The 72,089-nt window shown below is 36.2% G+C and overlaps 3 protein-coding genes and 1 long non-coding RNA gene across 4 annotated transcripts in view; 2 read left to right on the plus strand and 2 right to left on the minus strand.

Moving 5' to 3' along the window:
* Positions 1–21,051: 21,051 nt before the first annotated feature.
* On the minus strand, positions 21,052–26,522 carry LOC116771483 (uncharacterized protein K02A2.6-like). Its single transcript, XM_061523633.1, has 3 exons — positions 25,736–26,522; positions 22,594–23,973; positions 21,052–22,307 (listed from the first exon to the last, which is right to left on the minus strand). Exons 1-3 carry the CDS (start codon positions 26,520–26,522, stop codon positions 21,052–21,054), a joined length of 3,423 nt encoding a protein of 1,140 aa, XP_061379617.1.
* Positions 26,523–42,920: 16,398 nt separating this feature from the next.
* LOC116767957 (cytochrome P450 6k1-like) lies at positions 42,921–51,986 on the minus strand. The gene is made up of 9 exons (XM_061523451.1): positions 48,893–51,986; positions 48,206–48,406; positions 47,125–47,271; positions 44,503–44,687; positions 44,271–44,419; positions 44,052–44,170; positions 43,871–43,976; positions 43,546–43,794; positions 42,921–43,468 (listed from the first exon to the last, which is right to left on the minus strand). Exons 1-9 carry the CDS (start codon positions 49,052–49,054, stop codon positions 43,293–43,295), a joined length of 1,494 nt encoding a protein of 497 aa, XP_061379435.1. The 5' UTR covers positions 49,055–51,986; the 3' UTR covers positions 42,921–43,292.
* Positions 45,209–55,190, plus strand: LOC116767958 (uncharacterized). The gene is made up of 3 exons (XR_004353349.2): positions 45,209–46,539; positions 53,148–53,317; positions 53,802–55,190. It is a non-coding gene; the product is annotated as an uncharacterized LOC116767958 (long non-coding RNA).
* A 7,285-nt stretch (positions 55,191–62,475) lies between these two features.
* Positions 62,476–72,089, plus strand: part of LOC133319384 (cytochrome P450 6k1-like) — a 16,278-nt gene continuing 6,664 nt past the window's right edge. The window contains exons 1-3 of the mRNA XM_061523545.1: positions 62,476–62,894; positions 63,118–63,318; positions 63,966–64,112. Coding sequence (XP_061379529.1) covers positions 62,733–62,894; positions 63,118–63,318; positions 63,966–64,112 — 510 coding nt within the window. The 5' untranslated portion in view covers positions 62,476–62,732. The remainder of the gene's footprint in view (positions 62,895–63,117; positions 63,319–63,965; positions 64,113–72,089) is intronic.

A 72,089-nucleotide genomic window follows, 5' to 3' on the forward strand; every position in this document is an offset into this window, starting at 1 on the left:
TTACTAGATTTCATATCTTTCTAAGCTTTACTGCCGGCTCGTGACGATGATAGATATAATAGTTGCCGATGAAAATACTAAACATTAAGGATGAAGCTTTGGCCATCTTTTATAATTCTATTACTTCCTTTGTTTTTTATCTAAATAAAACATGCTTTTACAACTTTTAACACACTGTGTGCTAAACTACATAACTTTTATACGGAAAAAATCAAAAATGTTTAAAATTGTTTTATTTTGTTTATAAGAGTAGCTCATGAATATAATATTAAATCGTATTTAAATTGTTCCCCCTTTTACTAAACTCATGGCCACAGGTATTCGCGTGCTATATAACCGCATTCCTTCCTGAGTTCCTTCCACCGCGAGGGCGTCTGTGGCACTGACGCTTTACACTACTGGCAGCCAATTTCAGCATTTTGAATTTCAAACCTGCTCCGAATTTCAATTTATTCTGTCTTAACACACAAACCTTCCTCGAGGCAACTTAAACTCATTGCTAAAGCGAATAGAGTTTAATTTTCTATTTTCGTTTCATTACTGTAAATTAAAAGGAAAACTTAAAGTTGTTGCAGTTAAATTACTCATTTCAGTCTAAATGGGGTAAGCTTCAAGTGCCGCTAACAACCTCCTCGTTCCAGTTACCTAAGAAATCATTAGAAAATCACGTTTTCCCTTCGATTACGAATGTCCGTTATCGTTATTCTCACCATCTTTGAATAAATTCTTTCGGTAGTCATTGAAATTATTTGAACATCAACTATGAACAGTATACTCATTTAGTAAAGCGAAGTAATCAGCTAAAAGTTCAAGATGCAGTGCTTATTACACATTCAGCCGCAGTTCATGTAACACTATTTCCTTACAAATCTCTTGTTTAATTTTCTTTGCAGTTCATAAAGTGAATATACTTTTCATAACTTTCTTTTGTATTTAAAAGGATCTTGAGTATCAGATAAATTGAATGTTATCCTTATCCGGTTTTCCACACATTCTATAAAATCTAGAAAGCACATTTCAAGGAAAGTCATTTATTTCTGAAAGCAAGTTTAAATAAAATTTTCGGTTGAAGAAGTCTTCGTCGTCCGCCTCCACATGGAACACTCTTTTTAAATAATACGTAGAGATTCCTTTTCATGCGTAGAGGAACATTTTATCTTTTTCAATGCTTTCCATTTATGAGATATAATATGAAACATTTACTGGTACTTCGCTTTGGAGACACGTTAACAATATATTTGTAATATATCGTAACAGTATAGCGCTTTTACTTATTTAATTCCTTTTAAACTCACCATTTTTGTAATCTTCTATAATAAAAACAGAGTATCGATTAATCGAACTAAGTGAGATAACAATGCATAGTTCTGTTTTGTAATTTTTTCTCACAAAAAACATGCATTAAGTTGTATGAATACAAACCGTTCTTTGTATTTACTTGAATGTTATATAAACAGTAAAACGTATCAAAGCCAAATTGAAAGCAAAATATCAATTCCTTGTCATAAAGTCCTAGAAAAACGAAACAATGCAACCCAATACAGATGTACGTGATTTTCTAAAGTTCCAGCGGAATCGATTCTTTAGTTTCATATTACCCGAGACAATGAAATTACTGAGAAAATCGGCGAGCGCTGCATTGCTATAAGATTGAAACACACTGGGTATAGAAAAATATCCATAAGTATTTATATTTATATTCTTACTGTGTGTTATAGAAAGTTCATTAAAAGAAAAAGATCACTTTTAAAATACAATATGTCAATTTGTATAAAATGTTCTTGTTTTGGGGTGAGGTGAGGTGAGTGTTATGAATATAGAAGTATATTTAAGAACACATGTAAATTATTATTACTATTATCAGTTTACCAAACAAACAGTCTGAGATACTAAACTCAGTGACTTAAACTTAAAATAACTTTAATGTAAAAATACATTGAAAAATAATATTATACCATAGACCTGAGACGAAACCGCTCAGCATTCCATGGACTCACCGTGCGGGTGCCGAGTCTATCCCATTGCAGGGAGAGGAGCTTCAACAGTGCCTGGACCTTGCGACCCAGGTGTAGGTTTAAGGGGCCCCTATCTAACGCGCGTTAAACGTTCACCTCCAGTGTCCAAGCTCCTCTCTCTACCTAACCTAATTTTATTTATAGAAGAAATTTGAAAATGTTACATTACCCTACAAAAATACATTGCGTTATGAATGATATTTTTAAATTAAGAAAATTAATAACACTAACAACATGACAAAAAATTCAAAGAATAATCCTTTAATTTTATTTTAAAACAAAGTTAAAATCCCGTGCTTTTATAATAAGCTTTGAATTTCCTCGACGGATCTGTGAGATACTTTTAAAGCCTCTTTTATTATTCACCGTGCCAGTATTTATCAGTGAAGACCCCACTAAATCCATTTAAAGGGCTGACCTTCTTCCATGGCTCTCTGTCGGTTCTCAGACAAAACGCAACATTTATTTAAATTCTTTTAACAATAACAAAACTGTTTTATGAATGGTTGAAGGAGCCGTCAATGTACTAGTGTGTAAATGAATATTTATATAATCGAAACAAAATTATAAATAAACACTGTCAAAACTCACCCGTTCTGTGATAATTAAGATAGTTTTTACTCTGGCAGGTTTACACGCTTTAAAAGTAAATTCCAATTCATTCCATATTTTAAACTGCTAAAAACGTCTGAGAAAATAGAAGGTTCCTTCATTCAACCTACACTCAAATTTATTTTAATTCAGCGTATATTTTATGTCCCAAAAGTTCAGCGATGCTATTTCCTTTGGGTTTAATGCCTCGCTAAAATTCTACATTTCATGTAAAATTTGGACAATAGGGATATTAGGCAACATCCGTTTAAAATCTTCACATTTATGATAATATCTTGAGTGGCCAAAAAAGTTAACGCTGGCGTCAGATACATCAAGACTAGTTGTGTTATTATTAATTTAATATCAGAGATGAATGTAAAGGACTTTTCTATTTTATATTAACAAGAGTCTCAACAGGCGATACAGCCGTCGGCGATGTCAAAACCAAATAATAAACAAATTTAAAAAGAAAACAAACAAATATGTGCTCTAAAATACAATAATAAAGAGAGATATCGTATACAAGGAACAACCGTCAATATAAAATTATTCTATTGATATTCAATGTAATTCATTGACATTACAATGATCAAAACATAAATTACTTATACGTGTAATAATAAATTTACCGGCGACAATGGAGGTATTGTAATCTTGTATTAATTTCCGCTACAATGTTCTTGAGACAATATCTGATAATTTCCTTGTTATAAAGCGACTTACCAAATAACTTCGTAATTAGCTCTCCCCCCTACCCCCTTCCATTCCCCCTTCCATGCCCCTTAATTCTGTTTATAGCATTACCTTTGATGGCTTGTTGAAACTAATAATTACTTTTATGAAGTTTCTTTCTTATATTTCATTTAACAATCCCACTTCATTGTAAGGCAATTGTTTTAGGTAATAAATTCTTTGATCTCAACCGCGTCCACGGCCAGGAACGCATTTTATTCCAATATTCATTACAGTCACAGATATTACATCGCTGGGCTTATTACATTGTGTATATTCTAATGCATAAAATAAAATTAATAAAGGTGCGGTGAGATGAAGATAAGATGAAGTCGCGGGAATATGTTAGCGTGAATTATAATAAGAGATATATGTAGTTGTTATTCATAAAACATGAATCCTTTTCTATTTCAAGTCAAGGCTCATCGATAATACACAATTCTACGATTCGATGCACGGAATATTGCATTTCCATGTATTGAATTTTAAAAAATAAATTTAGCGCAAGGCGTTTGAATACTATTTCACTAAAAGCACAGACACAAGAGTTGAACTTATGGACGCCTCTCGCCTGTAAAACCGAGTAAGAAACTGGTAATGTTTTAGCTTCCTTATATTCATTCCTTAAATACAAAATACTCGCCTAAAAACTTGAAATAAAAGAATATTGCTTAAAGAAATACAGTTCCGTATAGGTTGGCCATTTTATAAGCATTAAATAAAATCGCGTCCTCATAATACAATCTCCGATATCATAATTAGTACTACGTTTCATGAATCGAGCTCCGAAACCATTTTAACCTTAAACAGAATAAATATTCAATAATGAACGCCCGTGTTACGACCCATATTTACGTTATTATATAAAATCGAGGGCTTGCGAACAATTTGAAAGGACCGTAATGGAAAATTCCATCGGTATTGTTGTAAAGACCTATCTACAATTGTTCAGGCTCAATCACAATCCAATCAGCGCTGTTTTCATATCAGTCTGGTAATATCATTGAATGTCGCCAACAGATGTGGAAATGAGGGTCAGGCTCTCATTATGACACGTTATATTTTTGTTTTGATCCTCGGAGCGTTCGTAACGTTTGTATTATTTTTTAATTAATTACTGTTGCAATATAAAAATAAAAATTATCAATTTAATAGCTCAAGCTCAATAATCAGGCTACTTATTATAATATACTATAAATAATTTATAGATGAAATAATTATCATAAGTAAAAGAAAAAATTTGAAAACGATAATTGATAGAATGTTTTCACTCACTAAGCTGAGTCCTGCAAAAGACGGTAAAGACAAATTCGAAATGTCTTTTGTGTAACTTTTGACTTAAGAGAAGACAATCAAAGCCCCAATTTGAAGGCAAGGCGTTTGATGCGGAACCCTCGGGGCGAAAATTTAATGTGAAACTTGCCCAATAAATTCTGGAACAGCCTGCAAAATGACACTGTAGTGACCTGAGTTCCGCTAAGGTTCAAGAATGTCGATTTCACTGTTTGTTAACAAACGCAAAGTTACTTTCTTTGATTCCACAAACGCATCATCACTGATCTCTCCCCTTCAATTTATTATTTAGATGCTTTAAACAATCCATACAAACCAAATAGAACAAACGTCTACACGGAGACAGCAAAGTCACTTAACGAGTCGGTACTATCACTTGCTAAGGTAAATAAGAGCTGATTGCATTTCTAGAACATCTAAGAGTATTCATCTAACATGAACGTGTTTCTGAATTATTGCATAATGAACAAATAACTAAAAGTTTCTGGAAGTCTGTGTGTCTTGATACGTAACGATTTATTTAAACACAATTTCCTTTGTGATGTTTCACTAAACAGTCCCTTGCTGTAGTAACACGACCGACCCGAGGCATTATGGTTAAGATTACCAAAACGAATTTCAGATCGAAGCGACTACATGTTCAATAGTATAGAGCTCATTTTTCAGCAAATCGCCTTCTGGAACAGTTAGCAGCCGGCTCGGTCACAGCTGCGAAAGGCTAGGTCTACTCGTTTGTGGTCACTCTGCCTAAATACGTACAAACCTACTGGTACAGCCTACATCACTCCTTATAGACTAGTTTATTTAAGACGTGTGACATTTACCGATTAAACTTCATGTAATTGTACCATATTTTAACATTAAACATAATTCACGTGAATAATGTTGAATCCGTATCATGAGACTGCTTCATGTAAGTTATATGATACTTTAATAAATGTATAGCTTTTCCCACAAAATATAATCCTACATTTATTATGTGATCTGAAACATTTTCATTTGATTCATAGTCGTCCCAGCTGGTTTTCCAGGTCACCGACTGTTACAATGTTATCTGATCCCTGCTGCTCCTGTCCATAATTCTCACACAGACACACATTTATATTTGTCTCATACATGGAAGGGATAGGGCTAGCACTCGCATACATCATACAATGAAAATAAATATTAAGAAACTTATAAAAGTATAGACATATTAATGTTATAAAGATAATGTTTATAAATCTGTTGCTTACTCATTCGTCAAACACTAAAACTACAGAATATTGTGTTTTTATGTTTTTTTTAATGTATGAAGGCTCGACGCTTATAGTCTATATAAAACGTGTACAAGCCATAATTCACACAAACCATTTTCAAAGAAATATAACATTATTGACATCGAATTATAGAGAATTTTTATACGGAAAATTGGAAGCACTCACTGGTTGGATATTGGAAGTTTCTAATGCCATCCGTAATTTATTTTCCTTCTGAGATTGGTTGCGGATTTGTTCGAGGAATAGTCCGAGATCGCTTTAAAATTAAGCTCTGAACGTTAATTTCTTCGTGGATTTTATTTTCATTTCGATTTTTACTCAAAATCAATGGTTTTATTGATGCCGTTCGCGCCACGAGTGTCGATTATATGCGTTAAGTTACGACGTTAAGTTCAGCGAACTAGAACGGTATACATATATAATAATGCTCGGAAAACGACACAATAATAATTTTCAGCAAAAATATTGAACTCAATTATATGTAATATTGTTGTAGCGATGAGACTTTTTTAATAGAGCGTGCTGCCTAGCGGACTTCCTCCGTATATCCCGCAATGGTAATAAAAAACGTTGTAATCTCATCCCGGACACTCCGAGATGTTCCAGAGGCTGCCTCAGGCTTCTCACAGATCACTACACATGTAATACAACTATTATAATAACAGATAATATTCATGTACATTTTTATTTTCAATAATCTTTTAAAATAGAATGAAGGCCGCGTAATTTATTACAAAAATGATGATAAAAAAATTAAAAACGAATATATTATTTTATTCCGTCTGATATTATTATTGTCGCTACAGATATAATTAAGTTCAGTGTTCTAGAAGTAAAGTGCAGTCTGTTTACAATACTTTCCTACTCTGTACGAAGCCAGGAAATTGAAGTCTACATTTATCGGACGCGTCGTCGATCCGAGCGTGATCGAGTGGTCGAGATTGTGTGAAGAAAAACATAAAAGCGATAGTGAAAATATTACCTTCCATATTGAAAATGGGTCTCGGCTATTTGGGGAAATAGTTGGCTTACGGTTACTAACACGCGCGGCTTGTATATACAAACATATTATATGTACGTAGACATATGAAGGAAGACTGTTCTGGTGACAATGATGAACTGTTTTTATGAGTGATGTTGTAATTTTAACATATATTGAGTATATGAGTTTATGACGAAGACTATTTTTTTTATATAATCTTTGATTTCCAATAATTTAATTGTCAAACTTCAACCGCTAATTGCCAATAGCTCTCCCTAAGCCGGTCGTGGGTCAAAGCATTTCCTGAGGATGTTAAACACTCTTTAATGACCTCCGCTCGTTAAGAGGAAAGGTTTCGGCTATTCTTGAAAATTAACAGTCGCACCGATTCTTTTAGCCAACATATTCTGACCTACCGCTCCGCTCTATTTTATTCCCGAGCGCTAATATCTTACGAAGGAATAACTTCTAACCGAAGTTCAAGCGGTTCTGGTTAGAGGTTTTGCGGTGCCGCATAAAGTTTTATGCATTCGAAATAGCCCGAAAATTGCTCATTTGACGTTTTGAAAGCGGCAAACAGCAGTTCGTTTTATCCCAAACTAGAGATCTTGATAAGAGTTGATTAAGTGTTATGAGAATCATTCTATTAATAATAATGTTTATGGGCTTGGAATGTTCACTTTTGAATTACTTGAGTAATTCCAATTATAATAACTTTTGACGGACACTTAAATATATAAAATATAAACCCATAAAGTTATTACTATAACTAAAAGCCAGTAGTTTTGGTCAATTCTCCTTTATGTTAGGTCTCTCTCAGTTTAGTTAACTCTTTCTTATGTCTTAACTATTTGAGCGAAGTGGTTTTTTTCTAGCCTTGAGCTTATTTTCTTTATTTCTGGCATGATAAGCGCATCGCATAAAATCTGGATAACTTCATTTTAGGAACCGAGATCTTATTAGTTCATCTTGAACAGCTACGCCTTATTTTTGCTTTGTATTTTTTACACACACGAACACTTCTAAATAAATAGATGATCAAGTCTCATAAATATGTACATACCTTGTTCTAAAAACTTTATTGGACAAGTAATATTATTATAACTAACTGTACCGTGATTTTTTTTGGTTACAATATTGACGTTGAATAGTTTAGTTAAGGTGAGTTGTAGAGCTTGTTAAGTATGCAGATCTCAATATTTCATTTAATGATGTCATCAGAACGTTTTCATTTCTTTCCATTGACATCAGTCTCTGGGAACTTTTGATGTAATTTATTTCGTTTTTCCTTATGAAGATCATTTCTTCTCTTCATAGGTGGAAGTCAACGCTGCAACAATGTCATAGAGCTTTGGTTTAAGACGGATTTATTTAATTGTTAGTAAAGTAATGATTTAATAATGATTGCGTTCTGTGTCACTTTTTTGCTCGTACGATCGTTGTAGTGGTCTAGATTTATATACTAAGAACTTCAATAGAATAAGTCAGTGACAGGTTTTTTTGTTTTTTTTTTTTGCTTTTTTTGTTTCATTTCACACACGTGTCTCTATCACTAAATCCCTTATATAAACAAGAATTAACTCTATTTTATTTTCAGATAGTTCCATGACTATGTTGATCTTATCCGTTGTAACGTAACATGTAGATTACATTTCAAATGTATACGTTGTATCTCATACGCCTCGTTACCCGGTCAATTATATCGTTGCTACCGTCTAAGAATTTAAAATAATTCAATAATCAAATGTTGACTTTTGTACTTTATAAGTTAAAATTCAAAACTTTAACAATAACCGTAGAACATAGTTCTGTTGTTAAATATATTTTTGTTAAAATTATAATAATCTCATCAGAGTAGCTATTTATTATACTTCTACATACAAAATCAATGAATTTCGGACCATGTATAGAACAATGAACACAGTTTAATAATAGATATTATATGTGCTAAGCCGCTATAGCCGCTAAGATATTATATGTGCCTTACATATTTTATTACTATGTTTTTTTATATAAAAATTCACGTTATTTCCAAAAGGTTTTGTTGTTTTCAAGAATATACAGGACTCTTTGAACTATTTTCGATATAAATAATAATCAAAAATGAAAAAATATGCATTCTTATAATAATATTTAAATTGTATCAGACACAAAAAATGTCGTGAAATATTTTAGTGTTGATTCAAAAAGATAGACAAACCATGATGAGAGTCGATACTAAGAAGTGACTTGAGATGATTTATACATTATGATAAAACAATGTGACAAAAATATTCAAGAGACGGTAGGGAAAAAATTCTGTTCTGATCTTTTATTAACTTAATACTTAATGAAGCACTAAAATGATGATCAAGACAAATTCCTTTTTATAGAAAATGTATACTTTACTCATAAAGAATAAAGTATAAGAAAATGTAATATTCTTAAAGAATAAAGCAAAATAAATTACAACAATTTTCACACAAAACAAAAAACTGTTCAAGATCCCTAATTTATAAAATGACTTTCGAGAGTTCATAATATTTAAATAAAAACCTGTTTTTAGGATTTGCTTCGCCTTTTTACTATTTTAAATTTTACACGACGTTTCCACTTCATAGCGGTACCCGGGTCCACGAGTTCACGAAATGAACAATTAAGACACGTTAAATTAATGAAACCGCCAAGTAAACTTGAAAAAAATAGTTGTATCCTCATTACAACAAAAGGTAGGAAGATGTCGGAGTCATATCATTCACGAAGACCTTTACATATGATGAGAATAGAGCAGGTGTCATTTTTATATTCTATATACTCTTACTAGTAGAGAGGAAAAGTCACATAATACATGCCCATGTAGTGATTACATTACAATAGACTTGGTGCTTACCGCATGTCGTCCACAGCGTCGTACGAGATGCTCTAACTTTATATATAGACTAGTACTTTGGTACTGGTACTTTGTTTCTTTTTTTCTTAAAGATAAGTCTTTTTACAGTTTGTAAGCTTCAAAAATAAATCCTTTATTAGTGATTGCTACAAGGAGTGACAGGCTTTCGTCCATCGTCCATCTTATTTCGTATAGTTTTTGGAATATTTTATAACGACGATTTAAAAATACCTTATACAACTAACATTAAATTGAACAACTCATGTTGTTTTTTTATTATTTAAGCAAACAAAACCAAGCGTCCCTTTAAAAACATCTATGTAATTTCAATATCATGTACACCATTTGTTTTGTACAAAAAAGATAAGGCAATTTAGAAACAAAAAGTAAATAAATAAAAACAGAACAGTCGGACAACATTTTCAGCGGCCATGTTTTTTTTAATTCCATTCCCGCCAAAGCCTGTGTCCGGGCCGTGGGGACCAAAACTCACTCCGCTGTCGGATTACCCGACAACTTTGCGAATTTCTCTGCTAATATTCAAATTTTCTCGAAAATCCGAATGTACCTGAAGCATTTATTGCTTTAAGCATTAGAGACATTTTCCGACCGCAAACTGAGACAAAAAATACTTAAAAACTCACACAACACCTACTGCTATTATTTTAGAGATCAATTTACATCTCTAAGTTTTCAGAAGTTTGAATTTCCTCATTGCAATTTTTCCCTTTATTTTATTCGTTCCGGGATTCGACATGTCAGAGAGACAAAGACGATCACTTTTTACTACAGCAAAACCTTGTTCTTCTGGCTTTCTTTTATTGAAACAATGTAGAATTTATCTTTGCTTGCAAAATTTTTACATGCGTGTGTGTGTGTATTATTGATAATAACATCTTATTTATAAAGTATTTCTTAACTTTTAATTAAAGTTATGAAAGAATAAAAATATATTATATTGATAAATGTGTTAAAATTCAAAATGAAATAAACTTTATATCAATATTTGTTAAAGAACAGTGATCTGATCGCAACATTACTTTCCTTAAAACCGAATACTGCTTGGATCCACGTCTCTCGCTTGTTATGATAAGTTGAGAGTCAAAGTTGCAACCTGCACGTGTAAGGCTCTATTATTTTCACCAGCTTTGTTTCAATTATTTTCTTCCATATCTTCCTCAGTTATATCACTCCTGGTCATTACCTCCTAATCACGCTGATAACTTCTACTTTATGAGGTTCCGTGTTTTTATATCATCGATAATGATCTCTTTATTGATCCGATGCCAAGGGTTCCAACGTCTTATTCAGCACAGATTAAATATAGGTTATATATTCTCACTTATATATGTAAGAGTAAATTAGTTTTTGATACTAGTAGCGACCTCCAGTTACCTGAGAAGTATTTCAAAATAGAGGAAGGAATTCTATGTCTTTATTATAGTTTTGTTTTTCATGGTTTAATTAAGTAATTGTTCTTAATATAAAACTATAAAATTAGATTATTGCATGTTTTGTATTATATTTTGATTGTTAACACTTTACAAGTACATATAAAGCTATAGATAGTAAGTAAACAACAATCGTAATAGAAAAATGCTTTTCATTTATTATAATAACAAAACAAATACTGAAAATTAGAAAAATTAAAAAAAATAATACCTAAAAGGTACGCATTACCAGAGAAGGATATATTTAATATTAATAAAATACTTTTTAAGACTCGTATTTTCTCCTGACTATGACTTCTAAAATTCGAATTATAGCCTTTTAATGGAATCACATTAGAAGCAATTCGCATACGAGAAGTTTACATTTAATTATGATTACACTGAAGGAGAACTAGTTACAGCTTAGCGGGGAGTTGTGATAGAAAACAAAACTATCTGAAATAAAACGAGATAGGACACTTTTATATGATGATCAAGTAGTATGTATAAAACATAAAGTGAAGTGTATTTCAAACAGAACGTGTCCTGTTGTTGATTAAATTAAACAAATACAACAAAAACGATCTATATTGAATTGAGCAAAACCGCAGCTTTTATAAGTAAGTATTGATCTTCAACAATTAATTGGTCGGAAATAAAGGCGAGGCTTTCAGACTTATTGAATCACAATACATTTATTAACGATGCTTTGATCAATCACTTGAAACAAAGAAGTTGCGAATTTTAGACCAACGTAAATTTAGTTTCCTGTAGCTTTTCTTTGACTTGAACCATTGTTATTTATAAAGGTTATAAATATATGACATGGTACACTTTAATTACGTACACGAGCCATAAGTTCTGTTGCAAATGAAAATTTCTCTTCTTTAATGAAGTTATTATTAAAATATGTACCTACATATCCATTCAAGCGTCAGTAAAAAAATAAAATATTCTATTCGAAATATCCACCTTTGGCTTTAAGAAAGGCCTTTAATCTGTTTGATCATGAATCTTTTCAAAACTACCCAGTAGTTGGAGATTTGTAATTTCACTTAAAAAATAATATATTCAAAATCATACGCAATCAGTCCGACGGAACCTGAGCTAAAAAAATGTTAAAAACTGGTGGGACTAATCTTCAACAGCTAGTATGTATTGTTAGAATATTTGTAAATATTTAGCCTTCAATAATATCAGTATCAAAGATGTTTCACTGGAAATAATAATAAAAATTTAATTTAAAACCTTTTGAAGGTCGGTCAGTCTGTTTTGTAGTGTATATTTTTTCCAATCCATATTTCGTGCAAGTAACAATACAGCAACAGCGTTTAACTTCCTGATAACTTTAAAAGAATGGCATATAAAAAAAACTTACTCCTAAGTCATAAATACATTCCATAAAATGCTTTATTTCATTTTATTACATAATTTGTTCCCACAACAACGTATTGTAAATTGTAAATGTTTTTATCTTGGCGTAAACATAAGTGCAAGTAAACGTAATGTACAAGAACGTCTTGACATGTCTTCCTAATAAATAAGTCTTCTCGATTTTATTAATATTATAACTTCCAATTCTTCTTCTTTCTAATCTAAAATATCCTCATAAACAATTCAGGCACAATTCGAATTCATTTTTATTTGAACTGGCAAAGATCTAATTGAAATTATAACTTGAAGTATTTGATATAAAAAATAAGTCAACACTTTGAAATATCAGGCAACTAGTACTGACTTTTTATGCTTATGAATTACCAAGAATGGATTTATTTGATAAAATACAATAGCACTTACAAGTTGTAAAGTTGTAAAACAAGTACAACCTTGTAAACAAAGTACAAACAAACAACAGAATATATTATATGAACAAGGGCCTCAGATATATCATTTGCATAAATCTTTATATGGACTAAAACGGGCAAGCAGGTTGTGGAATTCAAAACTGAACACTGTGCTGCAACAGATTGGGTTGAAAAGATCCAAGTCAGACCCATGTGACTATTTCAATGTAGATAAGAATACCTACATTTCTGTATGGGTAGATGACCTTATTTCATTTACTGCTAACAAAGAAGAAGAAAAATGATCAAAAACAAGCTTATGCAATACGTGGAAATGAATGACCTAGGCAAGGTCAGTGTGTGGGTCTAAACATAACAAGGGATGGAGACACCATTATGATTGACCAAGAAAAATACATTCAAGATGTACTTAACAAGTTCGGAATGTCAGGTTGCAATCCTTGTAAAACACCAATAGAAGTTGGCCTGAAGTTTACTCAGAGTGTTGATGAGAAAGAAACAGATTACCCCTATCAACAAGCCACAGGTTACCTTCTCTACATTGTCCAAGGTACAAGGACTGATATTTCCTTCGCTGTTAACATTCTTAGCAGGTTCAATAAGGACCCAAAAGCTGAACACTGGACAGCATTCAAAAGAGTTCCACGATACTTGCAAGGAACAAACGACGTAAAGCTCACTTATAGCAAAGATTTACCAAATCAAGTATGAGCGGTTTCTGCGACGCAGACTGGGCCGGCGAAAATATTGACCTGCGCGGGCTAAGTTTTTGTTTCTTAAGGAGGCGCTGTGTCCTGGTACTCGAGGAGACAACAGACAGTGGCTCTGTCATCCGCCGAGGCGGAGTACATGGCGATGTCGTCGGCGGAGCAGGAGGGTCTGTATCTGCGACAGCTACACGTCGGCCAATCCCTAGCTGGACCGCTTCTCAATCAAAGCGCTATTAAATTGTCTACCAATAATTGTTATTTGCCTTGTTTTAAACATATTGATATCAAATATCATATTTGAGAGAGCATGTAAATAATAAAGAGATAAAATTTAATTATTGCAGAGGGGACAAAACGATTGCGAATATACTTACTAAGGGGATAATTGATCATAAGAATTTGTATTGTATTACAAAAATGGGTTTACGTTCAAAGGTGGTTGTTGGGAATGGAACGCAACCAAAATAAATTAGTTCTCATTTTTGTCACAGTGCCGCTTCTCTTTCTCTTGTCATTATATACCGCCTTGTAACACATTCTTTACGAAATATATTACACGATTGAAATATTAATTACTTGCTTTATTGCTATAATTCCTTCGCTATGGCGGTGTAGGGAGATGAACCTATGAAGCGAGATCATAAATTTCAATACTCCGTCAGCGGGGAGATTGACAGGTGGCAACAGATTGTCCGCGGTCATCTGATAATTGGAGCAAGAAAGATGTGCTCAATTCTCACGCTCCAGAGCAAGGAAGTAGGTAAAAAGTATATAATTATAAAAACTTGGACAACAGCACGAAAAAAATACGGTAAGTGTAAAAATTTTATATGAAGTACAAATACACTTATTTATAAAAAAGTTTATTGCTGTATTAAAAAATATTGATCTTTAACAATACAATTTAACAATAAGTAACAATACAATTTTTAAAAACTCGAGTTCAAAATTTCATCAGAATAAAAAATAACTCAAATGTAAATGACACATCACAGATTGTAGTAACACAAACAAAAATTTACCTAAAACCTTCTCTCTTTTTACTCTGATCTGCATAATTTACTATTTGTAAAGTGCATTCGAGCCACTGAAGCTACGTCCGTGAATAGAATTAACCGACCGCGGGAGGTTGGCTCCACCTTCTATTACCATACTCAATTTCCCACGACTATCCAACTTTGTTATATTTCTACGTAAACCGACTGACTCGCCTGTCCTGTTGGAGACTTGAAATTTACATTTTAAACTAAACTTAGGTTACCTTTATGCACAAAAGGTTATATTTTAAGATATTTGTTTTCTCAAGAATACTAATTAAACAGTTTCCCGTATAAAACACGTTGTATGGATATTATGTAAGATGTTTTTTATACTGTCGTTAGCTCGAATAAGTAAAATCGCTGTTTTAGCTTTTTATTTTACACTGGCGTGCATTGAACTTTTAGTTCTTATGCCTGGAAAACTTAAAACATTTTATAATAAAGTTTCAATATGTTCATGATTTCCCAAAAAATACTAGTTTTGTTTTTTAAACTGAAATCTCAATTTTTATAGCGATGAAAAGGCTTATTCCAAATTCATTACTTTTTTAATGAATCCCCAAGAATTTTAATTGTAATAAAAAAGATTTTGATAACCTTCCTTGACGCACCAACCTGAACAGGAAGTCAGTCGAGTAATACGGCGACAGAAGCATTACATACGGCAACACTGATAATAAGATAGTATGAAGACGTTTATTTTTTAATTATTTTTAATTATATATCTTTAACATTTCCAAATATCATCAAAAATATTTTTTTTTCTTCTAGCTCAAAATTATAATTAGAAGAAGATAGATTTAGGTCCTCAATAAAATGTATGGTACATTTTATTTAGGACCTACGAGTACAGTTATGTTCGTCGTTATATAGTAATTAAAAAAGAACAATTATTATCACTTAATGGTTTCAGTGACGCAAACAAACAATGAAAAATAGAGTTTTATTAAGTGGAGGGCAATCCATTCATATTGTGTGTATGTCTGTGTGTCTGGCAGAGTGTCTGTGTGTATGTCTGTGTGTCTGGGTGAGTGTCTATGTGTGTGTCTGTTTTTGTGTCTGTGTGTGTCTGTATATGTGCGTGTGTGGGCGCGTGTGCATGTCATATGTGTAATGAGCTGCTATAAATCCTTTGATAGATTATTTTAGCCTCGATTATGTTCAAATGGTACAATCGAGTGCATATTTCATTTTAACCGTTTGCCGATAGTTCATGAACAGTAGCTGGTTTTTGAATTTGTAAACTTTCAGGATATTTTTCATGTAAATTCAAACGTGAAATGGTTGACTGGATTCATAAAACAGATCAAAGTTATGGATAGCAATTGTTTTTATAAATTTCTATTTAAATATCATCGTAACATTTTCATAGATTTAAATATTAGTTAATAAGTTGTATAGCTATTAGCTTGTATAACAAAACAATACACATATATGTACATATTATGTAGACTACGTTAGTATGCTGGTATATCTTTATATGTGTGTGTGCTGTTGTAACATTATTTCCTAAATATAATAAAGTAAATATAATTTACCAAAACGATTTATTTCGTAAGACCTTCAACAAAGAGTCTCATAAAAGTAATTATAAGTGTAATAAATGAAGCCAGACAAAACACAGAAAATTTCATTAAATAAAGCATAACATTTAAATTTATTAAAAAAAAATAAACGATCACGCAGGCTCGTTAAGTTTCAGTGAAATATGAACACGTATTAAATTTACTTCATTATCAACATCGTCATAATCATCAACCTATCAGTGCCCACTGCTGAGTAAAGGCCTCTTCTCACATGGAGGAGGCCAGAGCATTAATCGCACGCTTGCCCAAGGCGGATTGGCGATTTCAGACTTATAATTTGATTATAAGTCCGGGTTTCCTCACAATGTTTTCCTTCACCGTCTTTGAGTGGTGTCTAAATACTTTTAGAAAGTACATATGACACGGAAAAATTACATTGGTACTTGCCGGGTTTCAAACCCGCACCCTCGTGCAGGAGACGGGCTTTTAAACCTCTGGGCCACCACGACTTTTTTTTCTTAAAAAAATTTCTTAAAAGAGAATTTATTCTAACTTTCCGTAATATTGAAGTCATATCAGTAATACGTGAATGTTGAAATTATATCTGTATAAAAATATGATGTTAATATTCATGTTCTTTGTTGAAGCAACACTTCAATGTTTTTTAAATATGCTAATCCAAGGCAACAAGTTATCTGCAGGAGAAAGTACTGAAAAATACAATTTTCTGTCGTCCAGTCCAGTGCCACATTAAAAATCAGGTTAACGTTAGTCGTATTGACTATTTTAAAGAGGGGAGTTTAGATTTAAGAATATTCTGTTTTCTAATAATATCTATAAGAATAGATTATCCCTGAAATAATGAATAAATTGAAGACTCAGGGAATAAAATCTCTAGTAAAGAACTTACGCCCCCAGTCATTTACAAATAACCATACCAGGTGGGAGATATTTTTAAAGAAACATCCAAGGTTGACAGTTAGGACATAACAATTGTCAAAAGCCAGTTTTTTACCATTCAGAAAATTATTTAAAGCGATGGTTTACAAAAATTCAAACGAATGCCACCGAAAAAACTTAACACTCATTTGAAGTATGTTAAGTCCTATTCTGTCCAGTAATACGCAGATGAATTGATTTTTTGTATAAAATTCAAAAGCGGTAAAATTTTAACTAAAAGTTTGGAGAATGTATCTATGTTGGAAAATCTGAGGCCGAAGTGTCTATCTGGAAGTGGCTTCAGGGAATTCTGTTTTTCATTTATATTTTATCTTTTCCTAGGATATCTTGAAGAAAGTTCGATTCTCTATCTAATGAATAGGTGACTAAGAAGTCTGAATAGGTTCGATAACCATAGGTGTTTTATATGAATAAACTGCTTTTAATGTGTGGAATCTTTACCTAGCAAAACATTATAGAACCAGTGATACTTCATGTGGGCGGGTATGAAACTAACTCTTCACTCGCGGATTACAAGAGAGGATTTTCTCTAGTATACATATTAATAAAACTATGGTACTCGCATATACTACTTGTATTTATTATATAACGTTTTACGCGACGTTTCATTCACTTTATAGCAACCGTGATTCACTGTCAGACGAGATAAAAGTGTATGTCGGTTAGTATTAGTATTTTTATAAATTTCAATAACTTACGAACTAGTCTGTCTTCAATTTAGTACTGAATACTGTTATATACTGCTGAATTCGACGCACGCCTATTTTTAATATCTGAGTTATGTTCTTTGAACCCTCGTACTTATGCTTCCCTTCGTTTGCCCTATGTATGTACGTGACTTAAGGAAGCCACTCAAATATAAGGCTTTAACTTTAGTACTTTCAAACTATCAAATTATTTTATTTGAATTCGATAAGAAAATTTATTAATCAATATTTTAAGAAAATAAAGTGACAAGTTCTTTTAAAGTGGCGTGTGTAACATGAACAACAAAAACTGAACTTTCGAACCGCGAAAGTCTCTTAACATATTTTCATCATTTTAAACACTCGTAATATAAAGTTGTCGATGAGTTCTGTTCATATTTACAAAGCACTAATGGCTTCAAATTTAAACTAGAACTCTTCAGCCTTCACTTTTCATTTAACTTTTGCGGTAAAAGACCCACTCTGCTAACTTAGTCAATTGACTTTGAGTCGAAATTCAATTCTTCACTCATTCCAATCGGAAAGTTTGTGCCACGTCAGGTTTCATTTAAGCTAATTAACAAAGATCTACGATGGAGTGTTTGTTGCCGAAAACGAAATACGTTCAATTTATACTACAGTTATTTAGAGTTCAGAGTAAAGAGAAAACTAATTCATTTCTTAAATAGCTTCATCGAGTCTGTCAATATTCTATAGCTGATAATATCAAAGAGGTTCCAAGTCAGACATTAAAAGTAAAATCGACTTTAACAAAACAAACACACACGCACACACACACAGTACAAAACAGCATAGTAACTTCCTCAACTATAAATTCGTAGTAACATTGCATATCCTTATAAGTTGAAAACTATGTTCGTAGGTTAACTTGCAAATTTCCTACTGGTTTTGGTAAAGTGTAGCTTACAAATAATGATAGAACATTTTTTAGAAGTTTAACTGACAATGATACAACATATAACGAGATACACTTTAAGAGTGAGTGAAGACGAGATATCCAAAGCTAAAAATGTTTTTGAAATAACTCGCATTCACGTGCATACGCTAAAACTAAATAAATATTCTTTATTTTTACTGTCTACTTCAAGGTCATTTCATATTCCTTACGAGATAAGAGTTTTTTCCTAGATTTAAGTTCTCGCATTAACTTAGTTTAATAATTTTCATAGTTCAAATGACTCACAACTAATTATTTAATTTTCTTCCCAAGTAGATCTAAATCAAATGTTTATGTCAAAATCATTTCTAAATGAGATTATATTTGAATAATTTAATAACGGCAGCATCTTTTACTGATAATTCCATATATAAAATTAGTTTTGCGAAAGCGACAAAATATATAAATATACTAGCGATATCGCAACCAAACAGCCTCAAAACATGGAACCGTCTGCGGTGTATTAAACGTGTATTTTACTTTCATTAATAAAACTAAATAGTCATAAATATTTTTTTGTAACTTTTTTTAATGGGTGTTTCAAAGTATTCTAAATAAGTATATTTTAATACCACGTCCTCACATATAAAATATATTTTTTTTTTATTAAAAGTATCTCACTTTGGATAGTTGATGTGTCATAATCAACGTCACGGCGTTAATGATTTATTTAACAAAATCATTTGTTCTACAGATCATTGTGTGATTTGTGGAAGGGAACAGTAAATGTTAATTCGTGTCGTGATTTGTAATATGTCAAGATCAGTAATTGATAAAACGAACAAATAGCAACCACTTTGTAATCAGCGTTAATCAGTAAAAATGTTAAGTTACAATTAAAACATTTGATTCTCAAATAATAAATTACTAAAACTTATGGGATGACTTGTGATTATTTGAAAGGCAAAGGATTATTCATCGTAACACTAATATTCAAAATAATAAGTCGAATCGGACATGGTGCGAGTTTCCTAGCGAGTGCTTTTGCTCACCGTATGTAAACTGTTTGTATATGAGCACTGATCTTAATGTTCTATAATGGTCAGGTATATTGGATCATAAGGGAATGAAGTATTACCTTAAAGGTAAAGTGAGGTAAAGTTAAAGTTATCAAAGACGTTTGCACAAAATACCATTAATTTTGTAAACCTGCATGAAACGTAACGTAAACGTAACGTCTTAAAGTAACTTTAATTTATATCGTATTCCTTTCAAGTCAAAACAAAACACATCATATAAACGTGGTCCAAAGTTCAACAAAAAAGTTCGTCAGTTTAAGGTAATGATTATCTTTAATAATATTGTACTGTTTATTGCCTGACACAGCGTCCAGGTTTAATTAGAAACTACACCACACTCGACCGGCAAATATGTACCTTTTTGAATTGTGGAGTGTCTTTTGACGTTCAAGTTACGTAAACCAACAGAAAATGTTCCAATACTAAGTCTTAAGTATTTCTATGTTATTGCATTAAAACATTTTCTGTGGGCAATCGATACTAAATTAATATTCATCCTGTAAAAGACAATTTAATTTTCTTTAATTTTCTAACTGAACATTTTTATAACATTATAGTATTGTCATATTTGTAACGTCAAGAGAGATCTGGCTGAACCCCCCCCCCCACCCTCTCCCCCTGCTGATCATCTATATCCAGCCATCGGAGATGTTTGCATTTGAAAATTGAAATACAAAACCAACTTGAACTCTAGAAAGTATCGATCAGTTGTAACTTGGAATTCATTTACCTTACTCTACAAGGTGTCCCAAAATATTTCTGTTAAATCTAAGATTAAAATGAAACACAACTGGTAGTTAAGACGTCTGTCGCCCGACTGGCGCGCGACCGACGCCGTTCGTTTATTGAAAGAATGAATGTATTTTAGCTTCCTACATCACACCTCCACCACAAATTAACACATAGGTAATTAAGAACTTACTTAAATAATTTCTTACAACTAAAGGCTACACCTCGGAACATTTAATCTCTTATCCTCGCTGGTGAACTGGTATAACCAATGCAATTCTTGCTTAGACTTGATGCACTATTCATATAACAAGATATAATAACTTATTATGTAACTACATACCTTATAGATAATATAATAGCTTAATATACTTAACATAGACATGTTGTTGACGTAAGGATCTTAAAATTTAATAATTAAATCTTTTTATTTTATTTACAACATTAGTCAGGTTCGAAACCATATCTTAAAACTGGTCTTTGTGTACGCTTAGGACGCAGCTGGAGTTGCTGTGACTGTGGTGTACGAGCGTTACTGGATTCAGAACTATTGTTTGAATTGACTGTAGCTGGGCTACAGGACTGTTTAGTTCCTGATACTACTGGTATACTAGAATCTGTAGTACTCTCATCCACCACCGCACACCCCCGCACCACGGCCTCCTCATCCCCGCCTGCGATCGTTGCCGACACGGCACTGCGTTCAGAGGTGACATTAGAACCTGTGCCGCTTGACAACGACCATCGTGTACGTCGTCGCACCTGATCAATATGCCGTTTTTGAAATTGCCCGTTACCGTTATCTACAATCAACCTCCTGGAACCTTCCTTATCCATTATTGTACCTTTTACCCACTTTTCGTTACCACCATATCTTCTAAACCAAACTGTATCACCTGGAGAAAATTCTCGCTCCACTCCACCTGCATTTTTGACCTGCTTATCTTGAACCGTAAGCACCTTTTGTTTCAAGCCCACATCGTTTCGTATTAAATCCAATCGTGTCCGCAATTTACGTTTTTGAAGTAAAATTGCTGGTGTTTCCCCAGTAGTACTATGAATAGTGTTCCTATACATTAATAGAAATGTTTGCAAGGCGGTGTCCACATCAACTTTATCCCTAAAAGCCTTCTTAATAGCTCGTTTACACTGTTTAACGGCATTTTCGGCGGCACCGTTTGATGCTGGGTGATAGACCGGTGAATAGCTTTGAGTGATCCCATTATTCACTAGAAAACTATTAAATTCACTACTGCTAAATGGCGGCCCTTGATCAGAAACGACTTCCATCGGTAAGCCAAACCTTGCAAAAGTCGTACGAAGTACCTTTATGACGGACGTCGCATTCGTCGATTTCATTTCAAATATCTCTAACCATTTAGATGTCGAGTCTACCATAACCATAAATGTTAAACCTCGTATTGGGCCGAGAAAATCAATATGTAAGCGCGACCAGGGCTGTAGGTGGTAAGGCCAAGGCGTCGGCGACACTCGCGGCGGCGCATCGGCTTCTTGCGCGCAGGTGTCGCATGCGCGGCACTGCCCCTCCACGTCCTGATCGATGCCCGGCCACCACACATAACTACGAGCCCAAGACTTAGTCTTAATGATGCCCATGTGACTGCTGTGTAGTTGTTTTAAAACCAGCTTTCTCAACGATTCGGGAATCACCATTCTGTATCCCCACATAAGACAGCCCCCTTCAATATACAGCTCATTTTTCCTAATAAAAAATGGTTTTAACTTCTCATCACTGCACGTCAAAGGCCACCCAGATTCTACATAATATTTAATTCTACTAAGAATTGGATCCTTACTCAACATTTTTCTTACTTCACTGTTAGTTACCGGCAAAAATGTTTCCACAAAATTACTATATGTTATTTCCGTGCCCGGGTTTGACTTATTGGTACATATCGTAAGTCGGGATATAGCGTCGGCACAATTTTTACTCGACGCCACATACTCAATAGTAATAATTATAACCTGACAGAAGTACGGCCCATCTCTGTAAGCGGGACGCTGCCATAATAGGGATGCCCACCTTATCACCTAATATATGTGTCAAAGGTTTGTGATCCGTTCTCAAAACAAACTTTCTACCATATAAGTATTGATGAAACTTCCGTATGGCGAAGACAATCGCTAAGGCTTCCTTGTCAATCTGCGAGTAGTGTCGTTCAGCACCGGTGAGCGAGCGCGAAGCGTACGCCACGGGCCGCTCCCCGGCCGTCGTCTCGTGCGCCAGCACGGCGCCCACGCCCACGCTGCTGGCGTCTGCCGTCACGACCAGCGGCAGCTCCGTCGAGTAATGCGCCAGCACTTCGGCGCTCGTTAACCGTTCCTTTACTTTACCAAAAACATCCTGACATTCCCTGCTCCAGACAAATTTTTCGCCTGATTTTAATAATCTATAAAGCGGTGCTAACAAGGTACTTATATTTTTTATAAACTTGGAATAGTACATAACCATACCTATGAAGGATCTCAATTCTGAAATATTCGAAGGTGCCCTTGTATCGAGTATGGCCTTTACTTTGTTTGGACAAGTATGGACTCCTTTTTCGCTAATAATATGCCCCAGATAGTGTATTGATTTTGCAAAGAATTCACATTTCTCTTTTTTTACTCGTAGTCCATATTTTTCCAAACGGTCGAACACCTTATGGAGGTTTTCCATGTGTTCCCGCTTAGTTTCTCCTGTTATAATAACATCATCCAGGAACACCCCCACCCGAGGCAAATCGGCGAAGAGCTCTTCTAAACGACGTTGGAATATTCCCGGACTAGACGCCAAACCGTAGACTAAACGGTTATACATGAACAAGCCTCTATGAGTGTTTATCACCGTGTATTTTTTTGAATCATCCAAAACGAATTGGGCGTAGGCCTGCGACAGATCTAATTTACTGAACCGCTGTCCTCCATGTAGTCGCACTAGCAAATCCTCAACCTTAGGCAACGGATAACGGTCAATTTCCAGCACTTTATTTAGCGTAATCTTGTAGTCGGCACAAATCCTAATACTACCATCCTTCTTTACGATGGGCACAATCGGGGTCGCCCAGTCGGAGCGCTCGACGGGTGTGAGGATGCCGTCGCGCACGTGTTGCTGCAGCGCGCGCTCCACCGGCTCGCGCAGTGCGTACGCCAGCGGGCGCGCGCGCATGAACACCGGCCGCGCGTCGGCTCGAACGTGTATGCCCACAGCCGGCCCCGAGAACCGACCCAGACCATCCGCGAACACATTACAATATCTGGAACTAAATGCACTAAAATTAAATTCTTCGTCGGTCGCTAACCTATTAACACAATCGTATTCTAAGTTAGGTAATTGTATACGTAATTCCGCGATCCATTGTCTCCCTAATAAAGCCGATTTACCATTACGAATGACGTACAATTCCAATATTTTATTTGTATTCTTATATAGGGTTTTCCATTAAGGGCGCTTGATCTTTGAAATGCAAAAAAAAATACATGTAGGAAAGATATTTGCAAATTTTTTTTTTTATTTGGAAGGTCTATTGACCCCATTATGTATGGAATATGACATCATTCAAATGACCGCCACGGCTTCGGTTGGTGGCGCGCACACGAAAGGTCCAATTTTCGATGACTCTGGCGCACAAATCGGGCTGTATTTGATCGATGGCGTGGCGTATGTTGACTTTGAGGGCATCGGTGGTTTGCGGCTTGTTGGCATAGACCTGCGACTTAAGAAAACCCCACAAGAAAAAGTCCAGCGGGGTCAAATCGCACGATCTCGGTGGCCAGTTCACGTCGCCTCCGCGCGAGATGACCATGTCCAGAAATTGCTCGTGCAGAACTTCCATCGTAGCGTGTGCTGTGTGGCACGTAGCGCCGTCCTGTTGAAACCACATGTTGTCCAGATCCATATTCTCGATTTCAGGCCAAAAGAAGTTGGTTATCATCGACCGGTATCGCTCACCATTGACGGTGACGGCCACACCATTATCGTTTTCGAAAAAATACGGACCAATCACGCCTCCGGCCCAAAATCCGCACCAAACAGTCACTTTCTGCGGGTGCATTGCCACTTGGTGAACCTCGTGTGGATTGGTCTCGTCCCAAATACGGCAATTTTGCTTGTTGACATAGCCATTCATCCAAAAATGCGCCTCGTCGCTGAAGATGATTTTTTTGCCAAAATCGGCGTCAACTTCCAACTGCTCTAATGCCCAGTCAGCGAACACACGGCGCTGTCTATGGTCATTAACCTTGAGCTCTTGGGTCAGCTGGATCTTGTACGGGTGCAGGCTCAAGTCACAACGCAAAATTCGCCAAGTTGTCGTCTGCGAAAGGCCGAGTTCCTGTGCGCGACGCGGAATTGACTGCCGCGGGTTTTCGAGGACACTGTCGCGCACAGCGGCGATATTCTCGGCAGATCTCGCGTTACGTTGACGCACGGGAACCGGCTGATTGTTAACTGACCCGGTTGACTCGAATTTGTCCACCAATCGACGGATAGTCGACTCGGCAGGACGATCATCGCGACCGTAAAACGGGCGAAGTGCGCGGAACGTTGCTCGAACTGAAGACCCATTTTCATAAAACAATTTTATGATTTGCACGTGCTGCTCGACACTGTAACCTGCCATGGTGATTTGGGAGGACGGAATGAATATAACACACTGCATTTGACAGCTGTCACTCAAACAACATGGCCGCAATCAGCTGTCAAAGTTCAAGCGTCCCTATTGGAAAACCCCATACAAGACAGTAGGTTTAATTACCCCTACCGGGTGTACTAATTCGCCCGTATAATATCTTAATGCCAAGTTACAACTTCTTATCAATATTGTACTAAATTCTTTCTTATACAAATCATAACTTATACATGATATTGCACTACCCGTGTCACATTCCATCTGAATATTCTTATTCTGAATGACAATTGGAATCATTATTGGTGCACACTGACGTGCAGATAACCTATTAATATCAATAAAAATTACCTCTTCGCTTACGTCACTATCCTGACAGTTGTTTGCATCATCCCCCGCTCCCGCTGCCGCTAAGAAATGTTGTTCCATTAAGTTAGGGCACATGCGCCGTAAATGTCCCATACGATTACACACACGACACACGTAGCGTTTAAACTTACAAGCCGCAGTTTCATGCGCACCCCCACACGCCTTGCATTGCGCCTGCATATGTCCGCGCTCGTGTTGTGATTTGTTCGATGCCGAGGCACGCGCCGCTGGCTGTCGAGCCCAGCCGCCGCCGCCCCCCCGCTGGCCGGTCTCCCGCACCGCTCCGCTGTCACCGTAGTCGCGCGCGCTGCCCGCTTGATGTTTCCTCCGCCACGTTGCCCCCACCGTAATCGCTTGACAGTCCGTTGTGTTTCCCGCGCTCGATGCCCTTCTATGACCTTCGACCACAATCGCCGCATCCCTCTCAGCAGTTTCCATACTAGATGCTAAGCGATATGCTTGACTAAAGTTTAACTTATCCTCAGCGAACAGACGTTGCCTTATGGTTTCATTATTAATGCCACACACTAGCTGATCACGCAAACTTTCATCTAGCCAGGGACCAAACTCACAGGTTTTCGATATTTTTTTTAGAGCTGCGACGTAATCTGCCATTGACTCGTCGGCTTTTTGCAGTCTATGCCGAAATTTATAGCGCTCGGCCAACTCACTCGGTTTGGGTTGAAGATGTTTCTTCATAATATCTACAATTTCATGAAACTCTTTATCCTTAGGCTTATGGGGTGTGCATAAAGTAACCAATAGCTCGTAGCATTCAGCTCCCATCATGGTTATCAACGTCGGCACCTTCATCTCTTCGTTCACTAAATTCACAATGAAATATTGTTCCAGGCGTTCCACATACAAGTCCCATATGTCTTTTCCCACCTCAAACTCGCCGATTTTTCCGACTGCCATGTTTATAAATATAGTTCGCAAGCGCACATAGAATAAGTAGGTGCTACACCTCGTCGCCACTGTTAAATCTAAGATTAAAATGAAACACAACTGGTAGTTAAGACGTCTGTCGCCCGACTGGCGCGCGACCGACGCCGTTCGTTTATTGAAAGAATGAATGTATTTTAGCTTCCTACATCACAATTTCCTTAATATTGAAATTGAAAAAAGAGAAAGATGAGTATTTCCAAACTAATCCGGCCTTTTTTGGTTATTAAAAATATCATCTCAGTGTAACAATATATAATAACTAAGAATAATACAAACGAAAACTCAGCATAACATTATCAGTTATTTCACTCTTTTAATTTAAATCTACTTCTCTTGTAAAGAGCAAAGTTATATATGTATATATATATATATATAGGTTAACAAAAAACGTAATTAAAAATTTGTAACTCCTAGTAAATTAAAAAAAAAAGGTTTTAGCAACATTACAACGAAATCTATAATTATAAATATCTGCGCAAAAATCGACTGAACACCTAATGTAGACAAACGAACACTATTTTTATTTAATATCCAATAAACTAATTGAAGAACTAATTGAGTAACGAAACACTAATATATAATAATGGAATACTAAATTAGAAAGACCCCAAAGTAACCTCCACCTAAATTAATCTCCTCTTATTCTCATGACTCGATAAATTCAATAAATATTCAGTAATAATAATTCAATTAATAAAAAGAATCATAATAATCGCTTAACCCAGTCGAAAGAGATGAAATAACAATCCTTAAAAAAATACAGACGAATTGATAACCTTCCCCGTTTTTAAAGTTTGTTAAAAAGAGAAGGCTATAATCATAATATTATGTTTTCTTAAAAGCTTTTGTCCATATTTGTCTTTATTTGCTACAAATGCAGAAACCTAGTTTAATTACACAGAAGTTTATTACTTTTTTCACAAAGAAACATACCAATAATTAGCCGTCCCTTATATTAATAATTCATTCGTCAACTTCTCACACGCAGTGCGCGGGTTCCAAACAAATATAAAAAGTAGCGGAGTAGTTGTTCTGTTAGCAGTCCAAATATACGAAATATTCTACATTACATTGTAAAGTTCCTAACTCGGACGTAAACCAGAATGATTATCCCCTTGTCAGTGTAACAACTAAGATTTGTATTTCATACGTGATCAGGGGTGCGGATTCTGTAAACGGCAGATTCGGACACGGAGCTGTTTATTATATAATTTTAATCTGTTTCATGTAAACCGGATTTATAATCAAAACCTTTGCGTATTTTAAAAATAGAAATTCTATTTTACAAAAATGATACCTTTGTCCTCGGATATGATTTAAATTGTTACACCTTGTAATTTTATATTTTATAGCACGGTTCATATTACAATACTGTCTAGTTTTATACCAGTAATATTTTTTATTATTATTAAAATATAAAAAAAATAAATGGTAACGGGCCATTTGTGCTTTTGCTATCTCTAAAATAAGAATATTGGGAAAACGAAAACGAATTCAATATATTTCAAATAGTCGTTTATTTTGCATACAAAAGTCAGGTGATGTTATTAAAGTCTAGCCGACTACAAGATGAATGTCGGTCTAAATGAACTCAATGAACTAAAGCCCACGTCCCACTGCTATCCGTCAAGTTTCCTGTTTTGTATAGCAAATGTGACTTCATTTCTGGCATTGAAACCGTAGAAATTGCAGAATTAACTTGATTCTTGAATTATTTATAGTACGAAATGGAAAACTTAGCGAGGAAACGAAAAGAGATAAATATTATTAAAATTGTTTTAAAATTATTTTTATCGAGCTAAACAAGCAGAATACGGAACGAAATAAATTTTAACAGAATGTTTCTCGTCACTTCTTTATCGATTAAGTGTGCAGTGTAAGCAGTTTCTCGGCCGTGAATAGGGGTTTAATTTTCGGTCGGTAATCAACGAAATAATTAAATTGAGTTGCAATAGAGATAATATATAAAGGCAACGGTGTAACTTCCTGTTACAAAATAAATTTTCCTCCAAGAACATGATGTTTAAACAGGTCCAAAATTCCTCCTCGGGCGTGTCGTCACCTTGTCGTCGAAGGGCTTTCTCGTGAGGGTGTTGAGTCGAAAAGGTTAATATTAATCAGATACATATTGTTACAGCGCAATCAGTACGCACTCACTCGAATGAACTTGAAGACAACTTTATTCTTTAGACCAAGTTTAATATTTTGACTTTATTCTCTGCTGCATTATAAACTACCAAATACAATTACATTTAAATGCACATTTTTGTATTTTATTGCTGACGGTGCACATAGTAAATATATTTTTAATAAGAATAACATAACAAAAAAAAACGACAATTAGTAAAACTGACAGAGAATTTATAATAAAATTTGTTGTACAACTATATCATTAATTGTTGTCAGAGAATGTGTTTATGAATAAAAAAAATTCGTTTAATCTATACTAATATTATAAAGGCCTCCAAAAATAATGCATAGCAATTAGCTACCCCTCCCCGAACAAACTTAACAAAGAAATATTTCAACACGAGAAACATAACAAATCCTCCAACCCAGCTCGTCACCGCGGATAATCATGACCAAAACCCTCCAAAGAAAACCAGAATCCCTAAAAATAACAGCACTAAAAACCATCAACAAAAATCGACCAGCAACAGATTAAAGAAAAATGATGATTTATTCCATGTTGCGACATATAATGTCAGGACATTATCAACCAGCCACCGCCTATTGGAGCTAATGAACTCTCTGAAGAACACAGAAAAAGATGTACTCGGTATTTTAGAAGGCCGACGTCTCGGTACATCTATCCAGGTATACGACAGCTACATATTTTGTTATACAGGTGATACACGTGGATTATATGGTGTGGGTTTCATTGTTAAAAAGTACCTGAAAAGAAACATTATGAGTTTTAGTGGAATATCGGAACGAATAGCTCTCCTAAGTCTTAATATGAATGGGTACCAACTAGACATACTCCAAGTCTATGCACCTACAGAAGCATCAAAGGACGATGAGGTGGATTACTTCTACAACACTGTCAGCGAAACCTTGAAAAACTGTGCAAAAATGTGATAGCCATGGGAGATTTTAATAAATAATCATGGATACGGAGTTAGAAATAGTAGAGGCGAACGCCTCATAGACTTCGCAAATGAAAACAAGATCAGTGTAATGAACACCTTTTCTTAAGATTCCCAAAAACCAAAGATGGACCTGGAAATCCCCAGACGGAGTCACAAAAAATGAAATAGATTACATATTAACAAACAAATACAAAATGGTCAAAAATGAACAAGTTATAAATATTAATTTCCCTTCTAACCATAGACTTCTAAAAGCATATCTTCAACTGACAAAAGTATTTAAAAAACGTATATAAATTTTAAAAAGCCACTAAAGTGAAAATCGGAGATTGACAATTACGGAAAATATTTCTGGACCGTCGAAAGCCTTTGTTTACAGCGTGGAATGGCAAAAAAGAGGTTTACCTCACGCCCACATTTTATTGTGGCTGGCTAGCAAATACAACCAGATTCTAAAGATGCAATAATATCGGCTGAAATACCTGACAAACAACAAGATCCAATCCTTCACAATATTGTCACAAGAAATATGATACGTTGTCCTTGGAGATTTCATAATCCTGCGTCACCATGTATGCAAGAAAACATTTGTTCTAAAAAGCACCCTAGGCATTTTATTTCTGAAACACAAACTTTGGTTACCCAACCTACAGGCGCAGGTCTCCAGATAATGGTAGAACACAGCAATAATTCATGTCAAAGGTAAAGAAATGAGCGTGGATAATAGGTGGGTTGTTCCCTTTAATCCAGTGCTATCACGAATTTTCAATGCACACTGTAAGAAATATAGGTAGAATTTTTTGGCCAAGTCCAAACTGATCCTATTAGTAAATTCTCAAAATTACGTACACATACAGGATTGTAAGACCGCGACAGAGGTATGGACCAATCTACACAAAGCATTCGATGATAACGGACTCACCAGAAAAGTGGGTTTACTCAAAGAACTAATCAACACATCGCTAGAGTCTAGCAGTGGCATCGAGGAATATGTGAGTAAAATTATGAACGCAGCACATAAATTACGTAACATTGACTTTGACGTTAATGACGAGTGGCTGGGTACTTTAATGTTGGCCGGTCTACCTGATCGGTACAAACCTATGATCATGGGACTCGAAAATTCAGGAGTCACAATCAGCGCAGACCTTATTAAGACCAAGCTTTTACAAGAGATAGTTTCTTCAGATACAAATAATGTACTTTACTCATATACTAAGAAGGGAAAGTTTAATGCACATAAGTCGAAGCCAACCAAGGGTCCCCGGTGTTACAACTGCAATGGCTATGGGCATTTAGCAAAATACTGTACAGGAAAAGGAAAAAGAGAGTCACATAAGCAAGAGAATTCCAGTTTTGCTGCGGCATTTTCAGCAACTGCCGGCGAAATTAAGAAACAATGGTATGTAGATTCCGGAGCATCCATGCATATGTGTGGCAATAAAGAATGGATGTACAATCTAAGAGCGCCATCTGTCAAGAGTATAACAGTTGCTAAAAGTGAGCCGCTGTCCGTAGAAGGTACCGGTGAAATAAATCTGAACATTTTACAAGAAGGTACAATACAGCTGAAAAATGTGTTATATGTACCTGGACTTGCAGCCAATTTGATGTCAGTGAGCACTATTACAAAGAGTGGGTACAGAGTGATCTTCAATGAAAAGGGTTGCAATGTCAATGATGCAAATGGAAAGTTCATATGCTCAGCTACACTGAATAATAAACTTTATGTTTTGGATATGCAGTCAAAGGAGGAAACTGTTCATTTGGCTTCCAGTCTTGTAAGTTCTAATAATATAAGACTGTGGCATCTTCGGATGGCACATTTAAATGTTTCAGATCTACAAAAGTTACCAAATTATGCTGACGGGGTGGTGCTAGATCAAAATAAACAAGTAAGGTTGCAATGTTCAAGCTGCTGTGAGGGAAAGCAGGCAAGGTTGCCTTTTAAGCAAGTTGGCACCAGAGCAACAAAACCATTGGAATTAATACACTCGGACCTGTGTGGACCAATGGAGAATGCATCGTATGGAGGTATGCGATACTTTATTAATTTCATAGATGATTATACCAGGATGGTGCATGTATATTTCACAAAGGATAAGCTAAGTATTTTAGAAATATTTAAAGATTATAAAAGATATGTAGAGAACCAGCTTGACTCAAAAATTAAAATGTTAAGGACAGACAATGGAAAAGAATACTGCAACGGCAATTTCGAGAGATACTTAGCTAATTGTGGAATTATGCATCAGACATCAGCACCATATACCCCGCAGCAGAACGGATTGTCAGAAAGAATGAACAGGACACTTGTGGAAAAGGCTAGATGTATGATATCTAACGCAAATTTAGAGAAACCTGTTTGGGCTGAAGCCGTTGCCACAGCTGCATATATCATAAATCGGTCCCCCACCAAAGCACTTGACAATACCACTCCGTACCAAATGTGGACAGGTCGCAAACAAGAATTATCTCATATGAGAATATTTGGTTCCGAAACAATGGTGCATGTACCTAAGGAGAGAAGACAAAAGTGGGACAAGAAATCGGAAAAAATGATATTTGTAGGTTATTGTGAGAGAACAAAGGGATACCGTGTCATGCATCCTAAAACACATCAGATAATGAAGAGTAGAGATGTTATATTTTTTTAAAAACCTGGTCTGTGTGATGAATTTCTGATTTCAGCTCGTTCAACTGAAGAAGACAGGTTGGGATTGTCAGAGGAGTCAAAGCCTGATGACCAGTCATAGGAGTTAGAAGCTGCTTCTTCCTCTCAACCTGTGGACTGTAAGCATAGCTTAAAAGAAGCTGGGAACGACAGTAGTAGTGAATATGAGACTGACACAGCTGATGATCCTGATGCTGATGAGACATATTACCCACCGAAGCATATTACAGTTCAGGAACAAGGAACTCGTAACATCACATTGAGACCACGTAACAAAGATAAGAAAGGCATGATCTGTTTATATACTGGTTTATCTGATCCTCAGACAGTAGAAGAGGCATTGTCTTCCACAGAAGTTAAAGAATGGAAACAAGCCATGGATGCTGAGATGAATTCTTTAATTGAGAATGAGACCTGGAATCTGGTGAAACTGCCCCCTGGGAAAATTGCTTTACCCAACAAGTGGGTGTTCAAAAGGAAAACCAACCAACAAGGTGAAGTTATGCAGTATAAAGCTAGATTAGTCATAAAGGGTTATGCACAAAAGAAGGGTGTGGACTTCCAAGAGGTATACTCTCCTGTGGTAAGATGGACATCCATTAGATATTTGTTTGCTCTAGCTGCACAGCAAGACCTGTATATATACCAGATGGACGCAGTTTCTGCATTCCTACAAGGATCTATAGACACAGATATTTACATGGTACAGCCCGAAATGTATAAAAAGGGTGATGAGGTATGTCATTTAAATAAATTAATATATGGTTTGAAACAGGCGAGTAGATTGTGGAATACAAAGTTAAGCACAGTCTTAAAGGAAATGGGCATTCGACAATCTAAAACTGACCCTTGTATTTACTTTAACATCAACATTGGAGTTTACATTGCCATCTGGGTTGATGATATTTTATTATTCTGTTCACAAAGAAGTACGATTAATAATATAAAGGAAAAACTACAGCAGAAATTAAATATGAAGGATCTAGGAGAGGTGAGCCAATGTTTGGGTCTCAATATTACCCGATCAAAGGATTCCATAATGCTGGATCAAGAAAAATATATCAAAGAAATATTAATAAAATTTAATATGTCTGAATGCAAATCTATCAAGACACCTGTAGAAGTTGGACAAAAATTTTATGAAAATACTGAAGTTGAAATGGACTGCCCGTACCAACAGGCTATTGGAAGTCTTCTTTACGTTGCTCAAGGAACCAGACCTGACATATCATATGTTGTCAATGCTCTAAGCAGATTCAATAAAGAACCGAGGTCTGAGCACTGGAGTGCAATAAAAAGAGTCATGAGGTACCTGCAAGGGACTAAAGACTACAAACTTACATATACCAAGAGTGGTAACAGAAAAATCACGGGCTACTGTGACGCAGACTGGGCAAGTGATGCTCGAGACCGGAAATCGTGCACCGGTTATATTTTTCTGTTTCAGGGAAGCGCTATATCGTGGTGTTCCCGCATACAGCAGACTATCGCCTTGTCCACAGCAGAAGCGGAATACATGGCCATGGGGAGCGCGGCGCAGGAAGCTCTCTGGCTACGGCAGCTGCAGGCTGAAGTTGGTCGCGGCTCCGACACCCTGCTCATATACTGCGACAACCAGAGCGCCATCAAGTTATCGGCGAATGATTGTTACTTACCTCGCTCAAAGCATATAGATATTCGATACCACTTTATTAAAGATCATGTAATAAATAATAACTTAAAGTTTTGTTATGTTAAGGGTTGTGAAAATGTATCAGATATCTTAACCAAGGGAACTACTGTAGAAAAGCATATGTATTGTGTCACTAATATGGGATTGCGTTCCGGGGAGGATGTAAGAAATATAGGTAGAATTGGAACGCAATCGGAGTAGTTCCAATTATTGCCGCTTCACGGCGCCACTTCTCTCTAACGTGTGCAATGACAAAATGACTGATATGTTTCGTAATTACCTTCTTGTACAATTATTATTTTTCAATCCAGTAACTTAAGTACTAATATCAGTGCCTTATTTCCAAAACCTCCTACACACACATTAACGTACAGTTTTGTCAATCGGTCAAAGCTATTAAGTACATTTGTAAGTATATTCATAAAGGTTTAGATCAGGCCACATTTTCGTTACAAAGTAATAACGAAGAAGTAGAAAAAATCTAAATGGTAGCTATATAAGTTCCTCGGAAGCGCTCTGGAGAATTTTTCCAACATCCTATTCATGAACGTTTTCCGGCAGTAGTTCATTTAGCAGTTCAGTTGGAAAATGGACAAAGAGCTTATTTTTATAATAAAGCAAACCTTCGGATCGCGTTAATAATCCTTCATCAACGACACTGACAGCGTTCTTTGATCTTTGCAAAATTGACAATTTTGCACAAATTCTTTTATATCACGAAGTACCCCAAGATGTTGAAGGATATTCCGGTGTAAAAAAGACACAACTTTAGGTCGTGTCTGCAACATTCATCCAACTCAAACTGAGTGTTTTTATTTAAGAATGTTACTGCAACATGTTCGCGGTCCAATGTCATTTGAACATCTAAGGACCGTGAATGATGTAATTTGCCAAACTTATCAAGGAGCTTGCAAGGAGTTAGGTTTACTGGAGGGAAATGAACATGGGCAAAACACAATGTCAGATGCTGTCATGTCCGAGCCAGCCACAAAATTAAGAGAATTATTTACAATCATCCTTATATTTTGCCAACCATCTGTTAAATGTGTAATGAGAATATTACATTAACATACAATGAGGATATAAAAAATGATGGACCAATCATAATTGAAGATAAAATTCATGAGATTTCCCATAAATCCCTAATCGATTTTGGGCTTCCTGTATCAAAAAGGATTAATTCACTTAATCATTTGGATCCGTTAGAAGTAGCGTTACTTAAACTGTATGATCTAAATAAATTAAATGACTGTATTACTCAAAAAGAACCAAAATTTATTAAGAACCAAGTTACCGCGAATAATTCTGTTAGGCGAAGTGTTCGTTTTAATGTAGGAAAGGAATTTTTTTTTAGAAACTCCTGGTGGAACCGACAAGACTTAGAATTACTTATATTATATTATAGAAAAATTACTTATCTTATATTAGCAAAAGTAAGATCTCAGGCAAAGCTAGCTTTGGCAGTAGTTTCGTCAAATATCGCTGCAACTTTACGAGCAGATGGACTGCCCCTAAATGTTTCTTTAGAGAAAGATAGCGTGTGCTCTATAGGTCTAACCTTTGACAAAAGGTTTACAAGATGTCAGTTTAATAATCTGGGACGAATGTACCATGATCCATAGAGCTCATGTAGAGGCTCTAGATAGGAATCTTTGGGACATTAGAAGCTGTGATGAAATTATGGGTGGGTTTACTGTTATGTTTGCTGGGGACTTTCGACAAACTTTACCAGTAATAGTAAGGGGAACTAGAGCAGATATTGTAAAGTTCAACATTATGGATGTTTGTTAACATCTTAAAATTAACTACAAATATGAGAACACATTGGGGGGAGGTAGTATAACTTTTCCTTCAAAGTTACTTTTAATAGGAGACTGGACAGTACCTCATTTTGAAAAAAAAATTGAAATTGTTCGCGATTCAGGAGAAAGAGTGAGTAACATTGATGACTAAATATCGAAAGTTTACCCTGAAATCAGCGAAATAGAAAATAAAGATCATCAATGGATGAATCAAAGGCGAGAAAAAGTAGCGTGGACGAAATTAAAGACCAAATTTGAAGTAAACTTCCAGGAGACATAGTTACCACATCTATTATATATATTGATAATGTAATGGATCAAAAATATGTGGTCCATTACCCACAGGAGTTTCATAATCCTTTGAACCCAAGTGGCCTGTCCCCCTATTTTCTCACGTTTTAAAAATAGGTGCCCCATAAATTTTACTAAGAAATTTAAAACCACCAAATTTATGTAACAGGACCCGACTTGAAATCAAATTTCTACGCTATAACGTGATCGGTCCAGCAGTTGGTCAAACAGTGCTTATACATACCTCGCATTCCAATGATTCAAAACGATTTACCTTTTAATATTTAAAGAATTCAATTTTCCGTTAAGCTATCTTTCACCCTTACAATTCATAAATCACAGAGGCAAACATTTAAACACGTAGGAATCGATTTACGTCAAGACTGCTTTCCACGCGGCCAACTATATGTCGCGTTGTAAAGATCGGATTGCGGAGAAAACCAATATGTTCTTCTGCCACAAGTAAATAAAACTATAATATAATTTACTCAGACGTACTTTAAAATAATTATATTTTTTTAAAATTTAAATTATCTAAAATAATAACAAAATTGACGCTGACAAAGTTGTGGCTATAATTTATAAAGCAGAGGAGGTTGTTTGTAAAAATATATATGATGCCCAAAATAACTATTCCACGCGGACGAAGTCGTGGGCACAGCTAGTATATTATAATTGAAACATTAGTACGCTAGCTGAAACCGCGACTTTGTAGTCTAGAATAGTGACGTTGAACAGATTTTTTTTGATAATTTTTTAATTTAAAATGCTATTGTTTTGATATTTAAAAAAACCTCTCCAATTATGATTTTCTACATACAATATTACATTCGCGGCCAAGTTTACGCGCTGCTAGAATTGCTATTACGGTACAGATTCAAATATATTTTTGTCATATATTTTTTTTTATTAACAAAGAGCGATCCGTAACATTTTTATTATATTGTAAAATATATTATTTATATATTTCTAACTAAAGTTATGACTTAGCTCATTGGAGATTGCAATTAAAGCTGTGTCTGTATGAAAGAGATTCATTGACGTTAGATTCCAACAATATTCAGTAGCTTGTATCTCGTGTGTGAGATCGTTCGGAGTGTGTTAGTGAGAGATCCAAGGTACTGTTCGTTCTCTGCTTACCTTACAAGTACACCCCAGGAAGGTTCACCGGAAATACGAGAAACGTGGTCTTCTCGGATGAATGTTGTACAATATACAAGAAAACAAAAGAAAATTAATGAATTGAAAGGTATTACTTTAAAAGTTAAAAAAAGAGTAACAAGGGATTAAAGAAAAGTAATATGCATATATTTACTCTCCTTTTAAAATTTTAAAACGCGTATGTGTGAGGAGCCACAAGAATATCTGGATTATATATTTATTAAGCCGCATCAATTTACTTTCCACCTTTCCTATACTTTAACGAACACATATGACTGTACTCAGACATCTTAAGGGTTCAATTTGTTGTTTAGAAACTATAATAGCTCCAGAGACCACCGAAGGTCGGCAATAAATATAAACTGTAAATTAGTTGTTGTACGTAAAACACTGTTCATTGTGTAATATAACTGGCAAAGGGTTTGCGTGGTTTCATCTCCAGTGTGTCACAAGACCTGTAAACTAACACACCGACAACAAAGTGATCCTTTAAAGGTTCTGTTGTCATCACCAACTTAACATGAAAACTTAAAAAACCCTGTAAAAGCTGCTCTCTTTCTCGGAAGTAGTTATTACATTTGTAGTTGTTTAAAAAAAATCTAAAGTCACGTGACGGTTGTAAACAAAAAAGTGGGTGTATCTGTATTATGGACCCGGCCGTTTTTTGTTCGTGAACACGTCTCGTAACGGGTAGTAGTTTCTATACAAGATATTATTATTTGTGTATTTCATAATCATAAGAAGGCTTCTGGATATACATACACGTTTTGTTTATAATGGAAACTGATTGATCTCATGGGTTCAGAAAATAAATCAACTACACAAATAATTACTATTAATTATTATAGATGTGTGATACGAAAAATACGAAACAAACGGCATAGAGGATATTCTAGATTTCTAGTAAAGCGTGCTCAGAAATCGTCGATCCAAACATACTTTCATTCGTGTTCTCCTTGTTCCTTTCGTTTAGTAAATTAAACAAAATTGTTTGTTTTATCAAATATATAAATGGAAAAACGCGTTCCAAGTTCGACTAAGAGTCAGTCGACTGGAAATGAGACTCAATCCTATTACTTTTTTCTAGCGAGCACTAAATCACACGAGGGATGGTTTTTAAATTAACCTATGACGCTCGTGATTTATGAAATGAATTGGATATAAAAGATGGGGACCAGAAATAACACATAATAAGAATAACTTCGCTTTTTGAACGGTGCCAATATATCTTCAATTTATATTAACTTTCTTGTACAACACTAGACGTTTTGTTTTGTAAATTATTGGAAAAAATAGTAGTTCGGAATTATAAATTAATTATAACAAAAAATATTTTCAGTAACCGTTGGCTAACTCTACATGTCTCACTCTACATGTTTTACTTATAAAGTATCAGTATAAATGGTTCCGGCGCTGTTTATCTTTGAAAGTAGTAGTATTCGAGATACTTGGAGAATATGCAGGTGTTTGTGAGTATTATTGAGGGTGTCCTGTCTGGTGGTGATCAAAGTTGTGTGTTTGGTGTTACTACCAAAGACTCATATGTTCGTTATGTCGGCTGCCGTCTTATATAAGAAGTATCGAGTAAACCTCAGTAAGAGAATTGGCCAATAAACAAATTAATACCGGAAATGAAATGATATTTCATGATTTTAGATTGGCCGCACTTCACACGTGTCTAGGTTTTCGTTGAAGTTGGTAGAGGGCGCATCGGTCGAAGTGACGCGTGAGTGATTGGCGGAGGATGTTCGGATTATAATAATAATTTGTTTATTTCAGACAATTTACAGTCCATTTGTTAATTACAAAAAGAGAACCCTTACAACTATGTTATAATTAGATTGATCAGAAACATCTCCAGTTTTATTTTTAACAAGAGGGATCACCACCGTTCTCATCATATCGGCTGGAAGGTAAGAATGTTTTAAGCACAAGGAGTAAAACTTCGCCAATACTCTATGTAGATAAACATGTCTTAGATGTTCAATGCTGAGACCATCATGACCAGGCGACTTACCTCTGTTCATTCTTTTAATAGTCTCTGCTATCTGAATAGCAGAAAATCTCAAAGGTGTGGCCGTAATCGTGTCAGCATCATTCATTGGAAGGGCCCAAGGGAGAAGTTACTTGAAATTGACTTCTGAACATAGTGGCAATCCCTTCTTCGCAGGTCGACCAGTCCTCACATTTAATTTGTTTGTTGCTTTCCAAAATTTAACAAAACTATGAGACGACCTGTGTGAGGCAATACTGTCCATTCTAACTTGGTCTTCATGTTTTTGACACCATTTTAATTTACTTTTAAAGATTTATACTCTCAAATGTCGTCCCAAGCCCGGCCATGCCTTGGTTTGTTCATAAGCAACCAGTCACGGAACTTACTATTTGCATTCTCATATGCCTTACGTTCATGTTTATTGCAGCCGATTACGCGTTTTTTTATATTAAAAGGGCCCTCATATGTAAGTTCAGCTGCTCCGCTAAGAGTAGCAACAATTTGAGGGTACAAATCATCCAATAGATGCTTATGATCGACATCACGTCACATTCCGCCTGCACAAGTTTTAAAGGAGTATGTAAAATCGACTTTTTCGAGCAGCTCGTGGCATATGTCGTGATATCGCTCAATCTGTGCATCAGACCTAGAGCGCCACAATATTTTATTACATATATTATCCGGTGTTTGAATTTTTGAAACCATTATATTTAAGTTACATTCTATTATAAGCGGGAGGTGGTCAGACCAGTACACATCACTATCAATTCTAACATTTGAAACAGTATTCCACCTGCCTGTGTCACTATACAGAGGTCTAACCACCTCATACTACCATCGATATCACTAATAAATGTAATGGTGCGAGACATGGTGCCCAATTTTTCCACATCAGCACATAACCACTTTTTATCAAGAGAATATTGCTGTAACTCTAACCAAAATGGGTAACCTGGGTGTGCATTAAAATCTCCTAACATATAGACTGCTTCTACATCGTTATTCTCTATAATAGCATCTATTTCCCCCAAACAGTTCACAAACTCAACACTGTTGTCAGGGGCATCCGTGGGCATATATACAGAAAAAACAATAAATGATTTTTCGCCTACGGTTCCTTTGATAGCTGCTAGTCTAACACTACAACAATGTATGACAGAGACAGTGTCAAATACATTTTTTCGCCACAACAAGCAACCCCACCGTATGGTCTCCCTTTAAGAATACCAGCGGTGGTGTCGACAACTGTTTTACATGTAAAATCAAAGCTACCACTCACCTTGCCCAGCAACGGCAGGTCATGAGCAAGGGGCCATGTCTCTTGCAAGGCTATAACATCAGCGTATACACACAAGTCCCGTATTGACTGCATGATCTTTTAAAACCTAACAATTATAGATACTAACGTACATTTATTTTTGTTACACATTATTCGTTTAACGTTTTTTTCTTTGTGTCACTACAGTCTTTCTTAAAAACTATAAACTTTCTAAAACAAATGCCTTCTGGCCACATTTCATCTTTTAAGAACAATGGAACCCTGTAACTATCTACATAAAACACATAGGAATCATAACCTTTGTTCACTTTTGACACGATTTTTTCTAACATCACTAACACTTGTGTCTTGCGAAAAATATAGTCAATAATATCCTGCTGCGATGTTTCCTGACTAATATTTGAAATATACAACGGCACTTTTACAGAAGCTTAAACTTCGATTTCCTTAAACTTCGATTCAGGCCCATGACTTGCTTTTCCACGATTACTTATGAAACGATTACGATATCTCAATTTCTTTTTATTTATAACTAAATTCCATTTTTCTTTCTCCATCTGTTCACTCTTACCTAACAGTTCAATCTTCTCAATTGCACTCGAGTCATATGACTTGGCGACGGTTTTGTTATTGTTCTTAATAATAGTAACACCAGGCGACACCTGTGACGATTCCTTTGAAACACACGCAGTAATCCGCCGATCGGTGCTGGAAAAATGCAACGGTTCGCCTATGTTCGAGGCGTCAGAGGTAGGCCTTACAGTAATCTGTGTTGTGTGTGTTTTCCGTGTGCGCGTCAGAGACAGCAGATTTCGTTCTTTCGCTTAACAACTATAAGGGGCTGCTATTGGTACCGATCACAATTTCTTCACATGTATTTCGTAAGTGCGAGGAAGACAGATTGTAGTTAGTATGCCCGTCAATACTGTTCATTGATTCCTTTGATTTATCAATAGTCCTGTCATAATATAGGTTCGTAGCATCCACTCCCATAGGCTCGCTGTCGTATTCAAAACGACGTTGAGAATTAAAAGTTCCTCTTTTTGTATTAACGTTTGTTATATAAATTTCAAAATTACCCTCATGTTGAGAAGTTTTTTGACGCGAGTTTGCGATACAAAATTCTTTCATATCGTGACGAACACTAGAACATTCCTGCTTTACAGACTCCATCTCACCTTGCATTAGCGACATACTTTCCTGCAGTTTTAAAATATCCCGTAACAGGCGGGTAGCGTCCAGATGATCAAACGTTATAGGTGGCAATTTATGCAATTCCTTGGCCACGAAAACGGGCAGGAGATCCGAAATAACTGCATCAGCCTGCTTAAGGAGATCTATAATACCTTCTAGACTCTTTCTACATTTATCAGGGACTCATTCATCCAAAGGAACTGCTTGAAAAAGTAATTTCTTTGCTAAAAAATATCATCTGGGGTAAAACCAGTTTCACACACCCTTATAAGGGTATCATCATCCATAACACCAATTATTATTGTGTGTATTTTACGGTTATAGAAACGTATGAAGAAATGAAGTATATTATAGAGGAGGCGATATCAGTGAAACCTGAAGGTCGTTACTTTATTTATTGAAGTAAAACTTCTTTACGCACACTTTACTGGGGGTTGAGCGAGTGAAAGCGTTACGAAAAGTGTGATCGGGCGAGGCGAATTAAAGTGAGAGGGAGATATAAGTTAGTGAAGATAGATAGTGAGTGTATTGCGGTTCGTATATTACTGTAGGAGCAAGCTTTCTTTCATAGCCAGTGCTTCAAGTATATATATTTAGGGAACACACATTTAATTTAGGGATGGAAACATAAGCTGAAAAATCGATTCTCGATTCCGATTCTTTTCCAGAAATTTCGATTCTCAGAATCAATTTCAAGAACCAAACAATCAATTTCAAGAATCGATTCTTTTCAATAATTAATTCTAAATAATTATTTTTTTTAAATAAAAATTTATAGATTTTTTTATTTTTTAGAAGTAAAACTATTTTAATAAGGCAAAAAGTACAACTTAATGCAAATTATAGAATCGATCATTAAGAATCGATTCTGGGTCGATTCTGATAAGTGGGAAACGAGTCTAAATAATCGAGTTTTTTGACCATAGAAACTATCCTCGGATAGAATCGGGTAGAATTGATTTTACCATCCCAAATTTAATTTGATCCGAATTTAATTTGAATGAATAATAACCAAAATGAGTCTACCACAAGACATGGAACAACAATTGATGCAGGTTTCTCTAGATATCTTTCTAATTTTCATACAAAAACATATGTATCTTATTTCTCATATGATATGTCTATTGTTTCGGTCTTACAATCAACCACAGCGACAACTGATGTATCTGATGATGAATATAATGAAGATAATAAATAAAAAGAAATATTTAAAAATAATTATTTATCAAAGATAACCCATAATGAATTCAAATATTTGTACAAAATTAATATGTGTATACATGTCTGCATTATACGTATATAAACATATACATATTACGAGTACATATAGATGGAGCGAGAGAAGTTATACTTCAGTCGTGTGGTCTAAAGCACACAGGTTTTTTGTATGTTAGGATGAGATAAAAGTATAATTTTCAAAGTTAAACAACAATTGTTATAATATAAGAGACAATTATTATAATTAAAAAAAAAATTAAGAATCAATTGTTATCTTTCCATAAATATTAACAAAAAACTATTAGTTTACAAGGAAACAATTGTGAAGACATTAATTTATATCTGTCTACATAAATCTTTTTTACTTGTTTCTAGGAACAAATTCTACGCGAAGTTTTTCTCCAGGAGTATATACCATGCTATACGGGTCAATCTTAGTCTGGGCGGGGGTAGGCGTGTTGGGTAAAGGAAATATTTCGTAGTTTAGAAACAACGCAGCCAAAGCGGTACGCATCGTCATGTATCCGAACCTTTTACCTTAGAAAAAAATAATTTCATTAATCGAATGCTGAATTATGATTATTCTATGCTAAAAAAATAGTACAAATATATACCAATACAACTTCTGGGTCCTTCTCCGAAGGGCATGAACGTGTAAGGTTTTATGTTGGTATTATTCTCTGGTAAGAATCTGTCGGGATTAAATGTATATGGGTCTGGGAAGTATTCGGGGTCATAGTGCATGCCGAGTATGTTGATATACACAGGGGTACCGCCTTGGATGGTCAGCGTGTCGTCGATTTTATAATCAGACTGCGCTATCCTGTCCAACCAGGTCATGGCAGCATATTTCCGAAGTGCTTCTGGATAATAGACACGTGTATATTTAATACAATCCACGGATTAACTTCAGATATGTTAATTCGGTGTTTTTGATACCTTGTATAACGCAGTTCAAGTAAGTCATTTCTCCTAACGTCTGCATGTCAAAGTCTTCATTGCCGTAACGTTCCTTTGCTTCTAAAAGTTCTCGATATAACTTTTCCTAAAATAGAAAATGTGAAAAATTGTGTTTATGTTTTTATTCAAATGCAATGCATTATGTAGTGTATTGATTGACCTGTATATCGGGACAGTGAGCGATCTCATAAATAGCATATGTAAGGGTCATAGCTGATGTATCAAATCCGCCAAGAAGAAGAACGGCTGCCTGAGCCACTATCAAACCATTCGGTAATTCTAAAATAATAAACACACACTTTCAATTGATTGGAACCTTCCCATAATCCCCATGATTCCCATTATCACTATTTTTAGTAAAGGTCAAAAGTAACATTACTCTCATTGTTTTCTTCACTCTCTCTCTCAATTTTGATCAAACAATCAATAAGGTCATTTCTTCTTATGTTCTCTTTCTTGCGATGAGTCATTATACGATCGACCACTTCACAAAAATATTTCGTTGATGATCTTGGAAAGAACTTCAATCTGAAACGTAAACATTTTTATTGGCTACCTTATGGAAATAGAATAACTAAATGTGACATACTGGGTACGACTTGAAACATTACCTGAAAATATCAGTAACTTCAGGCCAAAAGAATATAGAGAACATTGATAATCCTCGGTACAAAGTTAACTTGATAAAATCTCTAGTGATGTCTCTCAGCGGCCCCTCGCCTGTGAGCGTGGCATTACTTTCCACACCAAAGGCAAATGTTCCGATCACATCTGTTGCATAGTCGACCATCAAATCCTGTTAATTTACGAATTACGAGTTTTATTTCTTTCTTTTTAATTCAACTTAAGAAGATCGTTCGTTATCTTCTTCTTCTTAATGCTTAAAAATTGATTGCTGTTCGTTAGTTTCGATAAAACTCGACAACGGCTGGACCGATTTGGCTAATTGTGGTCTTGAAATATTCGTGGTAGTCCAGGGAATGTTTAAAAGCTAACCAAATATGAATATTCTCGGAATTAAATAAATAAAAATCGTTTTTTGATTGATGCGTCTTCCGTCATGTCGTTTAGAAACCAAGTTGAAAAAATAGTTAAGAATGAATAACTCATTTGATTTTTATATCTTTTTAACCATATATTTATCCTCATTCGGTAAAAAATTAACTTAATTTTTATTAGCTACAATTGTTAGACTAGGTGTATAGTTATTAACTTTGTATTAGATTATTTTTATTATGATTGATCTTTTTTAATTTCTGAACACAACCATAATATTTGACATTTGACAAGTATCTTGTTGTTTGTTTAAAATATGGCCTTCATCCGTGCAAAGACGTGCATACTTGCACAGTATATTGACAAGTATATGTCTATCCATTATCTATATCGATTGTCGATCGATACCTGAGAGTGCACTTTTATATCTTTATGATAAATTACCGATACGTGCGGGAGAATTTTCTGACTTCGGTGATCCTTTGTGATAGAGATACTTCACTGCTAAGTGCGTGGGAACTTTACACACATTGATTAACTATAATTTACGATGCCTAGGAGAAGACGTCCTGACTTAGGTTGTTGAAGTCGGTAAAATGTGCGAAGAGATACCTTAAGTGCTAATCGCACTGATGACCGGAGAGAAACAGATCAAGAAAATAGTCTGTTTTTTAGTTTCGACTTGTCTGTAGCTGTTAGCCCTAATGGCTTCACAGTGTTACCGGGAGGGGTGGGTGGCCCGATGGGACCTACCCGTTAAATTCAGGCCTGAAATGCCTGGGGGTACGGAAATAGTTGTATTGCTATAGCTGAACTGCATTCTTTATTCAGTGAGAATAAAGTTGATAGGCTTAGAATGCAACAAGTTTGTGCACACACAAACACAACATTATGGAGCACAATATTATGAAATTGAGTGATGCCACAAATTCAGTGCTCATGGACGCTGGAACTGGCAATAGATTATTGTACTGACAAATCAGTAACAATTGGAGACATTACAGTAATATGTAAATACTGTAAGGTGTTAAAATACATTGCTGAGTCTACTGGATTATGTTGTGCTGAATGCTAAGTAAAATTGCCACAATCGGTCACACCACCACATCCCTTACACTATTTAATTTCTGGGATTGGTAAAGATTCTAAGCATTTCTTGGCCAACATTCAGAAATATAACAGCTGTTTCCAGATTAGATTGTTTTTGCTACACATATTATACAAGACAATTTCATGCCCACTTTCAATGTGTTACAGCCTAATATTTTTTTTATATGTAAGTTTGTATTAATATTAATTGGAAATAATTATTGGAGAAATGTTAAAAAATAACAGATACAGAGACAAATTTATCACTTACTGAGGTCGCTGTTACCCTACCAGTTGAAGATCATACACTTCTACAAAATTGTTTAATGGGCAATTCAGATGTGGAAGTTGATAAGTGTTGTGCTCACAATCCCACAGTGAAGAGAACTACTGCTCATGAACTAGAAATGTTTTTCATCAGAACAACAATTTTGTGAGCTTGTTCAAAATAGTTTCTAATCAGATGCCGTCTGAAATCCATAATATTGTCTCTCAAGCTCACTCAACACCTGCCGGTGACCACACGAGCAGCTCTAGTTCAGCCGCTATTGATGTTCTCTAAGGTAAACCGCTGCCAGGAATTTGCTTTCTTCATGTTTTATATTTTGTATCATTTCAGTTTCAGCATTAATTTGTGAATTTATTTTGGTTGCTTCTGTATAACCATATTTTTCTTAGTTTTGAAGTGTCCATATATTTGTTAATATAAATAGGTTTAGTTATAAGTTTGTTTGATTTGAAAATGGGTACAAACCAACACGTCCTTTGTATCAGTGGTAGCATTTATCCATCATAGAACACTTAGTAGTGGGTGGTTTTTGTAGGTTTTATTTAGATCAGTTACATAAGTAGGTTAGATTATTTTTATTAGTTTAGCATAAAAGGACATTGCTTCGTTTTTGTTTTGTTCTTGTTAGTGTATGTAGTATGTACCTAAAAGTTTTTAATTGTTTTATGTTTATTTTACATAGACGAAGTAGTGGGTAAGAGCTAGTATCAAGATTTAAACGAATTCCTATATAATTAAGTGAACTGTGAAGTAACAAGATTTATATGATCGGTATCAAAACACGACTGAGATGATGGCGTCAATACATAAACATATAAAAAGGATTTAGTTATCTTTAAAAATTGAAAAATTGGAATACCTTGAGATGTAAGACAGTGTATCCGTCGTTTTGAATTCTTTGGACTAATTCCTTGGCTTTGCTTCGTGTATAATCCTGATGGCTTTTCAACTTGGCATTTGTAAATATTCCAGTTATCTTTGATCGAATGTTACTCCATAGAGGATCCTGAGGAGAACATTTAAGTGATCTTTATATATTAAGCACATCAAGAAGTTACTCATAACATAAAAGGTATTTAATTTTCTGTAAAAACTGCCCGCCTAAATAATATGAACCAAATTACAAATATTTAGTTTAACCTTTTGTAGTAAAAACAAACCAAATTCATGTTATAGTAATTTTTTATTTCCCTATCTACAAACATTGCTTCCCAGAAGCACTGGTATAGAATGTTTAACTTATTAAAATGAAAGTAAAGTCGTTTTTTACTGGTCTTATAACTGTATTAATTGATTACCTTAAAGATATATATCTGTTGGGATCTTTTAATCTTTTAAATAAAAAATCATCACCAAATTCCAGAAGAGTTGTATACATCATCAGCCTATCGGAGCCCACTACTGAACCAAGGCCTCTTCTCACATGGAGAAGGCTAGAGCATTAATCACCGCGCTTGCTCAAGACGGGTTGGCGATTTCAATCTTATAATTTGAAATTATAAGACCAGGTTTCCTCACGATGTTTTCCTTCACCGTCCGTCAGTTGTGTCTAGATACTCTTAGAAAGTACATATGATTCGGAAAAGATCACATTGGTACTTGCCAGGTTTCGAACCCGCGCCCTCACGTACGAGAGGCGGGCCTTTAACCTCCAGGCCACCACGACTCATATTGTTGTATACATATGGATATAAAAATGTCAGCGGTTCTTGAATGAAGTTGTTATAAAAATTATAAAAATAAGATGAAAAGCAGCCACACCCACTGCACATATATATTTATGATAAGTACTGAGTTATATTTCTATTATGTTTAATAATAATAACATACACACAATCAGTTATGTCAAATCAGAAGTCACATTCAGTTTGTATGTTTGTATGCTCGGCGGCGAAACGCTAATGTTTGAAAATTTCAGTACAAATAATATAAAAACTCACTTTAACGGTAAATAAATTTAAGCTTCCGACGGGGTCCGTGGTTCCGGAGCTTATATGACGGTCCCTGAAGTTAACGAAATCTTGATTTAAAATTTTTCGCGCCAAGTTCGGACAATTTACCAGAAGGGCTGGTTTCCATATCAGCCATATACCCATATACGGTCTTCGACATTGCTCATACATACGAATAAGCCACAAAGCCTGCAAATTTAATAATTATAAAAAAAAAAAATTCTCCAAATGTAACAAACGGCCATATATGTGTAGAAAATAGAAAAAGTCCCTATTTTTTTTATGTGAAAGGTGGCAAACGAACAGACGGCCTATTTGATGGGCAGTAGTAACGGTCGCCCAGAGACATCCGCGACATAATTGTTGCGGATGCGTTGCCAACCTTAATTTTTGAGGAAAAGGGAGGGGCTATAAGGAAATAGCAGGAAACGCAGCCGCTAAAGGCTACTTCATGCCGATGTTAGAACTGTGAACGAGCCAGCCCATGTTAGAACTGTAGTAACTTGACTACAGCTAGGCTCTACCACCTTCAGAAATTGTCGTTTAATAAATATCAAAAGAAATTACGACCTCGGTCACACTATGAGGACATGGAACTAGAGATGGCTCCTTTCATATTATCATAAAATAAATGCTGAAGAATGTTTTGTTATAACGTGTACAAAGTTAACTTACCGCATTTTCTCTCAGAAGGAAATTAAGACTTCCTAGAAAGGGATTCGGTGCCAAATAAAAAACGCCTCGGTCAGACCAGTATCTGCTCACTTGTCTCCATTTTATATATAGCAAGCCGAAAATAATCACTAGTGATGTGAACAGTAACACGCCAGAAAACATAACTTGATTATAATAAACACACTCAAAAACTTATTAAGTAGCAGTCAGTTTATAACCAGACGAGTTACAGACAGTATGGTCGAAAATGATGAATTTGGGATTAGTATAATTAATGTAATAATTTTAAATATTCTTTGAAAGAAACTTAAAATAAAACCTTGAAGGAGGATTTACAAACCGGTTGAAGCGACTACGAACACTTCTTCAATTAATTATTCTCTATGACGACAGTTGAATAAATAACTAGCTAACCACTTACCATTTTCGAGATAAGAAAACTGATAATGTTTGGTTTATTATCATATTTTAATTAATATCTTAGTAGATAAAGTAATCAGTAATGAGAGAAAATGGGGGTATCGGTTCAACTTCAATAACAAATACACAGAATCCATTTTAACTTTCGCTGACGATCTCGCAATACTGAGACGTAACCTCAAACACTGTCAGGTACTATTGGATGAAGTGGATAAGTTCTGTGAGTGAACGGATAGATTAAGGACAAAACCAAATAAATGTCAGTGTCTCGGTAGACGAAATACAAGATACACCACATACGATCCGGGATTATTGTTTGGCGGTCAATGCGTTTCTACGGTTACTGAAAATGCACCATTTAAATTTCTCGGTCGTAAGATTGATAATATAGGTCTTACTCCATCTTTAGAAGGAATAGTAGAGATCAGTAACGTAAAAAAAAGCTTGAATCTACGACAATTACCTAACTTCACGTTTAAATTGGCCTTTCCTCGTCTATGATTTTAATAAAACCCTTTTGTCAAAATTTTATGCAGGCGTCATAAAGATGTTGAAGTTGTGTCTCGGGATCGCGCAAAGCTAGAGCCACGACTTCAATTCCATAAGCAGTTTATGGCAGGAGCACAAAATAGAGTAGGGTCAGGATCAAGTAAGAAGGCCCAAAATACGGATATATTGAAGTCTTTTATTCGGCAAGACGAGAATGATAAATATAAGATTCATGCAATGAGTTTAGAGATGCAGAACGAGTAGTTAGACTTGGTAGATTTTTGCAGCCCATTAGCACTAAAATGGCGCACCTTAATTTATAATTGATCTCCAGAATTGCTAAATTTTTATGTCAAAGCGTTCCAAATGACTCTAGCAGATCAGAGTAATTTAGTAAAATGGGGTAAAGGCACCGAAAAAACATGCTATATCTGTGGGTAAGCTGTTGGAACTACTAAGCGTTTGTTGTTATGAATTCTAGCCTTGAAGACGTCATTTATTGTAACCAACTCCGAGTGTCGGGTTATACAGTGTTTTAAAAAGGGGACCCAGAAATTAAAGGGTGCAATTCAAAAATGTATGCCATAGAATACCGAGAGTCTGGATATTTTATACTTATAATCACTAATGGAAACAACGAGTTCTGATAATGGATATTCAAATTTTTAAAAAACCGTTTGTTGTAGTGTGCCGAAGTAGAGCCACATCAGGAGGCTCACTGAGATATTTAAATGAGCGAGTCGTCACCTGGTCACCGCTATGCACTTGTCACTTAGCCACAAATATAAACTTTTATGTCCACACGTCATGTGCTGATCAGCATCAGAGAGTATTAGATTTGGAGCTGTACGGGCATTTGTTTGCTCGTACACTTAATAAAATGATATAAATTGACAATGTTTTTTTAATATTATAAAATATATTATTGATTGATTGATGAGAACGCCCGGTATGCTCGGTGAACGAATGCGAAATGAATAAAATTATAAGTTATTGTAATTTTGTAATGAAACAAATGCGATGATGCGTGCAAATAAATGATTTCGTAACTATGTCGAGCGTAACTCGTACATGCTCCCAGACGGGGAAGATGAGAGTTAGTAGATGGGCTTTGAGATGTAAGTCGTTATCCAGGATGACAACCTCCCGACTGGCCAACGGGCGCTAGGGAAGGTTGTGAAGCTTCATCCAGAATGTGACAATTACGTAAGAGTCGTAACACTTAAAACGAATAACGGATTAATAAAGCGACCGGCTATAAAGCTATCCATACTAACGTCAGCTGAAAAACAAGAGGACACGCATTACGGAAAACAAGGAACTCAAACTAGTACACAGCCTTGTAACAGTTCAAGCAGTTCTACCAAAACAGACATGTCGGTAATACTCTTCTTCACGATCATTTCCCCTTCAACACTAAACGTATACAATATTACGATATTGCAAAACAATAAGTCTTTATTTTGATTCATTTACTAATATGCATTTGATACGAGACCACTGGGTTCTTGCTTTATACTACAATACTCGTCCTTATCAAGAAGGTATCACGACTCTACATTAGTACATTGAAAATTTAGAGAAATTATGTCCAATAATTAAAATGTATTCACACGCAATCGTATTACAGTTACAGCACGAGATCCGAGAACTGCGGCTTAACAGCCATATACTATAAAACTCTCAATCAAATACTATAAAGAGGCAGCGCCGGCCTCGTGGTCTTATAAACGGTGTCGGCTACTTAGCAAACAGTCTGTTCGGAGTTTAAGATAATCATTTCGCTGAAAGGTACGAAGAGGATATCGATATTATAAAAAGTAACTAAAATCCTCTCGCGGCCTTATGGAACAATCAGACATCAGTCGTAGAAGCCGAATTCGACTTGTTTAAAAAAACCAAGGATACATGGAGCGTCAGCACAAATTAATACATCAAAAGTTAAATCATATAGACACTTCTTTAAACCAAGCCAAAGAGGGAATTCAAAACCTTTCATTATCTTCTGATTTCATAGAAACAGCTATGATCGCAAATAACCTATTGTTTAGTTTGAAAGGCATACAACTGACCCTCTTAGATACAGTCACTAATATCAACAATGACAAATTTAACTGCAAACTACTAAGTCCACAGAAATTAAAAACACGAGTCAAATATTATATCAGGCCAACTCGCAAAAGACTTGTCACCTCCGATTGATAATTTTAATTTAGCTGAAATATATAATTTACTTCAAATACTAATTAGAATGTCGTTAAAATGTATTATCATTAAAATAAAAATACCACTGATTGGAAAAGATATGTATGAAATCTTCAGGCTCATTCCCATGCCTTTTTTGTCCGATAATCAAATGGTAATCATAGTGTCAATACCCGAATATGCTGCAATTAATTTTAAAAAAGATGTTCCTATACCAGTCGCTGAACGAGACATTCAACAAAATATGAATTTGATTTTGTGTTATTTGAGACAACCTATCTATCATATCGAGGACGACCATAGCTTATGTGAAGTCATACCCGGGACAAGGATGTGCAAGATGGCAACTGGCCCTTGTACTAACACCTGGCGAGACTTAAATAAATTAAATGAATATTTTTACTTTTGTTGTTACCAGTGCTATATGAAGCTATTGTGTGAAGATCAATTTACCGCCGTCGCGCTAAAGGGCAATGGCTTGTTTACTATTCATTCCGATTGTATAATCAGATCAACCGATTTCTTTGTGTATACATATAAATCCGAGACAACTATAATTGAGATAAATCCCAAAATTGAGGCTCCCAAATTAGCTCAAATTAATCATATGATCAACATATCAATGCCTACCTCCATTCGGGCAGAGAGTGTATTACATTCCAGCAAACAATTAGCAGAAATCAGGAGACAAATAGATGACATGAAAGAGAATATGCCAATCATAGGAACGGTGTCTACACAAGATGTTCACCACTTCGCTGCAATATACATTATCATGGATATTATTTTGTTAGCGCGTATAATGCTTGGGGCCAAGCGATTACGGTTACGACGTCAATTATGACAACAAGAAACAGCGAAGTCACCGTCGCCGAGTCAGCCGTCACCGAGAGCGACATCTGCGGTTCCGACGGAGTGTTCAAAGTGTGCTAAAAGTGATAAAGTGCAGTGTAGTGATGAAACAAGTAATGTAAGTGAAGTGATTGTGTCTCCGGAAACAAGTGCGCGTATCGCGTATGTCGAGCGTGGCTCTTACAGGGGCGTTCAAGGTGACGGAGACGTTGATATCACAAGTCATTGCACATAAACCTACCGCCGTATGATGAAAAATGAATAAAGGTATACATCCTTTATGTTGCAGATGCGTTGCCAACCTTGATGAAGAGAGAGGGAGAGGAAAGGGCAGAAAAAAGGTAAAGGGCAAGCGGATCTCTCACTCGTCGGACGAAATGCAGTCATTAGTGACTACTCCACGCTGATCTTCTGTGTGAGTGTAGTGCTTCCCCGGTCGAGCTGGCACATGTTTGAACTGTACGTAACTGACCGCAGCTAGACTGCAACCTATTAAAGTATTTGTATTCATTTCATGTAGTATTGTCCTTTTTCTCCTGCGAGCATAAACACTGTATTAATAAAATTATCAATTTAAATATTTCAACTATCTTAAATTTTTTATAAATATATTGGTACTATCATAAGATAATCAACTTTTGAAAGACCGCTATTAAAGTATATTTGAGAACTGTTAATATGTCACTGGTGAACTCGAGTTCTGGCGCGTCTCCTGCTGGCTCCTCGTCGTATTCTAATACAAGTTATAACAAATTAAAATATTGAAAAACAAACAGTAGCCGTGTGTCGCTCGTTTGACCTCAGATAAGATAACTTGCGGGTGAGGTCGTGATATCCATTAATATAGATATATGGGTATGTGTGATATGACCTTTGTACCTTTACAAGTGGTCTATAATATATATAGTGGTCTATATTTTATCGAATTCTTATTTTTTTACAGATGGAAATAATCAAGCGCCCGGGAGCGCGGGCAGATCACGTGGTTCTCACTTGCTGGTGTAGCGGTCATCCTCACTACAACCTCACGGTGGCAGATCTACAATACCTATATACACATTCATAATCTTGGACCCCTCCCCGAGGGGCATCTCATCCACCCTCCAGTAGAGGCGACAGGATCAAACCGTGTGAAGAGCGGAAGGAGGTGCGTGCGGGGGGGGGGGATCCCCTGAAGATGACCTGAAATCCACCGACTGCTATCGCCGCCACGCCAGCTCCTACGATTGGGATCGGTTTCCTCCGGTTCTAGTCAGTGGCCTTCTAGAAAGTTCCAGTTTCACAGAGATTACTGCTCTCAAAATTTCCACGCTTGTCAGCATGATAACAACTAAGGCAGGCGAATATCGGTCGTGTCAAATCTCGCACTAAGTCTATCTTTAAAATTACAGACTAAGACTATTACTCACTTGGTGACTCCTGTTCAATGTTAGATAATAAAGTGTCCGATGCTTGTTGCTTACATTTACAGCTCGCTTACATTGACCTCAAAAAAACCCGAGGTCCTGCCTCTTGTCGTCGGTGACGCGTACAAAGTTTAGTAGGGCGGCGCTGATACGGCCGTTGGCAGTTGAAGGTGTCAAGGCTTGCGCAGCGCGTGTAGAGCAAGAAGTTATACTAATAATGATACTATACACAATTAATTTTTCTTAAGCTATGCTTTTGGTTCCTGTAAGCCAGCGACTTCGGCAATATTTCAGATACATGTACGGAAACCTTAGAGGTGTTTTAAAAAAATTACATTTTATTCAAAGAGAATGGACGTATTAGTTCACTAGTCGGAGATAACATCTACATGCTGTAGAAATATTATTAAACACGGATTGGATTTGTAGGCGGTAGAAGTGCGAGCGAGAGGTGTAACGGCTGAATCTCTCTACAATCTGCTAAATGACTCGGGCCTGTCCAAAACTAATATCAATTCTATGGAATATAATGAAATGTACTTTGAAGGCTGCCCTAGTAGATTCTTTTCAAATTTGGTTAGGGAGAGAGAGGAGCTTGGACGGTGGAGGTGAGCGTTTAACGCGCTGTTATATGAGAGTTCCGTGAGGAGGTTTTAAAAAAGAAATTTAATTCAGTTAAATTAATATTATTTAAATGAAACTAGTATTTTTCGGATTTACTACGCGGATTTTATTATTTAAAAACTACATAATCCCGACGTTTCGGTTACTTTGCAGCAACCGTGATCACGGGCAGACGAGGTGTGTGCAAATTAATATTATATTAATCGAAATAGAAATAACAATGATTTAGAATTGTGACCGAGTCGTATCGAGACTTACCACAGAGTGTGTCTTAAATGAAAAATAAATGTCTTTATTAAACATGATCTGTTTTGATCTAGGATATGAGAATGTGGCATTCCTTTCAGCCCTGTCGCATACATCTTACGGATATAACAACCGCAAGTGAGACTGAAATTCAGGGTTTTTAAAAACTGAATTTTGGAAATTAAACAATCTCCCGGAGTCTAGGTGAGGCTGTGTTAATTTCATGAATATCTTGTAAATTAGTTTCAGTATCAATACGAGTAGGTCTTACACCTGACAGAGGCATGTTATTATTATTATCAATCCTAATTAAACACTTATACAAGTTGAATATAATGAAACAAGCCATGATAATAAGGAAAAATGTACTAAACGCTAAATAATGAATTTCATATTTCCGTAATATAGGTGTGCTTTCAATTATCTTATTTAATTCGGATGCTAATTTAATATTCTTATTTGTTTCGGGTCATTTTGTTAAATCAAGATTTGGTCATTTTACAAATGTTTAACTAAAATTAAATACATTAGTACTTATTGGGTTACAACACGAGTCATTAATGATGTTAAAATCTAACATACTACTATATATATATATAATCTACTGAGCCAATGACCACATTTTTAGTTGACAAAAGTTTTAAATTGTTTGTATACGCTGTGCACTGTTCTGGTTTATTCAATGTCCCTGTGCCGGATACACTTTTTTCCATAATTTCGGAGGTACCACAATCAATAGCAACTTTATTTGGTTTTGTTTGTATAAAAATCCAACGATTATAATTAAAGGTTTCCATGTATCTGGTTCACCAGTAATGGTTTTGGTTTCACATTGCTTAGGAAGATCACAATCAATTTCACAAGTCTGATGTCCATTTCTTAAAATCGCTGTGGATATTTCACAAAGCAGAACTCGGAGATTAACGTCTTACAATCATCTAAATTATCAGAGTTACAGAAACTAAAGCTTTCTAGGTTTGTTACGTCACGAGGAGCTGGTGACGGTGAATTATGATACAAATAAAATTCGTCATGCGATGCCCGAGGTCCCTGCGGTACAAACACGATTTCATAATTAAAATAATAACAGGTTACCTTAGATATACTTAAAATTAAATGAATATTGTCTAAACTTATTGCTAAAGGAGTCTCAGTGTCTCTGGGCAGATGTCTATTGTTATCTACGAGTTCTCGGTAAATTTCAGAAGGCGACGAGATGTTTGGATGTAGGATATTTTTGGCTAGTTAACATGATAGCATGGACCAGGTCTTCTAATTGAAATGAAAGTGTTAACAAAGAGCTTTCTAATTCAGTTTATAAGGAATTTATTTTTGTATCAACTATTGGCCCATTTAATAAACTACTTATTTGTGTAAGAATACTTTGCAATGTCTGGTTAAAGACATTTTCAATAACTTTAATATTATTTATTTTCTTTTTGTATGATTGCATAGCGATTTTATTAATTAGAATATTTCTTTTATCAAACTTGCCAGTTTCTTCTGATCTTTCTCCGTAGAATTAAAAGGAGCATCGTTTTCATGAAGAGTGCCCAAAACATTTTTGATACAGTACTCACTCCTGCAATCCGCGTAGAGCGTTTTGCAATTAAATGTGAAAGAGATTCATATTCACGCAATAAATCCTTAAAACGAACTGTAAAGGGAGATACATTCCAAAAGCATAGGTAATTTTTCGTTTTTTTACATACATGTCCAATATTTTTTAATGTATTATTCAGATTAACAAGATGCGAATTAATATAGCATATGTCCACAAGACTTAAAATGTAACTTTTCTTTGAGGATGTTGATTTTAACGACACTGTCGAAATAAATCCCCGAACTAGAAGTTATTGGTTGAACGACGTCTTGCTGTGCGTTAATCGTTAAGCTGAAACAAAATGAATTAAATAAATCAATGTTTACTACTGAAAAATATATAGAAAATTTAATACGAAAGGGGTAAAAAGATTGGGGCGATACCGGTTCTTCCACGTTAGTGCTCCTGGGCAACGTCTGGGTGCGTTGCCCAGACTATAAACGATAGGGCGGTCTTTCCCTATTTGACCGTGCGATAATATTGCTGAGATGGTAAAATTATAATCGTCACATCAATATAGGGATCCCAACGAACTAAAACCCGGAATTACTCGTATCGATTGCCACGCCATTCCACCAATGCTAGAGAAAATAAGTAGTCAGATAAAGAGAAAATCTTCTAAATCTTCACCAGGACCCGATGGTATCCCATTTATAGTCTAGAAGGTGTTCATCGGTTCGTAAACATCACATAAATATATACCATAAAATCTTGTCAAGGGAGCAAATCCTGGAGTGCTTTGGGAAAGCAATTTTTGTCCTCATTCCCAAAAAAGATCGGTTTACTGATCCGAAAGATACTAGACCGATAGCCTTAACAAATACTATATCTAAAAATTTTTTCTCAGTTCTCCAAACGAGAATGACGCGATTCATGCTCAGCAATAGGTATTTTAGGCCAGATTACTAGAAAGAGATTTTACTGGGGCTTTCTGGATGCCTAGAACACAACACTTTGCTGTCGGAGAGTGTAAAAGATGCTAGGAAAAGCGAGAGGTAAATAACAGTTTGTTGGATAGACTTAGAGAACGCGTTCGGGTCGATACAACATAAACTGATGCTATTCGGGCTAAAAGGGTACAACGTTCTACTAGTTAGTGATATGACCGCGTCATATGACTCAAAATTAAAGTTTTCTATAATAACTAAAGAAGGCGCTTCAAAGACTTTGTGCTAGTATGAGGAGGACTATTACAAGGTGGTTTATCTCCAATAGGATTTAATATTGTAAGTAATATCTTAGTAGATAAACTAATCAGCAATGAGAAAGAAGAGGGGTATCGGTTCGATAAGCAACCGATTAGTTACGTCAAAAAGGCTTGGATCTACGATAATTAACTAATATCACGTTTGAATTGGCCTTTCCCCGTCTAGGATTTTAATAAAACCCTTTTGTCAAAGTTAGATGGAAGAGTCATAAAGGTATTTAAGTTGTGCCTCGGGCTCGCAATCGGCTGATTCATCAGCTTTATTCAGGGAGTGGAATAGTTTTGTTATGAGTCTAAAAAGCTATCGGAGCACTATAAACACCTAAGAATTTCCAAGATATATATCCTGGGGAAATCCCATGGTGACGTCGTCACATCGCTCACGTCTCGTCGTCATGCCGCAGAGCTAGAGTCAAGACTTCAATTCCATAAGCAGTTTATGATAGGAGCACAAAGTAACAGAGTACGGTTATGATCAAGTAAGGAGGCCCAATATACGGATATATTGAAGTCTTTTATTCAACGAGATGAGAATGCTAAATATAAGATCCAAATAATGAGTTAAGAGATGCAGAACGAGGGTTTAGACACAGGAGATTTTTGCAACCGATTAACATTAAAATGGCGCACGTTAATTCATGATTGGTCGCCAGCATGGCACAAATGTTATCACAATGCGTTCCAGATGACTCTAGAACAGAGTCATTTAGTAAGATGGGGTACAGGTACCGAAAAAACTTGCCATATCTGTGGGAAGGCGTTGTAACTGCTACGCATTTGCTTGTAAGATGTAAGGTTCTCCTGGAAAGCGGTCAATACTCTCGTCATTACGATAATGTACTGGAAATCATACGTGAAGCGTTTAGTCTTTTTGTAGCCAAAGAGCAAATGGAAATAACCACAAATGAGCGATTAGTAGATTTTGTGAGAGAAGGTACTAGGGATATCAAACGTCAAACCTCATACTATCCTTAAAGCGGCTTCGGATTGGACTATAATGATCGATACGTATGAGAAACAATACTAAATCCCAGAAGACATTTGTGCGTCGGCCTCCAGACCAGACATATTTATAAATTCGCGAATTTTAAAGTGCGTTGTGATAATAGAGCTTACGGTTCTTTAAGGAACCAACATTCGCAAAGACCATACCATCAAGGTCAATAAATATTACGAGCTCACTAGAAATATATTCGTCGTGAATTTGCACTTGGTAGAAGTGGGAGTGATAAGTATAACGTCTAAATCTCTCTACAACCTACTAAAAGACTTGGGCCTGTCTAGAACTAATATCAATTCATTTTTGGAACGTAGGTAGGTAGCTCTAGTAGGTTCTTTTCAAATTTGGTTAGGTAAAGAGAGGAGCTTGGACGGTGGAGGTGGGCGTTTAACGCGCGTTAGATAGGGGCCCTTAAACCTACACCTGTTTCCAAAATCCCAGGCACTGTTTAAGCTCCTCTCCCTGCAACGAGATGGACCCGGCACCCGCACGATGAATCCATTGAATGCTAAGAGGTTTCGTCTCACAGCATGTGATAGAATCTAAAATCGGGTCATGAGAAATGGAAACAGAAATTAAGTAATACCAGTAACTTTTACCTCACACATGAGTGTTGTAGTTGTTGACTAAAAACGAAAACGTGTTGATGATTCCGAACAGTGTTTGGCCACGTTTAAACGTAACAAACCGGAATTTTTGCGTCATTGTGATAATGGATGAAACATGGATCAATCACTGCACTCCGGAATCAAATAATTGTCATCTGAGTGGACAGATGAAGATCACAGACAAACAGTACTGGTGAACCTCGTTCAAAGCGCCCGAAAGCACAACCATCAGCTGGAAAGGTTGTGACCTCGATATTTTGGAATGTGCGTGGTGTAATATTCATTGAATATCTTTAGAAAGGAAGTACCTTTAACAGTGAATATTATATAGCGTTTAGGATGAAATTGCAAAGAAATGAAACGCATATAACAAAGAAAATAATTTTGTTTCATCAAGACAGCGCACCGTGTCACCAGTCCATCAAAACAATGGTAAAAATACGTAAATTGAACTTCGAATTGCTCTCATATCCACCATATTCGCCAGATTTAGCTCAAAGCGACTACTAGCCGTTCGCAGACCTCAAAGAAATGCTCGCAGGTAAGAAATTTCGCACAAACGAATTTTGGACGTTGATGATTAAAGCTAATTTTGAGCCTAAAAACTGTATTTTCTTTGTTATGCCCGGGACTTTTCAACCCATGTTATATGTTATAACCCGTGTCAGGTGACATCATACACAATACTCCTATTACTTCAGTTACAATCAACCTTAGATAGCGGAATGCGGTAAGCTTCATCGGTCATCGAAAAAATCAAGCCCTTTAATAGGTACCTACACATATTGTCATAAAGTGTTTTCCGGGTCATATCATTATTTCCCTTCAAAAAGAGAGGAAAGAGATAAGTTCTGCAAAGATCATGAACTCGTAGCTTAAAATTGCGTCTATAGCTTAACATCCGGACAATCATATGTAAGCGGATGTCAAAAAGTTTTATCGAGACAGCGGTATCTCATCCGAAATCTCTCGTTGTTACAGCGACCGACTACTGCTCGTTCTCCAAATACCCGCTAAGAATGAGATATTCTAGAGACCGGGTCATACATCCTGATAAAATAACAACGGAAAATACTTCTTCTCTCGTCGGAGCACGGAATGACTCTCCAACTACCTGCCACTAACCTCACTTAAGCTTAAGCTGAGTTCCGGCTTAACAGAGATACGTGTACTCTTTGTAAAGTATTTAAATTTGAACTAGTCGCGGATCCCCAAACCTGTATTAGATATTCTAAATGAGATTTTGTTAAAGAGTTATACAAAGTGTTTCGGATTCTTTTTGGTACACAAGTGGAGATTCTATTGATCGCTCCTAATATTGATTGCAACTTTGTTCTCATATGGTTAATATGCATCTTGAAATTTAGTTTGTCGTCTAACCATAAGCCAAGATATTTTTCATGATGAGAGCGCTGTAATATATCGTTGTTTATCGTCAGCGGAGTGAAGTCAGGTATCTTTTTATTTTTAGCGGAGAAAATAATAAATGAAGTTTTAGCAGTATTCATTGTTAGTAAATTGTGTTGGAACCACTCATTTATCAAATTTAGATCATTTTGTGCATTGACTCTAATTTCATGAATAGATTTATGAAAATAAAAAAGACAAGTATCGTCTGCATACAGTTTAAGGTGGCCAGTTAGTCCTATATTTTCTATGTTGTTTATATAAATAAAAAATAATAACGGTCCTAGAATAGATCCTTGAGGGATACCGTACGTACATACATGTGCTACAAAAGTTATTAATTTTAACTACTTGCTGTCTATTTTTTTAATATGACTTAAACACCGCTAAGGCAGTTCCAGTCACGCCAATGTTACATAATTTGGATAAAAGTTTTTGATGACTTATCGTGTCAAAGGCCATTTTTAAGTCAATAAAGATACCTAATGTGATGTTCTTTTTATCTATGTTAGTTTTAATTTTAGTAATTAAGTCTACACCAGCTGAGAGAGTACTCGACTTTGGACGGAACCCATATTGCCGTTTACTTAAAAACTGTTTTTCAGTTAAGTACCCCTTTAAACGATTATATAAAATACGCTCAAATATTTTCGACATAATTGGCAAAACAGATATTGGCCTATAATTACTTGGATTGGATCGGCTACCACATTTGTTTATATGTATTATAGTCTAGTTTATCAATAATTTAAGAGACTTCATCTGAACTGCAACGTGTGAGGTTTGTTAATGTAATGTTATGTGTGTAACCATCTTCATACATGAAAATGTTCTGTGTACGTTCATGGTATGACTTCGGTATTTTAGAAGCCAGCTCGGGGCCAAATGACGTAAAAAAAAGTATTAAAGAGATCACATATTTCTTTACCGTCGGAAACCATTCCTAAATCTGACATCAGTTTCGGAGAAGCAAAACCATCCTTAATCTTATTCAAAGCTAAACCATTTATCACTTCAACATTTTTTTTGGGTTGTTATTAACCTTATCAAAAAGATGATTATAATATTTGCTTTTATGCATTTTAATGAGTGTCGCTGCTCGGTCTCGTTCTGTGTTAAATTTTTTATGTATGATTTCATTTAAAAAAAACTAAAAAATCACGCTTCCATTGCTAATCGAACTAAAAAATAGAAAAAATAATGTTCGAACACAAAGAAATTATACTAAAGTAGTAGAAGGTCTAACAATCATTCATAGTTAATCACCTCGAAATAAAATTATAATAAAAATTCAGAGTTTCCTCTCAGACGTAGTTGCCACTAGAATGATTGCAACATTCAATATCAAGCACTTCCTCCTGACCCCTGAGCCCTTGCATTTTAAATCGACAAAAAGCGTAGTAAATAAAGTAATAGAAACGAATATTATATTAAGAGGTTATCAAAAGACGATACCTTCATATCTTTTGTGATAATGAACCAAAAATTATCATTTTTTTCTTATCTCGAAAATGGTAAGTGGTTAGCTAGTTATTTATTCAACTGTCGTCATAGAGAATAATTAATTGAAGAAGTGTTCGTAGTCGCTTCAACCGGTTTGTAAATCCTCCTTCAAGGTTTTATTTTAAGTTTCTTTCAAAGAATATTTAAAATTATTACATTAATTATACTAATCCCAAATTCATCATTTTCGACCATACTGTCTGTAACTCGTCTGGTTATAAACTGACTGCTACTTAATAAGTTTTTGAGTGTGTTTATTATAATCAAGTTATGTTTTCTGGCGTGTTACTGTTCACATCACTAGTGATTATTTTCGGCTTGCTATATATAAAATGGAGACAAGTGAGCAGATACTGGTCTGACCGAGGCGTTTTTTATTTGGCACCGAATCCCTTTCTAGGAAGTCTTAATTTCCTTCTGAGAGAAAATGCGGTAAGTTAACTTTGTACACGTTATAACAAAACATTCTTCAGCATTTATTTTATGATAATATGAAAGGAGCCATCTCTAGTTCCATGTCCTCATAGTGTGACCGAGGTCGTATTTTCTTTTGATATTTATTAAACATCAATTTAACTTTTTCTATTTTCTATACATATATGGCCGTTTGTTACATTTGGAGAATTAATTTTTTTTATAATTATTAAATTTGCAGGCTTTGTGGGTTATTCGTATGTATGAGCAATGTCGAAGACCGTATATGGGTATATGGCTGATATGGAAACCAGCCCTTCTGATAAATTGTCCGAACTTGGCGCGAAAAATTTTAAATCAAGATTTCGTTAACTTCAGGGACCGTCATATAAGCTCCGGAACCACGGACCCCGTCGGAAGCTTAAATTTATTTACCGTTAAAGTGAGTTTTTATATTATTTGTACTGAAATTTTCAAACATTAGCGTTTCGCCGCCGAGCATACAAACATACAAACTGAATGTGACTTCTGATTTGACATAACTGATTGTGTGTATGTTATTATTATTAAACATAATAGAAATATAACTCAGTACTTATCATAAATATATATGTGCAGTGGGTGTGGCTGCTTTTCATCTTATTTTTATAATTTTTATAACAACTTCATTCAAGAACCGCTGACATTTTTATATCCATATGTATACAACAATATGAGTCGTGGTGGCCTGGAGGTTAAAGGCCCGCCTCTCGTACGTGAGGGCGCGGGTTCGAAACCTGGCAAGTACCAATGTGATCTTTTCCGAATCATATGTACTTTCTAAGAGTATCTAGACACAACTGACGGACGGTGAAGGAAAACATCGTGAGGAAACCTGGTCTTATAATTTCAAATTATAAGATTGAAATCGCCAACCCGTCTTGAGCAAGCGCGGTGATTAATGCTCTAGCCTTCTCCATGTGAGAAGAGGCCTTGGTTCAGTAGTGGGCTCCGATAGGCTGATGATGTATACAACTCTTCTGGAATTTGGTGATGATTTTTTATTTAAAAGATCCCAACAGATAAACATCACTTAAATGTTCTCCTCAGGATCCTCTATGGAGTAACATTCGATCAAAGATAACTGGAATATTTACAAATGCCAAGTTGAAAAGCCATCAGGATTATACACGAAGCAAAGCCAAGGAATTAGTCCAAAGAATTCAAAACGACGGATACACTGTCTTACATCTCAAGGTATTCCAATTTTTCATTTTTATATGATAACTAAATCCTTTTTATATATTTATGTATTGACGCCATCATCTCAGTCGTGTTTTGATACCGATCACATAAATCTTGTTACTTCACAGTTCAATTAATTCGTTTAAATCTTGATATATATAACTTCGTGAGATCTAAGGCTTTCGTTAGTTTTATTCATTTAAATGAAACTAATATTAGAGTTGACCCTCATGTATCCCATGGTGAACCATTAACTGGAAACTACCAGGAGTCCATTGACATCCGGACACGTCTTAGCATTCCAAACATGAAACAATCGACTTGGAAAGTTCATGACGACAATTTAGCGGACCTGTTAGAGCATCCGGGCTCGAAGCAGGAATTGAACTCGCGAGTAGAAACTTTCCAAAATACTATTTACGACTACTTTAACGAGCAATATCCACCTCGAAATCATTACGCTCGCAAAAATAAAGACAATTCTTTCAAGATAAAAATGAGGAGGAAAAAACGGGAATTAATAAAAAATCTACGTATAGCCAAAGCCCTAGGCGACAATCACCTTAGTCATCAACTAGCTAGGGCCTTAAGATCGATTCTAAAATTAATTCAAGGAATATCGACGCAAACCGCAGAAAATCGCGATAATTTTGACCGGGCAAAACAGGAAGTAGATTTTGATAAAAACCCTTTTGAGTATTCGAAAACCATTTTTAAGAAAGAACGCGGACAGCTTCTCTTGACCAATGAACAAATTTACGATCATTTTAAGAGCACATACGAAGTGCCTAAAAGTGTAAGACTCTATGCGGATCCCAACGAACAAAAACCTGGAATTCCTCGTTTCGATTTCCACGGCATTCCACCAACGCTAGATGAGATAAGTATTCAGATAAAGAAAAAATCGTCTAAATCTGCGCCGGGACCCGATGGTATCCCATATATAGTCTTTAAAAAATGTCCATCGGTTCGTAAACATCTCACATATATATACGATAAAATCTGGTTAAGGAAGCAAATCCCGGAGTGCTTCGGGAAAGCAATTTTTGTCCTCATTCCCAAAAAAGATCGAGTCACAGATCCAAAAGATACTAGACCGATAGCCTTAACAAATACTATATCCAAAATCTTTTTCTCAGTTCTACAAACGAGAATGACGCGATTCATGCTGAGCAACAGGTATTTTAGGCCAAATCACCAGAAAGGGTTTTTACCCGGAATTTCTGGATGCCTAGAACACAACACTTTGCTGTCGGAGAGTTTAAAAGATGCTAGGAAAAGCGAGAGGCAAATAACAGTTTGTTGGATAGACTTAGAGAATGCGTTCGGGTCGATACAACACGAATTGATGCTATTCGCGCTGAGATGGTACAACTTTCCGCCCCTAGTTACTGATATGATCGCGTCGTATTACTCAAAATTAAAGTTTTCTATAACAACTAAAGAAGGCCATTCAAAAACTTTTAGTTACAATGTAGGACTATTTCAAGGTTGCTGTTTGTCTCCAATTGTATTTAATATTGTAATTAACATCTTAGTAGATAAATTAACCAGCAACGAGAAAAAATGGGGGTATCGGTTCAAGTTTAATAATAAATACACGGAATCCATTTTAGCCTTCGCTGACGATCTCGCAATACTGACACGTAACCCCAAACACTGTCAAGTACTATTAGATGAAGTGGATAGATTCTGTGAGTGGACCGATGGATTGAGGACAAAACCAAGTAAATGTCACTGTCTGTGTCTCGGTAGGCGGAGTACAAGATACACCTCATACGATCCGGGATTATCGTTAGGCGGTCAATGCATTTCTACGGTTACAGAAAATGCACCATTTAAATTTCTCGGTCGCAAGATTGATAAAAGGTCGTACTCCATCTTTGGAAGGTATAGTAGATAGCTTTTTGAACGATCTCAACAAGGTAGATAGCCAACAGATCAGTAACGTTAAAAAAGCTTGGATCTACGATAATTATCTAACTTCACGTTTAAATTGGCCTTTCCTCGTTTATGATTTTAATAAAACCCTTTTGTCAAAGTTAGATGCAGGCGTCATAAAGATGTTGAAGTTGTGGCTCGGGCTCGCGCTAACGGCTGATTCATCGGCTTTATTTAGGGATCGCAATAGTTTTGGGATGAGTCTAAAAAGGCCATCGGAGCTCTATAAACACCTGAAAGTTTCCAAGAGGTACATCTTGGGGAAATCCCAGGATGACGTCGTTACATCGCTCCCAAAAGACAAAGATGCCCCAGAGCTAGAGTCAAGGCTTCAATTCCACAAGCAGTTTATGATAGGAGCGCAAAGTAACAGAGTAGGGTTAGGATCAAGTAGGAAGGTCCAAGATACGGATATATTGAAGTCTTTTATTCGACAAGACGAGAATGATAAATATAAGATCCATGCAATAAGTTTAGAAATGCAGAACGAGTGGTTAGACATAGGAGATTTTTGCATCCCATTAGCACTAAAATGGCGCACCTTAATCCATGATTGGTCGCCAGCATTGCTAAAATTCTATCTCAATGCGTTCCAGATGACTCTCCCAGATCAGAGTAATTTAGTAAGATGGGGTAAAGGTACCGAAAAGACTTGCTATATCTGTGGGAAGGCAGTTGGAACTGCTAGGCACTTGTTAGTGGGATGTAAGGTACTACTCGATAGCGGTCAATACTCGCTTCGTCACGATAGGGTTCTGGAAATCATACGTGAAGCGGTTAGTCTTTCGGTAGCCAGAGCGCAAAAAGAAATAACCACAAACGAGCGATCAGTAGGTTTTGTGAGAGAGGGCATTAGGACTATAAAAACAAATGTCAAGCCTTACTCCATCCTTAAAGCGGCTACGGATTGGACTATAATGATGGATACGTGTGAAAAACAATACAAAATCCCCGAGGATATTTGTGCGTCGGCCTCCAGACCGGACATATTCATGTATTCGCGAATCTTAAAGCGCGTTGTGATGATAGAGCTTACGGTTCCTTGGGAAACCAACATCCCCAAAGACCATACCATCAAGGTCAACAAATATTACGAGCTCACAAACGAACTCACTCGAAATAGGTTCGTCGTGGATTTATACGCGGTAGAAGTGGGAGCGAGAGGTATAACGGCTAAATCTCTCTACAACCTACTAAAAGACTTAGGCCTGTCCAGAACTCACATCAATTCGTTCTTGGAACGTACTTCGAAGGCAGCCCTAGTAGGTTCTTTTCAAATATGGTTAGGTAGGGAGAGGAGCTTGGACAGTGGAGGTGAGCGTTTAACGCGCGTTAGTTAGGGGCCCCTTAAACCTACACCTGGGTCGCAAGTCCCAGGCACTGTTGAAGCTCCACTCCCTGCAACGCAATGGACCCGGCACCCGCACGGTGAATCCATTGAATGCTAAGAGGTTTCGTCTCGGATATCCTACGTGCTTTTTTTTGTAAAAAACTACATACTCCCGACATTTCGTTTACTTTTCAGCAACCGTGACGACGGGCAGACTAGATGTGAATATTTGTCAGTTGGTCCTGTCATTTTGGTTTAAGAATTTTATTTTTCTCATAAAGAACATACAATGTTCACTTAAATGAGATATTTTACATAATAATTTAACCGACAATTTAGTACAGTAGTAACGACTTATACAATTTAAGAGTGATTAATCTAAATATTTTTACAATAAGATAATAATTTTTTCTTAAAAATCGTTAAGGATTTTTCATTGAAAATTCCATGAGGTAAGCTATTGTATAGTTTTGCTCCCTCAAACTGTAGTGATTTAATTCCATATTTCGTCCTGGTCTTGGGTAATTCAAGTTTGTGTTTATTTCTAGTGTAATGTTTGTAAGTTTTAGTTCGAAACGTTATTTGTGTGTGTATTGTTTTTGTTAGTATTTTTCTAATTAATATGCATGTTTTAAATTTGTATAACTGGTTAATTGATAATACATTAGTACGTTTATACAATTCTTTAGTTGACATATGGTAATTTAGATGAAATAATGACTTTAGTAACTTATTTTGCGAGATCTGAAGATCCTTTATATTAGTTTTATATGCACTACCCCAAATCTCAACAAGATATTCTAATAATGGCTTTACAAGTGAATTATATATTATAATACGGATTTTCTGTGATATACATCGCGACGATCTACGTATTGCCCCAGTGAGTAAATTTATTTTTCCTTGCAAGTGGTCTAAGTGTGCATGCCATGTTAGATTAGGGTCTAGAATCAGGCCAAGATACTTTTCTTCATTTGATTGTTTAATAGTCTGATTATTTATCATTAATGGGTTAAATTTTGGAATTTTCTTATTTTTTGCATGAAAAAGCATGAAGGAAGTTTTTTCAATATTTATAGTAAGTAAATTATATTGAAACCATTCATGTAATTTATCTAAATCATTCTGTGCTTTTGCTAATAAACTTTCAATAGAATCTTCAAAGCAAAATAAACACGTGTCATCTGCATAGAGCGATACTTCACCAAATAGACCCAGATGACTGATATCATTTATATATATTAAAAATAACAGAGGCCCTAAAATAGACCCCTGGGGTATTCCACAGGTATTCATTTTTGGTGTAGTTTTAATGTTTTTAATCTTAACTATTTGTTGTCTGTTTGTAAGGTATGATGTAAGTAATTTTAAAGCTGACCCATGAATACCAATATTTGTTAACTTATTTATCAAAATATTATGAGACACGGTATCAAACGCTTTCTTTAAATCTATAAATACACGTAAAACTAATTTCTTTTGGTCAATATTACTTTTTATTTTATTAACTAAATCTATTGTTGCGGATAGTGTGTTCGAATTTTTGCGAAAACCATATTGCTGTTTGTATAAAAAATCTATATCTTTAAGACAGTTATTTAAACGTACATGTATAATTTTTTCAAAAACCTTCGATAAAGCAGGTAGGACAGATATCGGGCGGTAGTTTCCAGGATCAGATTTACCATCTGATTTATGAATAGGGCTAGCTTTTGCTATTTTTAGAGAATCCGTAAATACGCCTTCCTTTATACATTTATTAATACAATGACTTAAATCTTCACACACTAAATTGTTAATGCATTTTAATGATTTTGTTGTTATATTGTCTATACCTGAGCTTGAATTAACATTTAATTTTTTAATTATTGTTTGAATTTCAACTTTCGAAGATAGCTTAAATTCATTTAAACTGTAAGGGTGCCTTTGTGGTATGTGTTATGAATGATGTTATTATGTGATATTTCTGTGGTATGTTATTTGCCAAGATTGGACCGATAGAAGAAAAGTATATATTAAAAGACTCACATATGTCCTGGAGTTCATCAATAGTTTTACCATCCATTATGAGTTTTGAGGGAACAACACTACATTTATTCTTGTTGGTAGCTAAGTTATGAATTAAATTCCACATTTTATCCAGAGGGTGTCCTACTAAGTATTTTTCCGATACGGGTACGCGACCCCGGATCCTCGAGCCACCACTTTCATACCTTTATCCTCAGTCCATGCAAGTGGTGTCCTGTACCTCCCTCCATTCCCCTTCCTAACCTCTTTCCCCCCTTCTCTATCTTTTCCTTTCCTGGTTTTACCCGTAAAACGGGGTTTTGGAGGTCAGACGGCAGTCGCTCCGTTAAAACCACTCCCGCCACTCACATGGTTGAAAAAGTTTATGGACTGGGTGCGGCTAGGGAATCGCCGATAAACGACCCGCAGGCACATCGCCCTACACCTGCGTTAAGTGGGCAAGGGCTACCGTGTCAAGTACGGGCACGGCTAAAGACGTTAGTACCCCAACGGAAATTCCACTTTGCAACGTGGAATATTGGCTCTCTAACCGGACGATGCAGAGAACTCGCAGATGTACTCATGAGACGTCGGGTCCAGTGTGCGTTCCTCAAGGAAACTCGCTGGAAGGGCAATAAGTCTCGGAACATCGGACAGGGTTACCGGCTGATATACACTGGGTCGCCTTCAGGTAAAGCTGGTGTAGTGGTAGTGCTATCTGAAGAGCTTCGGAATGGTCTTCTTGAAGTCGATCGTTGCTGCGACTGCCTGATGCGGGTGCGGGTACTGATTGAGGGAGTGATAACTAACTTGATCAGTGCTTATACTCCTCAGGCTGGATGTAGCGGGTCCGAAAAAGAGTCATTCTGGGAGCAATTTGAAGAGGTTCTACGTGCTATACCAGCTGCTGAAGTAATCATAGTTGGGGGGGAAATAAATGGCCGCGTAGGTAGGGCTGCGGAAACGTTTAATCGTGTACACGGTGGTTTTGGTTATGGTCGCCGCAATGCAGAGGGAGAAAATATTCTCAGAACCTGTATTGCGTCTGACTTAGCCGTCGTGAACACGTTCTTCCAAAAGACTCCACAGCACCTTATCACGTATAAGAGCGGGTTTCAACCCAAATAGATTATCTGCTAACCAGACGATGTCATATCGGCAAGGTGACTAACTGTAAAGTCATTCCTGGTGAAAGCCTGACGGCCCAACATCGACTTCTTGTCATGGACTATGTCGTTACCCCGAAAAAGAAAGTTGCCGAGAAGCGTAAGCCTCGCATCAGGTGGTGGTTGCTGAATGGAACGATGCAGACCAGCTTTCGGGCAGAGGTTGGGAGTCAAAATCTGTCGACTAATACCGAAACTGCTCAGGAAGTTTGGGATCGAGCCCAGTTAGCAATTATCACAGCAGGTAAACGAGTTCTAGGCCTTTTTAAGGGAGGACGGGTCATTGCCAAGGAGACATGGTGGTGGAATGACGAAGTGCAGGAGGTGATTCGTGAAAAGAAGACTGCCTTTAAGAAGTGGCAGCAGTCAAACTCTCCTGAAGACAGACTAGAGTACATAGCAGCGAAATGTGCCAGTAAAAGGGCTGTTGCCAGAGCCCGCAGTGATAGGTTATCACCATTATATGATACACTTGAAACTGCGGAGGGGCAGAAGCTCATTTACAAATTGGCACGAGCTCGGGATAAGGCGACGCAAGATATCGCAAAATGTCTTAGCGTCAAAGATTCCCAAGGCACGCTGCTGTGTAATCATGCCTCTGTGAAAGAGAGATGGAGATGCTACTTCAAGAAGTTGCTAAACACTCAGCATCCGTGCAGTCTTCCAACCGAAATACCTCCTAATCTTGGACTTATTGCCCCGATAACACCTGACGAAACTCGGAATTGTCTTCGACGCATGAAGAATCGGAAAGCGGTGGGACCTGACGATATTCCGATTGAAGCGTGGAAATCATTGGGCTCTCTTGGTGTGCTCATACTGACGGACCTTTTTAACCGCGTCTTGAACACTGGGACTATGCCACATCAGTGGCGTTATAGTTACATTACCCCTATATACAAAGGCACGGGCAGTGTTCAAGATTGTGGTAGTTATAGGGGCGTTAAGATCATGAGTCACACCATGAAGCTCTTTGAGCGCATGATTGACCTCAGGCTCAGCCGAGAGTGTACTGTCTCGGAATGTCAATATGGATTTCAGCCAGGATCGGGCACTTTGGACGCCATTTTTGCCATCAGTACTCTGATGGAGGCATACAGAGAAAAAAGGAGAGCTCTGCATGTCGCATTCCTAGATCTGCAGAAGGCCTTTGACTGCGTGCCTCGTCAATGTATCTGGTGGGCATTGCGATTCAAAGGGATCCCTGAGGCCTATATTGACATCATCAGAGACATGTACCGCGATTCCGTTTCAATGGTTAGGACTGCTGTTAGCGATACAAAACCCTTTCCGATCTCAGTAGGGGTTCACCAAGGCTCGGCTCTTAGCCCCTTCTTGTTCAATGTAGTGCTGGACACTGTCTCGGCTAACATCCAGGACCAGCCTCCATGGCTGATGATGTATGCCGATGACATAGCTCTCATTGATGAGAGCAGGTTGACGCTGGAGCGAAGAGTGAACCTCTGGAAGGGTACGCTAGAGAACGGTGGTCTTAAACTAAATGTGACGAAGACCGAGTACATGGCTTGCGGAAGCCCGGACTCT

The sequence above is a fragment of the Danaus plexippus genome, chromosome 19, assembly GCF_018135715.1.
Source record: "Danaus plexippus chromosome 19, MEX_DaPlex, whole genome shotgun sequence".
Taxonomy (NCBI): Eukaryota; Metazoa; Arthropoda; class Insecta; order Lepidoptera; family Nymphalidae; genus Danaus; species Danaus plexippus.

Coding starts and splice junctions, on each gene's coding strand:
- LOC116767957 (XM_061523451.1), bottom strand. CDS start 49,054: ATGTTTTCTGGCGTGTTACTGTTCACATCACTAGTGATTATTTTCGGC. Junction 48,407..48,892: donor TCCTTCTGAGAGAAAATGCG/GTAAGTTAACTT, acceptor TTAAATTTGCAG/GCTTTGTGGCTTATTCGTAT. Junction 43,977..44,051: donor CTCACTGTCCCGATATACAG/GTCAATCAATAC, acceptor TTTCTATTTTAG/GAAAAGTTATATCGAGAACT.
- LOC116771483 (XM_061523633.1), bottom strand. CDS start 26,522: ATGGCAGTCGGAAAAATCGGCGAGTTTGAGGTGGGAAAAGACATATGG. Junction 23,974..25,735: donor TGCGCATGAAACTGCGGCTT/GTAAGTTTAAAC, acceptor CGGCTTTATTAG/GGAGACAATGGATCGCGGAA. Junction 22,308..22,593: donor ATGGGCCGTACTTCTGTCAG/GTTATAATTATT, acceptor TGTATATTGAAG/GGGGCTGTCTTATGTGGGGA.